Source organism: Quercus robur, chromosome 5 (genome assembly GCF_932294415.1).
Source record: "Quercus robur chromosome 5, dhQueRobu3.1, whole genome shotgun sequence".
NCBI lineage: Eukaryota > Viridiplantae > Streptophyta > Magnoliopsida > Fagales > Fagaceae > Quercus > Quercus robur.
This window is the reverse complement of record NC_065538.1, coordinates 49,640,711-49,712,799: the sequence shown is the minus strand read 5'-3', so window position 1 is coordinate 49,712,799 and position 72,089 is coordinate 49,640,711. Positions and strand designations below refer to the sequence as shown.

The 72,089-nt window shown below is 36.2% G+C and overlaps 3 protein-coding genes, 1 long non-coding RNA gene and 1 pseudogene across 4 annotated transcripts; 1 reads left to right on the top strand and 4 right to left on the bottom strand.

The window, feature by feature from the left end:
• Window positions 1–18,429: 18,429 nt before the first annotated feature.
• LOC126728310 (uncharacterized) lies at window positions 18,430–19,183 on the bottom strand. Its single transcript, XM_050434159.1, has 2 exons — window positions 19,096–19,183; window positions 18,430–18,842 (listed from the first exon to the last, which is right to left on the bottom strand). Exons 1-2 carry the CDS (start codon window positions 19,181–19,183, stop codon window positions 18,430–18,432), a joined length of 501 nt encoding a protein of 166 aa, XP_050290116.1.
• A 6,097-nt stretch (window positions 19,184–25,280) lies between these two features.
• LOC126726221 (uncharacterized) lies at window positions 25,281–56,178 on the bottom strand (annotated as a pseudogene).
• On the bottom strand, window positions 29,703–44,082 carry LOC126726222 (uncharacterized). Its single transcript, XR_007655750.1, has 6 exons — window positions 43,894–44,082; window positions 39,804–39,860; window positions 31,275–31,330; window positions 30,271–30,388; window positions 30,052–30,152; window positions 29,703–29,964 (listed from the first exon to the last, which is right to left on the bottom strand). It is a non-coding gene; the product is annotated as an uncharacterized LOC126726222 (long non-coding RNA).
• LOC126726220 (uncharacterized) lies at window positions 33,159–35,737 on the top strand. Its single transcript, XM_050431433.1, has 2 exons — window positions 33,159–34,860; window positions 34,948–35,737. The coding sequence occupies exons 1-2, from the start codon at window positions 33,254–33,256 to the stop codon at window positions 35,594–35,596; spliced, it is 2,256 nt and encodes a 751-aa protein (XP_050287390.1). The 5' UTR covers window positions 33,159–33,253; the 3' UTR covers window positions 35,597–35,737.
• Window positions 56,179–64,020: 7,842 nt separating the features above from the next.
• Window positions 64,021–67,351, bottom strand: LOC126726219 (calmodulin-binding receptor kinase CaMRLK). Its single transcript, XM_050431432.1, has 2 exons — window positions 65,891–67,351; window positions 64,021–65,047 (listed from the first exon to the last, which is right to left on the bottom strand). The coding sequence occupies exons 1-2, from the start codon at window positions 67,224–67,226 to the stop codon at window positions 64,383–64,385; spliced, it is 2,001 nt and encodes a 666-aa protein (XP_050287389.1). The 5' UTR covers window positions 67,227–67,351; the 3' UTR covers window positions 64,021–64,382.
• Window positions 67,352–72,089: the final 4,738 nt, after the last annotated feature.

Genomic DNA, 72,089 nt, shown 5'->3' with positions numbered 1-72,089 from the left:
CCTAAAACCTCCAATGTATTTAGATTAGAGATCATTGTAAGAAAATGCTCTCTCACTGAACTGCCTTCAACCATTTTGGTATTATAAATTTGCCTCATGGTTTCTTGCCTTGTAGAACGGCCTTGCTCACCAAACATCACCTTCAAACTTAATATAATGTCTGAAGCTAGTTCTACATCCTACATTTGATGCTGTAGAACATTTGAGATAGATACTAGGATGTAGCACTTGACCATCTCATTAGATTTTTGCCAACGATCATATCATTGTTTTTCCTCAGAAGGAGCATCTAATGAAGGAAAGCTAAGACATGGTTGAGTAAGCACATATTTGTGCTCTTCAGTTGTAAGAACAATGTCCAAATTTCCTTTCCAGTCAACATAGTTGGATCCAGTCAATTTGTGTTGATTAAGAATAGTAACAAGTGGGCTAAATGATGCCCTGATCAAATCTAAAAATAATAAACATGAATATAATAAGTAAACTGGACATTATCAATTTACCATATAAACATATAGCATGGAACCTTAATAAAACCATAATATAATATATTCAACGACAACCCAATCCCATATTTAATATCCCTCAGCATAGAGTGAATATAAAATACTATGATTGATTGAGAACTATTCTCATTATTACTACTATCATGATAACTCTTATCAAACACTAATAATATGCCGTTATACATTTGGCCTCTAAATAATAATAGTAAGAACTCAACATAGAGGATAGTATAATATTTAGTCTAGTGTATATCATTGTCTAGAATCATGTGTAGCCACATTTCATCCCCTTAACAGGCTTATTTTGTAGTACCATGATACAAAACACCCTCCGCATGGAATGCAAAGCTCAAAGCTAAGACAAGGTGTTTGATCAAACCACTATAAATTAAGAAATTCAATCCTGTAGTACCATGAAATAAATACTCTCCACATGGATTGCTAAGCTCGAAGCAGAGACAAAGTACATATTTCACACTACTATGAACCAACAATGGAGGCCGTGAACACAAATTGGAGGGGGGACATGTTTTCTTGACTTTGGTGGTGCAATGGTGCCTAAAAAGAAGTCCCATTTTTATTAAGTCCATGTCCCAATTAAAAGGTTCCTTTGGTTGTTAGGTGTCCTTAGAAAACCTTTAAGTCCATTTTAATGAAGGCCCAATTACAAAATCACTCCATTTCCTCTCATGGACTTTGCCTCTTGTTTCATTGGGCTTTGGCCCCTTTACAACAGTGCTCTCATCTTACTCTCATGGGCTTCATTAGAATGTACTTAGAGATTTTCAACTTTTTGTCTCAAATATGGGCTTACAATATATTCATCACCTTTGGGCTCATCTCTCTTCATTTCATTATAGTCATCTTTTTTTTTTTTTTTTTTTTTTTTTGAAGTAGCCTATCAGCTGGAATATATTGTAGCCTTCCTTTCAAGGTCATGAAGCTCTCATCATTTTGGGCCTAGGCATGCAACAAAGAGGCCCAAGATTAGGGCAGTTCATATTGACTTTGTAGGATTTGGATGCTAAGTCCATAGCATACTTGTTATCTTAGGCCCAAAGTCCTCTTTTTCAGAGGCCTTTTGGATTTGGGCTTACGATAGCAATTAGGCCATGGTCTTATGAACCTTTCAAGTTAAGACATTCCTTTAGATTTAGGGATAAGCCTCTTACATGTGAGAACTTCTTTTCTTTTATCCCATTTGTCTTAGGGTATGCCATAACTTTAAGGTCATCCTTCTAGTTTTACATCTTTTATTTGTCCTTTAGAATTAGGTGAGCACAAGACATGGTTGAATAGACAAAAGATATATAAAGGGTACCCTCTTTTGATAGGATATAGGATCTCTCTAAGTGTGGGTAGGCTCCCTAAGGCTAAAAGGATAGATAAGTAGGTCACTCACAACTAGGTGGGCCATGATTCCAACCGAGGGCCAAAGTGGACCATTGTGGATTGGTGGCAAACCATTAACGTACTCAAAGCACATCATAGGCGATGGCACACATTATGAGTTGGTGGAATGAACTTCGAAAGACTTGGGCCCATATGGAGCCTTCCATCTTCCCACTCATCACCAACCGAGGTAAAGGGACAAAAGGACCATGTGATGTGTGTGCAAAAAAATATTGAATAAGCCTTTATTAAGGTTAAGACATAGGACACATAGGAATCGAACTCACAATCCCCAATGGAGTCAAAACTGTGGACGCAAGTGGGGGTTGAAATGGAGTAGCCACCTAGTTATTACAATAGTCTACGAACCATATATATAGCGTCCTTTTGAGGAAGGACCTTTTGATCTTACTACCAAAGATATGGGTTCAGGGTTAAGGTATGGTCTTGGGAAGGTGTTAGGCACCCATAACTGCACAACCCTAAGATTGGCTTCCCATCATTGTGTCTTATGTCTTAACCCTATTAAAGGCACCCTTAATACTTGTATCTAACTCACACATACACTAACATACATATAGCAATCAACATGGCATCAAACTTCCCTAACCATACATCTATCTTGCTCATAAACAAAGCCTACCATACATCTAATCATGGCACAACATCTCATCATAGACCCCAGCATTCATCTATCATGGCATCTCCTAACATTCATCTAGCATACATCTCAACCAACCTAACATTCATCTAATCAAGGCATTAAAGCATATATGAATCATTAAAAGCATTGCATGCACACTTTCGAAATACTCAACCAAATAAGCATATTCATCTCTAACACCAAAACAAGATCGTATCACAAATGTATGAACATTTCCAATGCATGACTTACCATTTACTTACCTTGCAGCAACTTAGCACCTCTGGCATTAATGCATGAGCATGTGGATGAATGATCATGTCATCAAAACAATAAAAAACACCAAAAAAAAAAAACCCTAATTCTAACATGTGATAGTAGACAAGCAATTAAACATGTGAAACAGAGACGTCTAAAAGTAAAAAAACATGGAAAAGAAACTAAACAAAACAAACATGTGAAAGCAGAAAAAAAAAAAAATTAGGGTTTCTGGGTAGCAGCTTGCGCACGCAAGAACAAGCTTGTGTACGCATAATCAAGCCTGCATACATGGGCAAGATTATGCATATGCAGGTTTGTTGAGGTCTAAAAAGGGGTCATAGTGAAATAAGCCCAAAAAAGAAGAACAAGTCAAGCCCAAAAGGAAAAATTCAGGCTAAGCCCAAAGTAATAGATGCGGAAGACCCATGAGGGAATAAAAGAAAGGCCCAGAGGATCCTGAAGCCCAGAAAAGAAAGAAGCATCCAAAAAAAAAAAAAGGAGAGACCACGGCAAAGTATAAAGAAGCAAGGATCCTCAGGAACCATCAATAAGCACGGATCCCTTCAGGCACAAAGAAAAAGGAAGACTGGGACAGATCGATAGAAAGAAGACAGAAGAAGAAAACAAGAAATAAAAGCAAAAAACGCGAGTGACCTCTCATGGCACAGACAGAAAAGGCCTCGGGGAACCAGGACAGGGAAGAAGAATGATAACAAACGACTTTCAAAAATGGCAGAACAGGATTCCACCCAAATAGGAAAGAAAAGGGAAAAGAGGAAGACGCCAGAAATGGGGATGCCGAGAAGGGCATACCTCAGCACGTCCCGAAGAGGAAGGCCAACCAGAAGCTTTCAAAGGAATCAGAACCGAGGGAAGGAAAGAATGAGAGAAAACGGAAAAGGGACTTACCGAGACAATAGGGACAGGACATGCTCTGTTTGCAGAAGAACAAAACAGGGGAACCAAAGGTTCCCCGGGAAGCCCAGAAAACTCCATTATAAAAGGAGGGGATGGGTTGTGAAGAAGGCAGCGAGAAAAAAAAGAAAGAAACATAAGAAAGAAGAAATTCTCTAGGAAAAACTATCAGAAAAATCTGTGCAGAAAGAAAAATAGAAAGGGAAAAACAAATATTGCTTCCCGGTATCCTGTAAAGGCCACTATTGCACATACTCGGATTCAACGAGAATCAAACTTTGCAAGTTTTGAAGGCTGAAATAGCCATTCAAGACTGCAATTTTTGAGCTTGATTGGACCTTGTATCACGTCCTAGTGAGCTTTCTGTAATCAAACAGATGATGTATTAATGAAACACTGCTTCATAATTCCCAGGATCCCCACAGCACTATTTTTTTTTATCGTCTTGCTAATCCTGTTTCTTTCCTTCTGAACTTACATTGTTAATTTTTGGCACTCTTCGATATCCTTGTTTGTCATTTTTCTTTATATTGTCAGGAGTATTCTCTGCATTCACTTGATTCTTAAACAGCTCGTTAGCTGCAGTGAGTCAGGGCCCGGTCCACCAAATCCTTCCTTTTCATTCAGGCCCGGGATCCTTGGGCCTGAGTGTCACGAAAAAGACACTCTCACAAGGTTCTTGCTCAAAAACCCAAAAAACACCAAAAGCATGGCAGAACCTCAAAACGGGAATTCTAACAACCTAAAATGCATTTTAAACATACAAACATATAAACCTAAACTAGATATACATGTTAAAGCATATAAAAACAAGAAAACAAGACAAGAAGAAAGAATTAAAAGAAGAAAAGAAAAGGAAAAGAAAGGTTTAAAACTAATATCTCAAATAAAAGCACTTCAAGCTTGATTTTTGACTGTTCCCCTTAGTCAAATCTATTCACAATTCAATAAAAAAGTGATTAGTAAAGATTAAACTCAAAGATCAAGGCTAGAAAATGCCCTAATCAAAAGAAAATTGACTTTAGGGTGTTTTACAAAAAACTCCATTTTGATTCACTATTTCTGGTGAATCTTAGTGTTTTCCTGTGGGATTTCTGTGTATTTTGAAAATATACCATGTAAGGCTCTTTATAGTGTGAAAAAAGGGGTTTGGAATGATCCCCAAACAATGTGGGATTCGTTCCAAATCTCAACATAAATGCAAAAAACTTGCCTTGTTTAGGTTTTTGGAAATCGCTATGCATGCGCAGGATCAAGCCTGCATATGCATGCAGAAAGCTGTGTACGCAGGCTGATTCATGTGTACACATAGCGAGGGTTTCCTTTGGCCATATTTTTCAAATTTTGATTTATTTGCTCATTCAAAGTTATATTTTTCATTTTAACACTTCTCAAGACAAATTAACTTCTAATTGGGCCCTAAACCAACCTTAGGGTCTTATAATTCAACATCATTGGGGAACGGGGGCCCATGTCGTAAAGGGTACGAAATACGGTGTCTACAACAGCAGATGCAATAAAACCTCAAAACACAAAATCTAACATCCTAACATGTTTTTGAAACATACAACTACGTAAACCTAGACTATATAAACATATTAAAACGTAAAAGAACAAAAGAACAAAGCAAACAAAGAGATTAAAGAGCAAAAAATAAAAGAAAAGAAAAAAAAAAGTTTGAAACTAATACCTCAAAGAAAAGCTCATCAAGATTGATTTTTGATCGTTCCCCTCTGTCAAATCTATTCACCATCAACAAAAAGAGTGATTAGCAATATTAACTTGATAGGCCAAAAATGTATTAACCCTTTACGTAAATTAACCAATTAATTAGCCAAATGAATTAATTAAGTCAATTAACATGCAATAAGCGTAGTAGCACAAACAAATCACCAATTAAACTAAATGTAGCGGAAATTAAATTTGACAAGGGTGATTTGTTTACGAATGGGGAAAACCACTGAAGCAAAACCCCACCGGGTGAATTTAAGGTCACCACTCCCAAGAATCTACTATTATTAAAACAAGCAGTTACAAGTAAAGGAATCCCAGTACCTTATACCAACCTACAGTTGAACCCTTACCCTAATACACAATTGGACTTGTAATGTAGTGACAATCTCTCCTTTCAATGCACGGCTCCCAGTACGTAACTAACCAATGATGCACGAATCCAAGTACATAACTAACGCATTAACTTGAGAAAGATGATGGCTGCAAAGTTCTTCAATTCATCCACACGATGAAGATCAAGAAGCTCTTTGGTTACAAAACCCTTGGTGTACAAACACAGCAACTTCTTCAAGAGAAAGATGAACTAGGGCAAATTGTCTCCAGTCACAATTTGAGTGAATAATCACTTTGCATCAAGTTGCATCACATTAGACAGCCCTTAAAATAATCCTTATATATTTCTAGGGTTGTGAGAAAAGAAACCCTACACAAATAGCTTGGATATGTGTGAAAAACAGATCTAGAAATCTGAATTTCATAATCCTTGATAGATGCAGCTGTCGAGCTATCTGTCGAGCTTCAAATATTAAATCTCAATAGATGCAGTTGTCGAGATATTTGTCGAGCTTTAATGAACAGCACTTCTTCACTTGATTCTTGGACAGATTTGCATGGCTTCAATACTTGGACTTGAACTCTTGTTCCTTGAAGTATTAAACACATCCTATATCTATCCAATTCAAGTAAAGTGCATTTTGTCAAAAGATTAGCCAATTCTAAATGATATATGTTCATAACAAGTTCTACATATGTCCTAACAATCTCCCCCTTTGGCAATTCGTGACAAAACCACAGCAAAAAAATGAAATATGAGAGAAGTCATAAATCATTCAACTCATACTCACTTGTTGAATACAATAAAATCTAATCCTAACACAAACTCTTGAAAAACTTTGTAAGAAGAGAGTTCATGGCATGGAAGATTTTGACAACCTGTATTTCTGAAACACTTTAAACAAAACTCATCAAGGCCTCTTACTGTGAAACAGAAATATATGATTGCATACATAATAAGAAACATGTGTATAAAGAGAGAAAAGAAACAACGCATGGAGAGATAGGTGAAAATGATAACAACATCATCAAATATATATATATATATATATATATATATATCAAAGATAAGTAAAATGTTTGCTATCACTAAATGCTCACAAGACCAATGTGCAAGAGATAATGTATCTAAAAGAGAAAGAAAAGAAAAGATACATAAATCTTCACTACATCCCTCATATATAAACACTTTCCCTATCAAAAATGTCATATACTAACTCTCCCCCTAAGAACATGACTACTTTCATACCCAAAACTACTCCCCTATTTTGTCATGAGTGACAAAGGGTAACTCACTAAGAAGCAGTCATCTCCTCATCACTGGAAAAGCTAGCATCCTCATCCTTATCATCATCACCGGAGCCATCATCATCGACCTCGTCCTCTGAAGCCTGTGGAGGTGGAGAAGGAGATGGAGACGCGGTGAAGCCACCCACGCAAGCCTGTTGTCATGCAATACGACTAACACAGATGTTCATCTGATACAACTCAGTAGAGAGTGTATCAAGGCAAGCATCCATGCGCTTAAGCTGTGTCATGATGGCCTCTAGCGTCACACCACCCGTAGAAGAAGAATAAAGAGCGGAGGTGGATGAAGCGGAATAGGTTGAAGGAGTCGTCGTCTCGGTCCGAGGCCACTTCAATCGAAGCTAGGCCTCACTCCGTCGAACAAATGCCATGCTAATGGCACCCATAACGGTGAAATAAGCATACTCAGGATAAGGAACAGAGAAGTGGCGAATGATCCTCATGATAGCAGAAGGAAAGATAAGCTTATCATGGGTCGCCGTGTCTCAATAGACATCGATGAGAGAGAGAATGAAGTGAGAAGGGAAGTCTATGGTAAGATCCTCAAAGAGGGAAAGCAAAAGGCAAGCACGAGGCTCGATAATAGAATTATAGTGAGACAAGGGATGTAGAAAAAATGTAAACACCATATTCAGGAACCTCGGACCATTTACAAAGCCCGAGTATAAGGTGTTTTGACGGTTACCCCATAACGAAGGTGTCTCACAGAATAGAGACAAAAGCTCATCTTTGGACACAATCCTCAGACGTGGACATCCGGGGTAGTCAGGAAACTCCACCCTCGGAACGTGTAGTACCTCAAATATAAGATCTAGAGTAACTACTATACGAATACCTCGAACATGAGTGGTGAAATGAGGTATAGAATAATCAAATCCATGCATATTGGAGTAAAACTCCTGTATGATCACGAATGGACAACTTATGGGTATCCCACAAAGGGATTCCCAACCCCGCCTATGTATGACAATCAGAAGAGTAGTATTGGAAAAGTTTAATAGGATAACGTGGTGTTCCAAATGAATGCCACGTTTGGAGAAGTTCTCTGAAACTCCTAACGGGCTTTATCATCACAGAACCTAACAGAAAGAGGAGTAGGATCAAAAGATGCTGCCCCAGAACGAAGAGGATTTTTGGACGGAGTAGTTTTGTGCATGGGTTCCATGCACAGACTATCTGAGAGAGAGAGAGAGAGTGAGAGAGAGAGAGAGAAAAACAAAAAAGCACCAATCTATATATAGTACCAAAAGGAGGGAAATGAAAGGTATGTATGCATGAATAATGCATGATCATATGACGTGCAACAAAAATATCATCATGGGCTCAGTCCAATCCAAACCTACCAGCACACAAGATTCCAACAAAGAAACACACATCTAAATGCATGAAACATTGTTAAAAATGCAAATGAAATGCAATGCATGAGCATATAGCATCATTTAAGCAAAACCCAACCCAAAAATTTTACAAACAACCCATCAATTTTTAAAACCCAAAAACCTAGGTCTAAATGTATGAAATGCATGAAGAAAGATAGAAAACGAGATCATACCAGTGAAGAAAAGATCACTCTAGGCTGAAATCCAAGTGGGCTTGAGGTTTAGAGGAAAAAAAAGAGTGATTGGGAGAGAAAATGAAGGTTTTCTGTCGAGAGAGATCGAAGAAAATGAAGTCTAAAATCACGTTGGATCTATATATAGAAAACGCATCTCGATGGATCAAGGATCTGTCGAGAATCTGTCGAGAATCTGTCAAGCACTAATTCTCAATAAATAAATCTGTTGAGGTGCTATCGAGAATCTGTCGACAACAAAAGTACCTCGATGGATCGAATAGCTATCGAGAAGCTATCGAGCGGATTGAAACTTTCTCGATGGATCAAGAATCTATCGAGAAGCTATCAAGACAAATTCCAAAAAGCTTCGATGGATCGAAGATGCAATAAGATCTGTCGAAAAAAGAACTTCAAAGGTCTCGATGGATAGCTATCTGTCGAGAAGCTGTCGAGCTTGTTAAAAACAGTTTTTCAAAGAGAAGAAAAACACATATATGAATGCAATCAAACAAGCTACTCAACCAAAGATCCAACCAACATTTTAAGCTTTCAAAAACATCTCTCAACAAGAAAAATGCAAAGCATTTAAGATCCAAACACACACACACTAAACAAATCTAACCAATTTTATATTTCAAAAACAAGTTAAGACAGTTTAGTGAGCATACATAAACACATGTATTCCTTGTGACGGCCAAATCACATTGTACCTGCACATGTATCAAAGATAGCAAAGAATTTGCGTGTTGTGTGTGAAAACATCACAAGAGTGCATAAGTGTTTCATGTTATGATGATTTTAGATATGAGAAAATCAATGTAACTCACACACAATCATCACTGCTTGATGGGGACTATCACCTTTGAGGTACATCCTATAACTCTCACATCTCCTAGAAACATGCTTAAAACTATATTTAAAAGCATTTTGATTTCTTTTCTTTTGATTTTTCTTTGCATATTTTTTCTTTTGAGCATATCATGCATGGGCATCTAAGAGAGAGAGAAGCATACCCAATTATGTTAAGCTTAAACATTAATTTTGCTATGCCAAAGCATACAGATGTTATTCATAATTGGCAAACTTTAGTGGTGAGATGGTTATTTATGCCTTTCTCTTAGAATTTTTTAGTCCTTCCCGTCAAAAAGAGTGATATAAGTGTTAAGTATAAGAGATTACTTAATCTTACTCATCACAAACATGAGCCACAAAGCTCACTTACTTAGTTGTGCATTGAGATGCTCATCTAAGCTACAAAAGATACAAAATTTAGAAAACTTTTTTTCAATGGCCATCTAAGGTACACAAGTACCAATGTACACAAAACACACACTGTTTTTGTATTTTTCTGATTTTTCAATTTTTTTTTTTTTAATGAAAAGTGTTAGGACATATGTGATTAAATGTTAGGAACATATGTCAAGATTTTATGTAATTGGTAAATCCTTTGACAAAATGAACTTGTAATTGGATAGATCTAGGATGTGTTTAATACTTCAAGGAACGAGGTTTCAAGTTCAAGTGTTAAAGCCATGCAAGTCTGTCCAAGAAACAAGTGAAAAAGTGCTGGATTTTAAATCTCGACAGCTAGTATCTATCAAATTTTAAAATTCATTTCAGCTTGTGGCTCGACAACTAGCTCGATAGATGGTTATCTATCGAGGTTTATGAAAGTCAGTTTTTCAAAAGCTGATGTTCATCCAATCCGTGAGTATGTGTTTAGACTTTCTTTTCTCACAACCCTAAATATATATAAGGATTATTTTGAGGGCCATTAAAGGTTACACAAGTTGCACAAGTGTGAAGCAAAGTCTTGTTCATGCAAATTGTGACCGGAGACAGAATTTACCCTAGTTCATCTTTCCATTGAAGAAGCTACTGTGTTTGTACACCTTAGGGTTTTGTGACCAAGGAGCTTTGTGATCTTCATCATGTAATAAACTAAAGAACTTTGCAGCCAACATCTTTCTCAAGTTGGTGATCAAGTCACGTATTGGGATCCGCGCATCTATTGTTTAGTCACATACTAGGAGCCGTGCATTGAAAATGAGAGATTGCCACTATAGAACAAGTTATTGGGGTAAGGGTTTAATTGTAGATTGGTATAAGGTACTGGGATTCCTTTACTTGTAACTGTTTGTTTTGATAATAGTGGATTCTCGGGAGTGGTGACCTTAATATCACCCGATGGGGTTTTTACCGTGTAGGTTTTCCCCATTCATAAACAAATCACTGTGTCAATTTAATTTCCGCTACACTTACACTTTAGTTAATTGGTGATTTGTTTGTGCAACCACGCATTTTGCATGTTAATTTAATTAATTAATAAACTTGGCAAATTAATAAATTAATTCATCACAAGGGGTCAATATATTCTTGGCCTATCAAAAAGCGAAATAAAGCAAAATTGAAAAAAACCAAACAAATACATGTTAAATAAAGTATAGCATAAAAACAAGAAAGCAAAACAAACAAGTAATGTATAAACACACACACACACACACACAGTAACTAAATCACTTTGAGCCTTTTTCCTTCCACACCTTATAAGAACCTTTCCGTTTGGTGAACCCTTGATCCGATGGTGAGGGAGAAGAATTGAAACCATTCAAATTTAAAAGGAACATGAGGACCTTAAGATCTCCGAGAGGAGCAAAAGAGGATGGAAACTGATTTTGGTTTCCAGATGAGATCATATTGTTGCTTTGTTGAGTGGCTAACCACTTGTAGCAATTTGGTCAAGTATGTCTAGTAGATTCACAATGATGACAGAGATATTGCTTCTTTTGTTTAGACTTTTGGTTATTACCCTTCTTAGTCCTAGGGTTTTTAGTCTCTTTCTTATCAAGCTTAAGGGGTGCTCCTAAGATAGATTTACCCTTGTCTAGGTTCTCACTAGCTAAAATAGTTTTCACATCATTATTCTCAGATTCAACATTATTAGCAAATGAAACAAACACAGTAGTACTAGAAGAAGCAATGTTAGGAGAAGAGAAATCATACCCTAAACCAATTCGATCTGAAACAGATTTCTAAAAGCTAAGCATCTCATCAAGCTTTGCACTCGAATTCCTCTCCAACTGAGCTCTGACTTGAAACAGCTCTGCTTCAAGCTTCTTAGTCCTCTCAGCCAAGAAATTGTTCTCAAACAGCAGTACTCCAATCATCTTATTAGCTTCATCAAACTTTATGGATATTTCTTCTCGTTCAAGTTCCACATCACTGAGCTTCTAGGTGGCCAGCCTATACAATTTCTCATGCTTTTCAGAGACCATGTACAATTTTGCATAGGCTATATGGATGTCATCCTGTTTATCCATCTTCTTAAACTTAGACTCTACCAAGTTCTCTTCTTCATCCACCTCTTCAACAATCCTCTCAGTAGGATTCACAGTGGCAGTAAAGTCATTCAAGATTCCATCGTCATCATTATCTAAATCATCCTCAGGCTCGGTGTCACTTAAGGTAGCAGAAAGCATCTTGCTTTTCCCAATGGTCATGAGATAAGTTGGACATTCTTGTTTCATATGTCCAAAACCTTGATATCCGAAGCACTTTGGTCCAAAGGGAACAGTGTACTGACCGCCATCCCTGACATCCTTCTTCACTTTATCTTGACTCTTAAACTGTGAAGAATTGGATTACTTTCGATCCTTGTCAAATCCTTTCACATTGGCATTCTTCATGAACTTTTTGAATTGCGTAGTGATGTAGGATTTCATTTTGGAATCTTCATCATCCGAAGACTCATCGATGTCACTGCTTTTGGCCTTCAGTGCCTTGCTCTTGCTCTTGCTTGATTTCCCAATCCTAAACAAACCCAATTCATAGGTTTGCAAGTTGCCAACTAGCTCTGTCAAAGGAATTTCATCAATGTCCTTTGATTCCTTAATAGTAGTGATCTTGGCATGGAATCTCTCTAGAAGAAATCTGAGCACCTTTCTCACAATCTTGGGTTCGAGAATGGTTTCCCCAAGATTAAATGCAAAGTTCACTATGTCTTTGAGCTTGGCATAGAACTCATCAAATAACTCACCCTCCTCCATCTTAATTTCTTCAAGGCTTGTGGTAAGCCTTTGAAGTTTCAAATCCTTCATAGCCTTAGTCCCTTCATAGGTTATCTGAAGGATAGTCCATGCTTCCTTTGCAATTTCAGTAGAGGATATCTTTTTGAACTCCTCATTGGTGACCATACAGAATAAAGTATTCAATGCCCTGCTGTTGAAGTTTTCCACCTTGATCTTAGCATCATCCCAATCAACCGATGCTTCCTTTGGCTTGGTCCAGCCTATCTCCACAACTTGCCAAACTTTCTCATCTAAAGACTGCAAGAAAGCTTTCATGCATACTTTCCAGTATGCATAGTTAGTGCCATCAAATAAAGGAGGTATAATGAGAGACTGTTCTCTATCCATGACAAACAGGGGTCAATGGATCCCACAGCAAAGATTAACCCTAATCAAAGTGTGCCCACGCTGATACCACTTGTTAGTCCAAGAATGTATTGACCCCTTAGGTAAATTAACCAATTAAATAGCTAAGTCAATTAATTAAGTCAATTAACATGCAATAAGCGTGGTAGCACAAACAAATCACCAATTAAACTTAATGCAACAAAAATTAAATTTGACATGGGTGATTTGTTTATGAATGGGGAAAACCACCAAGGCAAAACCCTACCGGGTGAATTTAAAGTCACCACTCCTGAAAATCCACTATTTTCAAAACAAGCGGTTACAAGTAAAGGAATCCCAGTACCTTATACCAACCTACAGTTGAACCCTTACCCTAATACACAATTGGACTTGTAATATAGTGACAATCTCTCCTTTCAATGCCAGTACGTGATTAACACACCAACTTTAGAAAGATGTTGGCTACAAAGTTCCTTAGTTCATCCACATAATGAAGATCAAGAAGCTCCTTAGTTACAAAACCCTTAGTGTACAAACGCAGCAACTTCTTCAAGAAAAATATGAACTAGGGCAAATTTTCTCCAGTCACAATTTGACTGAATAATCACTTTGCATCAAGTTGCATCACATTAGATGGCCCTTAAAATAATCCTTATGTGTGTCTAAGGTTATGAGAAAAGAAACCCTACACAAATAGCTTGGATATGTGTGAAAAATAGATCTAGAAATCTGAATTTCGTAATCCTCGATAGATGCAACTATCGAGCTATCTGTCGAGTTTCAAATATTAAATCACGATAGATGCAATTGTCGAGATATCTATCGAGCTTTAATGAACAACACTTCTTGACTTGATTCTTGGACAAATTTGCATGACTTCAATACTTGGACTTGAACTCTTGTTCCCTGAAGTATTAAACACATCCTAGATCTACCCAATTACAAGTAAAGTGCGTTTTGTTAAAGGATTAGCCAATTTTAAATGACATATGTTCATAACAAGTTCTATATATGTCCTAACATAACTCGAAGATTAAGGCCAAAAAATGCCCTAATCAAAAGAAAATTGACTTGAGGATATTTTGTGGAAACTCCCTCTTTGATTCACTATTTCTAGTGAATCTTAGTGTTTTCCTGTGAGATTTCTATCTCCTCTTGAATATATACCGTGTAAGGCTACTTATAGTGTGAAAATATGGGTTTGGAATGACTTCCAGACGATGTGGGATTCATTCCAAACCTCAACATAGATGCAGAAAACTTTCCTTATTTAGGTTTTTGGAATTCACTATGAGTGTGCAAGATCGAGCCTGCGTACGCATGCAAAAAGCTACATGCACAGGCCAATTCTTGCATGTGCATAGCGAGGGTTTCCTTTAGCGTTATTTTTCCAAAAATAGATTTGTTTGTTCATTAAAAGTTATATTTTTCATTTTATCATTTCTTAATTCAATTTTACCTCTGATTGGGCCCTAAACCAACGTCGAGTCTCAGAATTTAGCATCATTGGGGAATGGAGGCCCAAGTTGTAAGAGGTACAAAATGCGGTATCTGCAATGACAAACCCTTTTATTGTGGCTGAGTCGCACTTTGCTGATGCCAAGTTTTACTTAGAAGATGATACTCTAGAAGAAGCACAAGCCATCGCATCACCATCTAGCAAGGAAGTAAAGCCCCACCCAAAACTTCAAGTATTGGCTTTCCAACTAAGGAGAAGAAAATCAAACAAACCAAGACTTCTATAAAGAAGACGAAGAAGAACCATGACTTCAAAGTACTAAGCTTTCTCCCGTGTTACACTATGTTCTAGTCACCAAAAGAAAAGAAGGCCAATCCCCCTTTTCAAGAGATGAAGAGTCAATATTGAAACATCTGCAAGGACTAACTCTTCTAGTTACTAAAATCACAAAACCAAGACCCTCAGTTCAACCGCTGAAAGGGTTCACAAGACCATCTCATTGACCAATTGTTGAGCATGGGACTTTGCCTACAAAGCATACCAAGAAAGGTTTTAACTCCAATGCATATAAACTCATGATTAAAGCTAGCTATAACTATAAAAAGTTGAATAGTTTAGGCAAGCTCATTCCTAAAGCCTTTAGAAAAGAAGATCATGGTTCAACCAAAACTCAAAAGATGTTGAAAGCCAAAGGTTATGGCTCTTAAGTTGCAAGTGGACACACTCCACCAAATCATGTCCATAGTCCTATCCAAAAAGCAAGTGTTTCAATAATCACTGTGAATGTTGAAGAAGAAGAAAATTACTCCAAGCTATTAAGGAAACCATCTATCTTTGATCGCATTGGTCAACCTACTTCTCAAATCTCAGTCTTTGATAGGTTGGGGACACATAAAAATAATGACTTTGTTGTTGACACTCGAGGTTCGGTTCTTACAAGACTCAATCATTCAACTGTTGGAAAAACATGGTTTGCATCGCATACAAAACACATGCAGCGGAAAATTAACGGATCTACTTCATTCTCAATTGATAACATGTACTATGTAAATTTCAAAATTTAAGAACAAGAAAGCGTACCTTGGTGCGGTTAAATTCAAAACCAAAGATTGGAAGTGCTTGGGAATATTTTTAATCTTCACTCCAATTCCACTTTTGCCAAAGAGGCGTGGTCTCTTAATCAGTTTACAAGTTTGTGTTCAAAGGAGAATAAGAGAGTGCCTTACACTTACATACACACCATTTCCATACATATGAAAATTCAGTATGTTTCTCTCCTTATATATAACTGATTATCTAATTGGACTAGCCTTTTGGGCCATTCCAATTGGGCTTTAGTATGTGGCTTGGAGTGGGACCAAAATGGACAAATAAGACACTAGTTCCAATGGGTTTTGGACTTTTCTATCAACTCTTGATAAATCCAAAATTATCATTAATTATATTTAATACCACTATATAAATATAATTGCACTCTAGGCCTTATTAATAAATTATATCCCAAGACTTTATTATACATTCAAATCCTTCATTAAAATATTCGTAGTAATACAAAGTCATTAATGTTGACTACCACTTTGAAGATTACTACATCTTAATCCTTGAGTACCCGGTTTAATCCTTTAAGTTATTCGTCATATATTTATGAAATCCAATTTCATAAATATATACTTTTGTAATTTCTTACTAAAGTAGTTCAGCCTAACATTCTGAGTAACCAAACCCATTAAACTTATCTCAAGGTAATATTTTATATCTTTGTTAAGAGATTATGAATTTCATCTTGAGAATATATATTACTGCAACATTAAATGTGACTACCCAACATACTGAGGTTTTGATCGTGATTTTAGATCTCACTCCTGATATATCAAAGCAACCTACACTTCATGATCAAGTTCATTATTCTCTCAGGATTAAGAGTTCATGTAAATAGAAGTCGTGAGATTTATTATTCATTTGACAGTCATTAGTAGAATAATAAATTTCACAGCGGTTTAGTTCAATATGTCTTAACACTTAAAACATATCAACATATCAACTAGAAGTCTCCACTTCCATGATCAAGACAAATCATCTTAGTTGATATGTTATAGTTTTTGCAGATGAAATGCCCAATTTCATCACCGACAACGAACTAAAATTCTGAGTTTAAAAAGAACTTGTGATTTATATCTTCTGTGACTAAATCACATACTATGCATCTCATGGACTATATGATAATGTCCAAATATTCATGTTACCATTATTTTAGATAATAATAAAATAACTTTATTAATCACAACATAATGCCATACATAGAATCATACAATAGGATTTAAAGGGCACATATCCTAACATCAACTCCTTCTCAAGTTGGCACTCGAGGTTCAATTCTCACAAGGCTCAATCATTCAACTCCTTCTCAATTTTCGAAGGATGTAAAGATAAGACAAAAGCAAAGCAAAATGTCAAATTTCCATTCCAGAGATCTTGACAACACACTCATTGTTGATCAAGATTCAAATAAGATACAAAGATCCATCTTGTCTCATATGAAACGCAAATCCATTTGGGAAGTAAATACTGGAGAAGCCCTAACTGCAAAAAGGTGTACAATGGTGATCACAAATCAAGAAGTCGAAGATGATGTTGTTACTTCAATGAATCATGTAACAATCGTTGAAGAAACAAAAGATGAGCCCCCTATTAAAGACAATGTTGAGCATGCTCTACCCGTATTTGAAGAAGGCATACAAGCTACAGTTGATGAATTGAAGGAAATCAACATTGACACAACTGAAGACGGTTTGAGTATTGGCCATACCAACGGCAAGTTCTTGAAGCATTACTATGCTTGAAGATTGAAGCACTCCTTGATAAGAGCCTATATTGCCTACCTCAACACTTAAAGTGTACATGATGTTTTCCCATTACTCTTGAAAGTGTTCACCAAAAAAAAAAAAAAAAAAACAACCATTGAACTATGTAATGACTTGATCCCTCTCAAAGGGGTACGTAGGCAGCTTGGCATTCTATGCTAAGTTTAGTCACATGTCCCAAAAAAAAAAGAATTTCATGAACCATGCTATGACTCGATCTCTTTCAAGTGGTGCATAGGTAATTTGGTATGTTACACTAAGTACAATCACAGTTTTGGGCGAATGTCTCTATGAGAAAGTCGCTACAAGAAGACAATGCTACTATAAGATATTGCTACCAAAAGGAATGCAAAGTCACCATGAAAGCAAACATCATTGTGAGAATGTCGCTTAGCATCTCTAAAATGTGCTTTCTCTCTCATCTTTAAAGTCTAAGTAGTTCTACCTTTCATGTTTAAAGTCTTGGTGGTACGTATCTCCTTGCATCTTCAAAGACTTGGTGGTATCTCCTTGCATTTTTGAAGTATGGATTGCATCGCTCCCTTCAAAGTCATGTCACCTTGCATTGTCAAAGTTGGCACTGCATCACCTCCCTTTTGAATTTCATTGCCTTCCTTGTAACTTGTGTTGCCTTACATCTCTAAATTCTGCATAGTGCCGCCTCTCATCTTTAAAGACTTGATGGTATCTCCTTACATCTTTAAAGACCTGATGGCATCTCCTTGTATCTCTAAAGTTTGGACTGAATTGCCTCTCTTCTGAGTTGAGTCACCTTAAATCCTCAAAATTTTGGGGTCATCTTTCTCGCATCTTTAAACTTTGAGGGGTGTCACCTCGCATCTCTAAAGTCTGGTACTCGTCAGTTTATATCTCTAAAAGTATCATAGTAAGAAGCAAACCTTTGAAAGGAAAAAATAGGGGAGAGTGTAAGTTAGATATTAAAGAAAGTAAAAAAAAAATGATATGTACCAAAAAAAAAATGGAATGAGAGAGGTGATGATTCATTTTCTTCAATCGATGCCAATGTTGCTTCATTGTAGCTTTAGATCATTGCATCAACAATTGCTCCATTGCAAAGATGCAAATGCACATCCTTGCATTGACAAACTCCACCTTCAAGATCGTCTTCATCTTCAAGGTCTTGTATAGATCATCTTCATCTTCATGGCAATCTTCATCTTCAAGGTTGTCTTCGTCTTCAAGATTATCTCCATCTTCATCTTCAAGGCAATCTTTGTCTTCAAGGTTGTCTTCATCTTCAAGGCAATCATCGTCTTCAAGATAGTCTTCGTCTTCTTCTTCAAGGTTGTCTTCGTCTTCAACATTATCTCCATCTTCAAGATCATCATCATCTTCAAGGCAATCTTTGTCTTCAAGGTTGTCTTCGTCTTCAAGGCAATCTTCATCTTCAAGGCAATCATCGTCTTCAAGATAGTCTTCGTCTTCAAGATTGTCTTCATCTTCAAGGTCTTACATTGACAATTTTCATCTTCAAGGCAATCTTCTTCTTCAAGGTCTTGTATAAATCATCTTCATCTTCAAGGCAGTCTTCATCTCCAAAATTGTCTTCATCTTCAAAATCATGCATGAAAAAATTTTATCTTCAAGGTCTTGTATTGACAATCTTCATCTTCAAGGCAATCTTCATCTTCAAGATCTTGCATGAGACAAATTTCATCTTCAACGTCTTTGTCTTCAAGGCCTTGCATAGACAATCTTCATCTTCAAGATTATTTCCATCTTCAAGATCTTGCATGAGACAAATTTCGTCTTCAACATCTTCATCTTCAAGGTCTTGCATAGACAATCTTCATCTTCAAGGCAGTCTCCATCTTCAAGATCTTGCATGGGACAAACTTCATCTTCAAGATCGTCTTCGCAATCATTGCATTGGTAGCCACTTGGCTTGAGGGAACAAAATAAACTCTTGCAAGTTCTTCGTAGTGCCAATAAGTCATCATATGGCCTATTCTATACGGAGGTGAAAAAAAAAAATTTCACAAGTAAGAAAGTTTTGTACAAGCATGTACCTCCAAAGGTTTGTGTGATTGGACTCTTGCAAAAGTTGACGCTAAATCCTTAAAGATGGATCAGCTACTGCATGCAAATAAAAATCATCAAAGAGTGAAGATTATATGAAGAAACTAGTGTACATTAAATTTGTTGAACTAATATCATACATTAGCTCATGTGTGATATTAGTTTAAAAAGGTCAATCAATATTCGTTTAGATCCGGTGAATTAAAATGATCAATGCAGGACCACTATGTTGTTCATTATGGGCCACATGCTTCCTTTGAATCAAAAGAAAATTTTGGTTCATCAATATCGAGGCTTCTTTTAAGTTTTAAGAGTCATTCCAACCAGTCAAAATATATATATATGGTGCAACCAAGCCTGAAGAACCTGACACTATGGAACAAGTCCAGGCATGCTAAAGCAGTAAGCACTTAGCTGAAGGGTGTGGCTTGTGTCCAATTGAAGTTTCCACTGGACACGTTGGATTGTGGACACGTGTCCACTCTTAGACACAAGCCTTCCCTTAGTTAAAATAGTCTAGAACTACAATTTATTCTCTTTTTAAATGATCAAGAATACTCTCTTGGCCTTAAGCAAGAAAAGCTGGTCTGATGCTTAAATTAGTTAATCTCTTTTGGGGTAAATCACTAATGTGTATTGTAGCTTTATTTTTGTGTGTTCACTTACTTGCTCTTTATGGCTTTATATAACCATCCCATGAGTTACTTTAAAGTTTGTTGATCTCCCCTAGGCGTTGTGTCTGAGCTGAGTGATTAATGGTAGTTGAGCGGCTCATTAAGCTCTTTGTAACAGTCATTAGGCAGCTCATGAAGGTACCAGTTAATGGCTTTGTAACGATTGGTGTTATAAAATTTACACCTAGCATTTTGAGGGCAAAAGTTGCTAAATAGCATTTTTTTAGAAAAATATTAGATAAATAGCATGCATCTGAAAGTATTTAGCAAGTTGGACTATTTTTGGAACTCGAGTTTGTGAAACTCGAGTTCCAACCCAAAATCGAGTTTCCCAAACTCGATTTACTCTTGGATTATTCTGACATGGATTAAAAAATAATAATAAATAAATAAAGAAGGTACTCGAGTTTATCTGATATTTTTTTTCCCTGCTTGGAACTCGAGCTTGTTATAATTGAGTTCCTTGCAAGTAAATTTTTTTTTAAAATGGAACTAGAGGTTACTACACTCAAGTTCCGTGTGGTTTTTTTTTATTATTATTATAAATCCACATCATATGAATCCAAGCATAAATCGAGTTTGGGAAACTCGATTTTGGGTTGGAACTCAAGTTTCAAAAATAGTCCAACTTACTAAATTGTTTCATCCACATACTATTTTACTAATATTTTTCTAAAAATATGTTGTTCTGCAAATTTTGCCCATTTTGAGACATGACTACTTTCCACACTCAAAATTGTAGACATGTCCAAGTCTCGAGGGGGCATTTGTAGGAGGCAAAAATTTGTCAAGCCAATTACAATATACCATGTCAAAATTCAAAGACATATTCCAAATTAATATGTCATTAAATTAATTAAATCAAATGATGACATGTGTCATCCAAATTGACATCACATTGGCATTTTAAGATTTACCGCGTGTCATTTGGCCCCCAAGACAAAAATAAATTAATTTCCTATTCAAAATTAATCGATAATTATCTTTATTAAAATAAAAAAAATAAAATAGAGCTAATTATTTATCTTTGTTGATTATTATCTTTAATCTTTATCAAAATAGATAAATAGAAATAATTATCTCTAAGCAAAATTTAGACCAATCAAAGTCTACTACATATCTTTAAGCATATCAATTCAAAGTGGAATTTATCCTCTGAAACCACTATAAATAGAGGACATTATTGGTAAAACACATGTTTGTATCGCATACAAACATACGCAGCGGAAAATTAATAGATCTACTTCATTTACAATTGATAACATGTACCATGTAAATTTCAGAATTTAAGAATAAGAGAGCGTACCTTGATGTGGTGAAATTCAAAACCAAATATTAGAAGTACTTAGGAATACTTTTAATCTTCACTCCAATTTCACTTATGCCCAAAAAATGTGGTCTCTTAATCAATTTATACATTCAACCCCTTCATTAAAATATTCATAGTAATACAAAGTCATAAATGTTGACTGCCACTTTGAAAATTACTACATCTTAATCCTTGAATAACTGGTTTAATCCTTTAAATTATTCATCATATATTTATGAAATCCAATTTCATAAATATATACTTTAGTAACTCCTTACTAAAGTGGTTATACCTAACACTCTAAATAACCAAACCCATTAAAATTATCTCAAGGGAATATTTTATATCTCCATTAAAAGATTATGAATTACATCTTGAGAATATACATTCCTTCAACACTAAATGTAGCTGCCCAACATACTGAGGTTATGATCGTAACTTTAGATCTCGCTCTTGATATATCAAAGTAACCTACATTTCATGATTAGGTTCATTATTCTCTCAGGATTGAGAGTTCATGTAAATAGAAATCGTGAGATTTATTATTCATTTAACAGTCGTTAGTAGAATAATAAATCTCACAGCGATCCAGTTCAATATGTTTTAACACTTAAAACATATCAACTAGAAGTCCCCACTTCCATGATCAAGACAAATCATCTTAATTGATATGTTATAGTCTTTGCAAATGAAATGCCCAATTTCATCACTGACTACAAATTAAAATTTTGAGTTTACAAAGAACTTATGATTTATATCTTCTGTGACTAAATCACATAAATCACATACTATGCATCTCATGAACTATATGATAATGTCTAAATATTCATGTTACCATTATTTTAGATAATAATAAATATCTTTATTAATCACAACATAATGTCATACATAGCATCATACAATAGAATTTAAAGGGCACATATCATAACAAACATCCCCTCTCATTTTGAACACCAAGTTTTCAAGAAACCAAAGCTCTGAAGAAATTCTGTCTCTAAAGCACCAAAGAATTTCAACCTAAACTCCAAGAATCTTCGAAGAACTTGAAAAACATTCAAAGGACTTGAAGAACATTCAAAAGACTTGAAGAACAACAAATCTTTAACAAGCTCAAAGTTAGAGATTTGTTGTGAAGACCATTTGATCCATCTTCCAACCAAAATCAAGAGGATTTATTGTTCAAGTCAAGTTCAAAGAAGATAGAATCAGAGGAATATTCTTTTGTAAAAGAATTAAAACAAAGATTGTACTCACTACTTGATTTAATACAAAAAATATGTTTGTGACACCTTTTACAATTTGTTTAATTTTCAAACTTTGATAAATTTTGTATTTGCGGACACCTTCATTTTTATTTTAATAATTTGGTGAAAAAAGAGATTAAATAGGCACAAACAAAATCAAAGTTTGTCCTCAACTGGGGAAAAAAAGTTAAGGGAGTCTATTTGTTACAATACCAAAGTTTAAATACCAAATTAGCTAAAATAAAAATACAAGTGTAAGAACATTTTTACTCTTAAAAACTTAATTGTAAAGATAGTTAAAAACTGCTTCTTCTCTTTTTTGCATTTATCACCTAGTTGGTTGCCTTTCTGTTTGGCGTTAGAATTTAATAGTTTATTATTTAATATAAAATCTTTTTTTTATAATAATTTGATAGTTAGGAGTTGGGGGATTTGAACCTAACGTATTCATTGAAAACATTAAAAAAATGCCATTAAGCTATAAGACTTTTAGCATAAACCTTGTAATAATGCAGCACAAATTTGTCTTAGAACACCAAGGTTTCTCAAAAATGGAAAACTTAGGTGGTGTTTGGTTTGTGTTTTCAAACAACAATTTTCAGTTTTTAAACAGCATTATACATATTTTCACACTTTTTCACCCACACATATTTCTACAAATATTTTCAAACAACAATTTTCAGTTTTTAAACACATATACCAAACGATCCCTTATTAATTGTGGTCAAGCTAAAAGCGATCTGATTGCAAAACCCTAACTACTCAAGAAGTTAAAAAATGAGGTACTTTTTCGATTTGAACCCATGAAACAGCGTTCCAACTCCAAGCATATCACTTTGATGGGCCAGTAGTAATCATGAAACAAACACCGAATATCACTTCTGATAGGCCGAAGCAAAGAATGAGCAAGAGACAAAGGATGATTTTGTCTAGTGGCTTGAATATCGAAAAAAGACTGCTCATGAATATGATTGTAGGATGGCATCCAAGAATGATACTGTAATTGAGACAAGGTGGGGTTATTGCCTCATTTTAAAACACTTCGCAAAGAGATTTCTTTTGACTGGGATTTTAAACGCGCATCTACAGGAGTAATTTTGTCTAGGGAAAAAAAATATGACAACGCAAATTCACCACTCTGTTCTCTCTCTGTATATACTTTTTTCTTTTTTTTTAATCATACTGCAATAGTAGGTTACATTATAGGAACAGCTCCATTCTTAAACCATTCTCCTTGGATTTTTTTTTTTTTTCAAAATAACATTAATTTGCAAACAATTTTGTTAGTTAGCATCATTTCCAAACTATTTAGGAAACTAACATCTCAAGTATATGAAACTCGAGTTTACTATAGCAAATTGAGTATCACAGACTCGATTTTAATGAAAATTCACGTGGAAATTGAGTCTGTGAGACTCGAGTTCCACAAGAAAACCCAGAAATCAAACTTAAAACACACAAACGTACGAAGACAAACCACGAAACCCACAAAGACAAAAAAAAAAAAAAACTGAGAAAGATCAAACAGAAGCCCAAAACACGAAGACAAAAAACAGAGAAAGATCAAACCCATAAACCCATGAAGAAAAAAACAAAGAGATCAAACCAAAGAGATCTTTCTAACGAAACGCATACCATGAAGACAAACAACAAACTAGAGAGATCAAAACCAAGTGGCGGCGACAGCAATTGAAATCAAGCTCTCGAAGTCTATGGGTGGGTTTTTTCATTCTTCTTGTTGATTTTCTCTCTGGGTCTTGATCTATCACTCTGGGTCTTGCTATGTTAAGGCTTCCCATGCTATGTTAAGTTTTGATTTCTGGGTTTTGTGGAACTCGAGTCCGTAAGACTCGATTTCCACTTAAATTTTAATATAAATCAAGTCTGTGATACTCGAGCTGCTACAATAAAATTGACTCTTACATACTCGAGATGTTAGTTTCCTAAATAGCTTGGAAATAATGCTAACTAACAAAATTGTTTGAAAATTGGTGTTATTTTGAATAAAATCCCCATTCTCCTTTTATGGGTTGTTAAAACCTTTCTCGAAAGATAGCATTCAACTGAAAGGCATATTATCTTAAAGGATGATATTTTGGTTACCGATCATTCTTCATTAGCATGTGCATTTTTTTTAATTTTTTGGCATTTTTTGCTTTGAGGACCAGGGTCAAGTGTCATAAAGCGAGTGATCTCGAACCCCATAAACACCAACTATAACAAATTCGGTAAAAGCTGTGTGTAGCTACTTAAATTGGCTTCAAAAGCAGCAGCGCTGAAAATGGCTAAAAACTTCCAGTGGCTATAGAAGTAGTACCATCTTGTCCCAAAAAGCATGACCATTTTAAAATTAAGGGGTTCCCCTTCCCCCCTCTCTAAGCTGAGCCGCGACAAAGGATGCATGGGGAAGGAAACAAAAGCAAAACAATTAACATATCAGAATAAACGCTGCTACTTCACTGAAGAAAAATTATTCATTGCAGAAATGTTAAGAAAAGAAATGATTTACAAGCCTGCAATAATGATCAAAGTTGTATCAAACTTTTTTCAAAGTGTTAAGATGTTAAACCAAGTCAACTCAACTTTCCTTGAGCTTCTCCCCCAATAGGGCTATCACATTCTTCAGACGGATCTTCCCAACTTTTCACAATTTCATTCACTTTTCCCTTTACAAATATAATCTAAAGTAAAGGGAAAGGGGCTTGCTGGTTTTTCAAAAGATAAAATGGTTCCTAGGGTCATGTTACAAGCTGAAAGGCACTAATGAGATAATCTATTTTCATTTTTTTGCCATATACAAGATGTATGATTTAAATTTGAAAAATAAAATAAAAAAATACAAGCCCTTACCATTGCCTTAAATGAGAGCAAAGAGAATTCATTTATCCACCTCAAAATGTTGTATGATAATTCATTTGTGAGTAGTACACTGAATGGTTCAAGATCTTCTATCTACCTTCCTCTCACTGGATCTTTTTTCTTCTGCTTCTCGCTGTCTTTGCTGCCTGCAACATAATCAACAATGGATCGTTTAGTGAAATTCTCTGACTAAACACTCTTTATTACATTATCTAATCAGAAGTGCCAACAGGACCAAAGAATATAGGCAGTTCACCATCAAATCAAGCTCAAGTGAGAACAAAATTATTATCAGTTATCCCCCAAGAAAACAATTCATATCTACCCATCAAAAGCAACAAAACAAAATCAAACCACTTATTATCATATAACAATACTACCTTACTATTAAAAAAGCTGACCATCATTTGTAGAGAAGTCATGTCTGTCTCAATACTGAACACAGTAGTAGATCAAAGTTGCAACTTGCAAGCTTCACAACCTACCATTTAACTCAAATAATTGTGCACTAGCATTTACAAAAAATATAAATGATAAATTTATATTGCACATAGGCCAAAACGATCTATCATACGCAAACCTACCAAACCCAACTACGGGGCCCTCAGTCCACAAATAATTGGTAGATTGTGGCACTTGAGAACCCTGACAAATCTTTACACACGACCGATCCAGTTTTTAAGCACAAACTACCCCTTTAAGGCTTTAACCAATAAATTAGACTTACAAGCCATTGCTGCAAAAATGTATGGTCAAATGTATGAATTATGGAGTGTAATATATTATCCAAACTCAAGTATGTAACCCCAAGTGTCCTCAGATGAGTAAATTACAGTGCAATTAAGAAACCTAATACACCAATCACATTTAGGCTCCATTTATTTCAATGGAAAATGTTCTGTTGAAAAACATTTTTAAGCTAAAAACATTTTCGGGGAAAATTGCTTGTTTTCTGGTATTTTGTTGTGAAAATTAAATTCTCAAGAAAACATTTTCAAGCTTTTGGCTTGTACAAAAGTCACAAATTTTCCTATATTTTTATATAGATTAAAAAAAAAAAAAAACCCTTTAATTCACCACTTTCAAATATTAATACAAAACAACTAAATTCAAATAAGTACAATCATAATAAAAATATTAAAAATGCTGAACAAATTAACAAAAATTATCAACTAAACTTACTTTTCTTATGATTTTTTGAAAGAATTGTTCTTTTTTTTTTTTAGTTCCTCTCTATTTTTCTTTATAGAAACAGTCCAATGAATAGTGAGACTAACATGTTCTTCCCTTTGATTTTTGAATTTGATTGCAATTGTCAATTTTTCAGATATGTACTAATATATTTTTATTGTTTATGTGTCTTAGAGCATCTTCATCAGCTCATGTAAACTCTTCTAAAATAGAAAAAAGTGCAAGTTTTACACATTTTGAGCGAAAAATCACCCACATCAGTGGGTGTAAAGATGTGTAAAATTGTGTATATATTATTTTATTAATTTCCGTTCGCACCAATTTTTCTCTCTCTTCTCTGTGCACAACAACCTCAGCTCCTCATCTTCTTTTCCTCAGATGCACACAAATACATCCACACAAATAAATCAACACAGAAACACACCCACACACAAACAAACCCACACAGACAAACCAACAGAGAGATATGGGTTGCCAGTGAAGAAAGGATATGGGTCACCGGAGCTTGGTTCGTGGATCGGCCAGTGAAGAAAGGATATGGGTCGTGGAGCTTGGTTCGTGGATCGGCCGGTGAAGAAAGGATCTGGGTCGCCAAAGCTTGGTTCGTGGATCAACCGATGAAGAAAGGATCTGGGTCGCCGAGCTTGGTTCGTGGATCGGCCGGTGAAGAAAGGATCTGCGTCGCCGGAGCTTGGTTCGTGGATCGGCCGATGAAGAAAGGATCTGGATCAGCCGATGAAAAAAGGACCCGGTGAAGAAGTGATCTAGGTTGGTAGTTTTAAGAAAGAAAGGATCTGGGTGGCCGGTGAAAAAAGGACCCGGTGAAGAAGTGATCTAGGTTGGTAGTTTTTAGAAAGAAAGGATCTGGGTGGCCGGTGAAGAAAGGATCTAGGTCGTCGGAGCTTGGTTCGTGGATCGGCCGGTGAAGAAAGAATCTGGATTGGCCAATGAAGAAAGGACCCGGTGAAGAAGTGAACTGGGTTGGTCGTTTTTGGGAAAGAATGAGAGAGAGAGAGAGAGAGACAGACAGACAGAGAGGTGTTCAGTTTAGGAAAAATGAGTAAAGAAAGAGAGTGAGAGCGCGCGTATAGAGGTAGGGCAGTTGAGAGAAATAATAAAAAAATGGAGAAAGATGAATATTTTATTAAAATATCTTGTAAAATAGAAGAACTGATGTGGGTGTTTTATATAAGTGATAGTGTAAAATAAAAAAAGTAGGTTTTTTCGTGTAAAATAGACAGAAAATTTAAAAGAACTGATGTGGATGCTCTTATTGTGGTAAAAGTTGAATACTTTAACGTGGTTTCTAAACTTGGGCTTCTTCCTTTAGAGGTTGAAGATTCTTCCATATTTTTCTTTTGTTTTTGGTTATTGGTTCTGGATTTGCATTACTTTGTTATTATTATTATTATTATTATTATTATTATTTTCATATTGATGCGTAGAATTGGATCATGGGTGAATTATAAATTGATCATGAATTCACAAATTGATGGGGTTAGATGTAGATTATTGGATGCATTGGATTTTTATGTTCCTATTTGTGTTATGAGTTTGATACATGTATGTTCATTGCTTTGATTGACTCAAAAAATATTGTTTAGTTTATATCATCAATGGCCCTTTTAATTAATAGGTTTTGGTCCGTTTTGGATCATGCTGAATTGTTTGGTGTCCTTTCTTCAAAATTCAGACCTTTACATAATACTTATTGAGACAAAAGATCAACTACTGGGTACTACCATGTTACAAATATGAAAACATATTAGAATAGATAACTCTCTTCTAACATGTTCAAATAATGCAATGAAATGAAACTTAAATTTATATTGCTAAAATAACTCTGGGCATTAGGATTTTTTCTATCTGTGTTTCAAGATAATTATTTTAATATAAGATATAGGGTATTTCTAAATTTAAGCTAAGCATATGGGTAGGGTATCTAACTAAGGGGAAACTATTATATTAATCTTTGGAATAATTTAGTAGGAACATTTATATAAGGCTTGGTAGTCATAATAGAATAAAAGTTGAAGCCGAGTTTCATTTCTCATCATTTAACTAGAAGAAAACATATTTTTAAATATTTCTTCACATATAAGTGATGGTATCTTAATTTCTTTTTATTATATTTTTGTTTATAGTTTGTGAAAGATCTAATGTTATAGGATTTGAAATAATATTTTAAATTATCATAAATAATATGCAATATAAACAAAATTTATAAAATTATTCTTTTTAAAATATTATTTTCAATAGTTTTCCCGTACATTACACGGGTTAGCGACTAGTATAATATATAGTTAAATCAAATCTCATACCCACAAGCTTGTTCACAAACACTTTATTATGTTTGAGCTTGACTTGTTTAATACTCGAGCCTAAACTTAGACTTGAGTTTGACTCATTTACTAAATAAATGAACACAAACAAGCATTTTCCAAGGTCAAGCTTGAGCGGTTTAATAACTTGGTTCATTTACTGCACTAATTTTGATGGGGTTTTTTATGATCAACATTAACTGATTTTGGTTTGAAAGTTTTTCAACCATCCCAAACACCTGAAAATAAGGAATGCATTTTCCAAAAAATGTTTTATGCCAAAACAAATGGGGCCTTCATTGGTAAGTTACACACATCTTATGGGTAAACCTCACCCTTCACCTAGCACTTGCAAGGGGACGAGATGCCAATTGAGCTAGAGCTCATTGGCAGTTTTCATAATCTTCTAACAACTTACAAGGTTTTTTTTTTTTTTTTTTAATTAGTACAAATTGCAAGGCAACCCTTGAAAACAATAGACATCAGAGAATTCTTTAATAATCATTAGGGGAAACTTAATCACCAATTGCTTTAACATATAAAAAAAGTTACCGAAAAAGAGTGCAAGGAAGGGATGGTCAATAGAAAAAAATTGTATAAGTGATGAAAGAGTAGAATTAGAAAATGGAAACTATATTATAAGTGAAGTAGAAGAGCCATCACATCACGTGTGCTGCTTCAATAACACACAAGTTAGAATCATCATGCATAAATACTGGGAGAAAGAGTTTATCATTAATATATTGTTTTTTTAATAAGATTTTATTAAATATTGCAAAAAATATTGTACAGGATGATTATGAGGCATCCTGTGTTAAGGACACTTTCGCAAAAGCCATGTATCCTGCAACAGCATTAGCAGACAAGAGTGCTGCATGAGCCCCAACTACAGAAATAGAATCTTGCCCCCCGCAGGGCAAAGGATTCCTTCGATCCCCATCCACCTGAAAGAAAAACAAATTAATAATAAAATATGTTGAGTTTATTGATATGATAGAGAAATTGCAAACACCACATGCATTTATGAGTACCTTATCCCACTTAGATTTCTTGTTCTGTCTACCGTCCCTAGTAGTGGTATCAGCTGCAGGTGGCACAGGTAGCAGACCAGTGGCAGCTGCAGATGAAACACCTGCAAAATGACTCAATATAAGAACACACCAGTACCCACATGAAAATGGGGTGAAAAAAGGGAGTATTTTCTGAAAGCCAACTTATCCCACTGAATTAACAATGACATCATTTTGGACCTATAGGTATGATAACTTTTTGGTGCAGACACAACTGTTACAGGTTGTGTTCCTCCAGAAACAAAATCAACCTTTGGATTCTTCTTCTTTTCTAGTTCCTCGCGTCTCATATCAGCTTCTGCTTTATAGAACATACCAGAAAATAAGTGGCAAGAAATTATGTTGAAGAAATCTATGATTGCAGTAATAGGTAGACATTATCACGAAGTTTAAAAGACAAACAACCAGCAAACAAAGAAACTAATGCAATAGGAAGATGCATAATTCACAAATAAGCATGGCAAACAATAAAAGACAACCTTAACCACAACCCCCACCCCCCCCCCCCCCCCCCCCCCAAACCCCCAACACACCCACCCAAAAAAATAAAGGACCTCAATCTTGCAGATCTTCAACTTGGCAAGCCAAGAATAATGAAATTTTACTGTCAATTATAAAAAGAAATATAACTAAGATATTCCAGGCTGCCAAGAAAATGCACTCTTCACATTTCTACATATCAACCACAGTATGGAATAAAAAAATCAACAACTTTTTTTTTATATAAGTAAAAATTCAATAACTCTTGCATCGCACAACCCTAATGCTAGAAAGAAAAAAGTTAAGTTGTTAACTTTCATGATTGTTAAAAGGACACCCCTCCCCCCTCCCCCCCCCCCCCCCCCCCCCCACCCCCCGGCCAAAAAAAAGGGGGTTTTGGATTGTGCATCTACTATTCATACTAGCAACAAACCTACACAGCCCACAACTACTTTAAAATTAACTCTCCACTATACCAAACACATCCTATAATGCTGTATTCCCCATGGCTAAAAATAACATTCTAGGTAATTAGACATGAGGTCCAAAATTAATACTATAAAGCAAGTACAGTCTGTACAGAAACACAAATAGATACACATATGCACACATAAGAATAAACAAATAAACTACTCAAACAAGACCAAGACCTACACAACACACGCATGCAGACAAAGAGATCTGCAAAGGAACTGTTTACTGACCTATTTCAAAATAGCAGTCGCTTTTGTCATATCCATGAGGGTCAAATACATCTTTACTAAAACAAGACAGATGCAGGACAATTAATAGAAAGAATAAATGAACAAGAAAAGTAAAGGATAAACCTAAGAATCAGCACTTAGGTCGCTTGGAATCAGCACCAAGCTAAACCCTTAGGAATCAGCACCTTAGGCGCTAGGAGTCAGCACCTAACAACTGGAAAAATATCTAATCTCAATTTTCATTAATCACGTCTATTCCAAAATACAAATAAATGAGTCTCTTATATAGAGCTAGAGATAAAGATAACAACATACCAAAACTAATCCTAACCGAACTCAAATACTAGTACTTATCTAATCTCAAAAATAAACAAAGGAATCCTAAACAAATCCCACTACATAAGAAATCCAATCTAATTAGGTGTGCTGTCCTCATCAACATTCCCGGGGTGGGGAAGACTCGACCCCGTCGGGTATAACTCTAGTACTCTAACAAATTCGGATCAAGATGCTGCAATTCCTCTCTTGTGATCCAAGTGTAATCTGATATTGGTTGTCCCTTCCAGCGAAATGGGAAGCACTGACTTTCTCCATCCCTAGTAGAAATAACCTGCTCATCCAAAACAGCATCAATAGTTTCTTTACATGCTGGCAAAATGGTTGTTGGTGCTGGATGAATCATAGGGATTTGAACAAAATCATGGGGTTGGTAAGAAACTGCTGGACCTTCATAAATAGCCAAATTCTCATTATTAAAGATGGAGTCAGTTTTGTAATCGGTTTGAAAATCAACAAGACATGCATTTGGTCCAACAAGTTTCAACATTTTGAGTGATTTAGTACTACAAGCTTGCAATTGCTTACTTGGAACCATGACATAATCTCCTACTTGAAATTTCATGTACTCTAAATTAGCATGGATTTTATAGGGATCGCCATTTGCTGGAAATTGTTTACTTACCTCATGATGCTAATATGTTCCTATCTGGGATGCACGGACGCGGCGCCCAGGGTCGCGCACCCGCGTCCGACGCGGCGGGACGCGGCGACGCGGGAGGGACGCCGCAGACCGCGCGTCCGTCCCGCGTCGTGCCGCGTCCCGCCACGTGGCAGTGCCCGAATCGGGCCGACGCGGGCCGACGCGGCTCAGATCGGCGCCGATACGGCCGAAATCGGCGCCGACGCGGCCGAAATCGGGCCGACTCGGCCTGTATCGGCCGTATCGGCCTGTATCGGCCGAAACGGCCGAAACGGCCGAGTCAGGCCGAAATTAAAAAAAAAAAAAAAAAAAAAAAGGTGCAAAACGCACCGTATTACTAAACCTAAGACTCCTAACTACCCAGACCCCCTCAAACCCTCACATTTCGTCCAAACTCTCAAAGTTCATCTCTCTCACTCCGCCCCTCATCTCCCTTCTCTGTGTGTGTCACTGTGCTCTCTCTATTCTCTGCGTTTTGGGCGTTCTGTGAGTGCTGTGTGCACACTGCCCTGCTTCAGCCTTCAGGTGTGCTCTCTCTTTACTCTTTTCTTGAATTTTTATTGTTTGTTCTTTACAATTTCTCTCTGAATCTGAAAATTTATATCCTTGACTGCTTGCTGTGTTTTTTTACTTGTTTTTTCAATTATTTCTTGTGGGAGTTGAAGGGTTTTGTTAACATGTGATTTGTGGTTTGTGGGAGTTAAAGCCTTGAAGGGTTCTGTCATCTGTGTTTGTTTGCTGTGAACGTGGTTGCTGTGTTCTGGTTGCTGTGTTTTTTTTACTGAACTTGGTTTAATTGATCATTAATTTATTGTGTTAATAGTTATTATTTGTAGGTTATTTGTGAGAGTTAAATGGTTTTTTTGGTTATGTGGTTTTGCATTTTTTTGCTGTGAACCTGGCTGCTGTGTTTTGTTGCTGTGAATTGGTTTGATTTATCATTAATTTATTTAGTTAATAGTTATTATTTGTAGGTTAAATTGAATCTATTGAATTTACAATGGACGAAGTTAATAGCACAGAAAGTTCACAAGAAGTGTCAAATGCTGAATCTCCTCTTTGGCAGTATGTGACTAAAGTAGAAAAACCGGCTGGTGCATCTGTTAAATCTGGTGGAAACACATATTTTAAGTGCAACTATTGTGATATAGTTTTTATGGGATCCTATTCTAGGGTTAAGGCTCATTTATTACAAATTTCCGGCAAAGGTATTAGAGCATGCCGTAATGTGTCAAAGAGCCATAGGTTGGAAATGCAGCGAATGCATGATCAAGTTGAGGCTAATAAGTTAGAGCAAGAACAGAGAAGTCAAATTCCCTTACCCCCACCTCCACCTCCCCCAGGCCGTGGGATACCTATTTCCCCATTTCGGAGACAAGAAGGGAGTGATAGTAGTCATAGTACAAATCCGGTTGATGCTAAGAGGAGGAAGGTGACTATGAATACTACTTTGGAGAAAGCATTTCAGAATAATGCTAGACATGATTTAGATAGTAGAATTGCTAGGATGTTTTACACCGGTGGGCTTCCGTTTAACTTTGCAAGGAACCCACATTATCGTAGTTCCTATGCATTTGCTGCTACTCATAGCATTCCGGGTTATCTTCCTCCTGGATATAATGCTTTGAGAACAACACTTTTGCAAAAGGAAAGAGCCCATGTTGAAAGACTCTTGAAACCAATTAAGGACTCTTGGCTTGAAAATGGTGTAAGTATAGTTTCTGATGGATGGTCAGATCCACAAAGGAGGCCTCTTATTAATGTTATGGCTGTATCAGATGGGGGTCCAGTATTTATAAAGGCAATTGATGGGTCAGGTGAGTTCAAAGATAAGCATTACATTGCTGGGGTGTTGAAGGATGCTATAAAAGAGATTGGGCATGAAAAAGTTGTCCAAGTCATCACTGATAATGCAAATGTGATGAAGGCTGCTGGAGCTCTTATTGAGGGTGAGTATCCTAAAATATTTTGGACACCTTGTGTTGTCCACACTCTCAATCTAGCTTTGAAGAATATTTGTGCAGCAAAAAATACTGAAAAGAATGAAGTTACATATGAGGAATGTAGTTGGATTACACGTGTTGCTGATGATGCATCCTTCATACGTGTTTTTATCATGAATCATTCTATGAGGTTGGCAATGTTTAATGAATTTTGTCCATTAAAATTGCTCCAAGTTGCTGATACTAGGTTTGCTTCGGTGGTTGTAACATTGAAAAGGTTGAAGTTGATAAAAAGATGCCTTCAAGCCATGGCTATTAGTGACCAATGGGCTTCTTATAGGGAGGATGACGTTGGAAAAGCTCAAAAGGTGAAAGATATGATTCTAAGTGATCTTTGGTGGGATAATATTGATTATATCCTTGAATTCACGGCACCCATTTATGATATGCTACGAATAGCCGACACAGATAAGCCTTGTCTTCATCTTGTGTATGAGATGTGGGATTCCATGATAGAGAAGGTGAAAGCAGTGATATATCGACATGAAGGCTTGGAAGATGATCAATATAGCTCATTTTGGGTTGTGGTGTATGATATACTCATTGATCGGTGGACTAAAAATTCTACACCACTACATTGCTTGGCTCATTCCTTAAATCCTAAGTAAGTATATTCATTATCTATTTTCCTTAGTTCACCCTTTAGTAAAACACACATTTGATCTATATTTGTTTTTTAATCTTTAACTAGGTATTATTCCATTGAATGGATTTCGGAGAATCCAAAACGCATCCCTCCACATCGGGATCATGAAATTTCTATGGAAAGAAGCAAGTGTTTGGAGCGATACTTTGAAGATGAGAATGACTTAACGGTGGTGAAGTATGAGTTTGCTAAATTTTCAGGAGGGAGGTTTCCTTCACCAAGTGCCTTGACGGATAGGTGGACCTTACTACCGTTGGTTTGGTGGCAATACCATGGCTCCGCATTTCCAACTCTTCAAACCCTTGCCCTTAAACTTCTTGGACAACCTTGCTCATCCTCATGTGCTGAGAGAAATTGGAGCACGTACAAATTCATTCATTCCTTAAAAAGAAACAAAATGGCTCCTGCACGCGCTGAGGATTTGGTATATGTGCATTCTAATCTTCGACTCTTGTCAAGGCGCAATGAAGAGTACATACATACCGCAACAAAGATGTGGGATATTGCGGGAGACTCTTGGAATGAGAGCGACATGCATGGAGGAGCTGGAATTCTTGAGAATGCAGCTCTTACACTTGATGAGCCAGAGTTGGAGGCTATAGTTATTGGGAATGTTAACACTAGTGCTACTACTAGTGAAAGTGAAGTTCGAAGTGAAGCTATTGATCTTGAGGATGATGATATTTGTGTTTGATTGTTTTGTTGATTATCTTTTATTTTGTTTTAGTTTCAAACTTATGAGTTGTATTCTAATTTCCAAACATCATGGAATGTTTTAGTTTCAATCTTGTGGATTATATTTAATTTATGAACATCATGTTTTAGTTGTTATCTACTATTGCTCTTAAATTTGGTATTTGTTTATATAATGTGAAAAAGTAAAAGTATGCTTAGCAATATATTAAACATATATTATAAAAATATTTTTAATAATTTTTTAATCGCCGAGTCCTGCCGCACCCGCACCCACCTTTTTCAAAAATTGCCGAGTCCCGCACCCGCACCCGCACCCGCACCCGAGTCTCGAAACGCACCCGTGCTTCATAGGTTCCTATTGACTCAAGTGTTCTATCATGGGGTGAAAATGGGAGAGTACCTAAAGGCTTCCTAGGCTAGACTTCAAGTGGACTCATGCTTTCAGTGATAGGACTCTCACATGCAAGTTGGGTGACATAGGAAATGGAATTAGGGATGGCAATTTTTACCCGATCCGCGGGTACCCGGTCCGGTCCGACCCTAATGGGTCGGATTTTACCCGGTCCGATTAAGAATAGGGTCGGGTATGGGTTTTTAAAAAAAAAAACCGAAGCGGGTCCGGGTCGGGTCCGGGTTTTATTAAAAAAATCCGAAACCCGACCCGGATAAAAACCCGGTACTGTATATTACAAAAATACCCCTCCTATATATATAACCCTTATAATCTAACCCTAAATCTATCTCTCATTTCTTCTGTTCTTCAGCACCAACTCAAAGTCAGAAGACTCAGAACCCACGCCTCCCTCCCTCCCTCAATCCTCACCCTCACTCCGACAGTGCGAGATCAGCCAACTCTCTCACCGCCTGTCCAACTCTAGCCGCCGTCCCAAGCCTTCGTCGCCGTTCCAAGCTCTCTGTCAGTGTCACCGGTCCCAATCTCTCTACTCTCTCAACTCCGTTTCATCCTCGCCGTCACCGATCTCACACTGTCGCACAGTCCTCTGCCCCTCTCATCTCATCTTCCTCGTCCATGGCCACAAGCGTGACACGGCCTCTTGTTCTCCATTTTTTTTTTTTTTCTGGGTTCAGTTTGCCTCAACCGTGTGAGTTTGTGTTTGTTTTTGTGTTTGTGTTTGTGTTTGAGTTTATGATTTTTGAAAGGGAAAAATGAAAATCATAGATCTGAAAGTTGTGTTTGGTTTGTAATTTTGAAAGTGAAAATCATAGATCTGATTAGGCCAAAGAGGATTCCTTTAAAAATGAGTTTAAAACTATATTCTATAAATTTTATTATTTACTCATCTCCATAATTTATATTTTGTGTACTAAAAGGAAAAAAAATGCGCAGAGAAATTGGCAATGGCCATTCAAAAAATTTTTTTTTTTTTTTGGTTGGGCTGTGGATTGGGCCCAAATCTAGCAGGGCTTAACGGGGCCCACGGGGCCCGCGGGGCCCGGCGGAGGCGGGTCCGGGCCCCGGGAAAAAAACCCGGTTAGTAAACGGGCCGGGTTCGGGCTTCGGGCTAAGACCTGCGGGTCGGGTCCGGGTATGAAAAAACCCGGCCCGAACCCGACCCGTTGCCATTCCTAAATGGAATCCTCACGCTTTGTCTTTTCTGGACCACTCTCATGGGGTTTGTTGTGAGGTGGTATTATTTGAATGCAATTAAGTTTAAGATTTTCCTCACATTCATCATCTATGAGATCAAGTTCATCCATGTTGGGTTCATACACTACCTCTTCTATATCATCCTCTTTATTCTCTTCAAGAATGATAAGGGCATCAGTGGAGCATTTGCCATTTAGCAGCAATATGACCAAAGCCTTGACATTTAAAGCATTTTAGGCGGGAACCTAGCTTTGATGACTCACCAACTACTCCTTTTCCTTTATCATCCCTAGCTAATGGTGCATTAATTATGTTGGGCTTGGAAAGGGGTAAGGTGAGTTGAGGCTTGCTACTTGAAGGTAGAGAACTGGTGGTGATACTATGGATTTCAGGATACCTCACAAATAGGGATCTAGAAGCTAACTCACAGTTTCTAGGAAATTCATAGGCATGATCTAAGGAAGTGACTCCTCGGATGGTCAATTCACTCATAATGCTAGGATTTAACCCATCCCTAAACCTACATAATTTTGCAATCTCACCCTCGACAATTTGACATCTCATTTTATACTCTTTGAACATCTCAATATACTCTATCACAGAACTAGTACCTTGCCTTAGGCGTTTCCATTCATCTAAGAGGGAACTCTTATAAGTTAGGGGAAGATAACTCCTTGAGAGTGAATCTTTCATTCATGCCAATTAGTGATGAGAGGTTGATGTTGTTGCCTAAAGGTATCCTTAAGGTCCTCCCAGAAAAGGTTGGCTCTACCTATTAGTTTCATTTTTCCATACCTAACCTTCTTATCTTCAGCCCAATTATACCAATCAAAAAACTGCTCCATCTGGCGCAACGAATCAGTGAAAGCCCATGGATTAGGACTACCATCAAAGGTGGGTGCTTATATTTTCACTTTTGACATCTCATCTTCAATTTCCCTAACATCCCTATGGTCATTATGATTACGATAACCTCGCCTACGGGGTGGTGTACCCTCATGGTCATTTTCATTCTCATTCCTTTGGATGGAAGCTTCTACCGATTCTACTCTAGTGGATAGGTCTAGGAGAACTTTCGTTAAATCCCCTAAGGTTGGTTCTGTTGGCTCCATGATGGGTTTGGACTCGAAACTAGACTCAAAACTAAATTGGGATTTGGAAGTAGACTGTGATGTGAAATTTGACACTATGCAACCACTACATAAATACATGCAAAGGGTATTATTCTACATGTGAATGCAAGTGAGGCCAGTAAACAAATCCCTAGCAACTTGATGTCCAATATAAAACAAAAGCTAACCAAATAGTGTAGGAAAATTAGTCATTGGCTAAATTGCAATCAAGTAGTACTTATGCTCAAAGTATTGACAGAACCTAACACTGAACAAGACCAACTCCACAACTAATGATAAGGTTTAGCTACTTTGAAGGATTTAAAACACTTTTTTTTTTTTTTTTGGTTGAACGTGTAAGAAGAAATTTATGGCAACAAACAATAACTTATCAAAGCCAGGAGTTTAGAATGTCAAACAAAAAGGTCAGGTTCAAGTATTGTTTGTGAAGGGCATGTTAACCAAGCACATAGAGAATATATTGACAAAATTTTGAACCAGCAAATTAAATCTAAAGAGAGAGAAAATTCAAACTTGTGTGGGTCCGCTGAGCAGGTCGGCTACCAAGTATGAATTAATGGCAGGAAAATCCTTTTCTTTTCTATCTGTGTACTCCCAAATAGAAACTTCAAAGCACCAAAAGGAGTGGTGTGGAGCAGTAGGATCTGCGGCGAATCTTGGTCTGGTGGTGGCGCACGAGGTGACGGCTTCTGGTGGTGCAACAATGACAAGGATCAGGCTCGCAGGTCAACAGATATGGTCCAGCAGTAAGCAGATGGTGGTCTGAAGGCTGGATCGTTGTCATCGTGGCGCAAGACAGCAAAACTGGCAATCGCCAGTGTGATGGAGAATGCTGCTGGTGATGGAGGCTGACGACGGCATTGATTTCTTGTGGATCTGATCTGCCTGTGTGGATTGTGGTTGGCTATTGTGTTGGTACTGTGGTTCGATGGGATGAGAAACACGGAAGGAAGTTTTTTGTTTTTTATTTTTTATTTTTTTGGGAATGAATCAATTTAGCTCTGACACAATTAATGCAAGACAATTAATAGAAAAGATAAAAGAACAAAAAAAGTAAGGGATAAACCTAAGAATCAGCAGTTAGGTCGCTTGGAATTAGCGCCAAGCTAAACCCTTAGGAATCAACACCTAAGGTGTTAGGAATCGACACCTAACAACTGGAAAAATATCCAATCTCAATTTTCACTAGTCACGTCTATTCCAAAATACAAATAAATGAGTCTCTTATATAGAGCTAGAGAAAAAGATAACAACATACCAAAACTAATCCTAACCGAACCCAAATACTAGTTCTTATCTAATCTCAAAAATATACGAAGGAATGCTAAACAAATCCAACTACATAAGAAATCCAATCTAATTAGGGGTGTTGTCCCCATCAAAGACCCTATTTGATCAATATCTTGATACTTTACTACATGCACCAGGAAGTCAAGGTTCTTGTAATCCTTTCTATGGCATACCTCTGCATTGAAGCTTTTTCCACCTTTCTTGTAATCAAGAAACTTATTTATTTTCCTCTGCAATTACATGAGAGAAAAGAAAAGGATAATAAGAGTAAATAAAATGCCCTATATCTGAAAGCAATAGCATACTTGTAATTTTAGTACTTTATTAATCCAAAATTAGCATAAAACAGAATTGTTTATGAAGTATAAAGCACAAATCAATTACTTAGATTCTCTCAGTAAGAAGGGAAGCTCACTTACGAAAGATGTGAATCTGTCCTTTTCTAAAGAATACAATTACATAGACAAAAAAATCAATAAAATCAACAAACGGCATGAAAGGGATGCTATCATGCTACCCAAGGCAGTCATCCAATCATACAAGGAAACTCTTTGATATAAAATTTTTCTCGACACCATAAAAAAACAATCCTTCTTCGTTTAGATCAGAAAAAAATTTCAATAAAATAAATAAATAATAAAACTAAAACCTACCCAACTACACAGGTTGTATACAAAAAGGAAGCACAAAAACAGATTAAAAAAATCTCCCCATTTTATTAAATGGATTTTATTGCTATTCATATTTCTTTTCATAATGATGTAATCTCATTATGAGTTTATTTTCTTTCCATGTTTGATATAATTTGCGAGATCTATTTAATGGGCCCAAGTTCATTATTGTAAATAGATGATCATGGATTAATGAAATTTGGGTTGGAAGCTTTCATCCAAAGCTTGGTATATTCCAAGCAAGTTTGGGACCTTTAGGCTTTGTTTGGTTAGGGGGGTGGAAAAGTAGGGGGATAGAAAATGGTGGGGCAATGGAAAAGGAGGAGATAGAATAGGTTTAGTATTCCCTCATGTGTGTTTGGGAGGATGTAAAAGTGGAGAGATGAAAAACTCTTTTTGTTTGGTTGAGAAGAAAAATGAGATGATAAAAAATGTAATCTGTATAAATTTACACTGATGCCCCTATTACAAAAATAAATAATTGTTTGTAAGCAAATAAAAATGAACGTTACTTTGAAAAGACAAAAAAGGAACCAACAACCTATAGGGGAGGAGAGGGGCATATGGGTAAATTCCCATCTAAGCCCCTCTCCCTCCCCATTTTGTCCCCAATTCAGGGAGACTCCAAAATCACCCCAAATGGTGGGCCCAAGGAGAAAACACCCAGATCCCACCAAAAGTCTCACACACAAATCACCTCTATTTTCTCCTCTCATTTTCAATTGATAAGCCTTCGTACAATGAATTAAAAGGTGATCCACCCCCTCCCCACTACACCGACACATACAAAACCAATCCACTATCGTATGTCCTCCCCTCCTAAGATTATCACAAGTATTAGTCTTACCCCATGCCGCTGTCCAAACAAAAAAACACTCTCCGAGGGGCCTTCACACCCTAAATACCCTTCCAAGAGTAGGAATGGCAATAAAAGCCTGACTTGAGCCAACCCTAATGGGTCGGGTTTGGGTTTTAAAAATAAAACCCAAAACAGGTTCAAGTCGGGTGCAGATTTTAGTGATACCCGCCCGAACCCGACCCGTATATATTAAAATTACCAAAATACCCTATGTATGTATATATATATATATATATCACTAACTAAACCCTAATCTCACATTCTTTTTCTCACTTCTCAATCTCCCTCAGCCACCCCCTCCCCTCATGCTCTCTCTCTCTCACCAAGACACCCTCACGGCCTCACTCTCACTCTCACTCTCTTAGCCCGCCACCGGTTGCACCCCACAAGCCCTCCCTCCTCCCTGTGTCAATGCCATCTACCCCTCTATCTCACAGGTTCTCCACCTTTTTTTATTTTTTGGTTTCATTTCCATATCTAATGATGAACAAAAATAACTAGCTTCGATAAAAGTCCTGAGCATATATTCACATGGATTGTGTTAAATTTCTTGTGTTTAGTGTTTTGGTGCTTTACGTTTTTTTATTTATTATTTCATCTTGAAAAAGATTTAGGATTTTTGTGTTTGTGTGAAATTATTTGGTGTTTTATAATTTTTTTATTATTTCATCCTGAAAAAAAAATTTAGGATTTGTGTGATATTATTTGGTGTTTTATAATTTTTTTATTATTTCATCCTTAAAAAAAAAAAAAAATTAGGATTTTTGTGTTTGCGTTTGTGATTTTGAAAGGGAAAATGATAAATCTGAAATTATTGTATATTTTTGTGATATTATTTGGTGTTTTACAGTCTTTTTATTATTTAATCTTAAAAAATATTAGGATTTCTGTGTATTATTTCATCTTGAAAAATTGTATTTTTATATTTGCTGGTTATAATTTGATGAAGTTTATTCCATTTTTTAATTCATTTTTTTGTAGGTTCTTCAACTATGCCAGGTTCTGTTGAGGAAGTCTCCAAGCAATTTCCAAGTCAATTGCAGGCAATTGGAGGGAGCATGGGAGGCTAAAAGTGTCTAGTGTAACAGATAGTTAAGAGTCAAATTAGTTAGAATTGTAACAAAGCACTAGGAGCAAATTCTTGATGATGTGGATCCTAATGAAGAGGATGAAAGATTAGTTTGAAGTTTTAGCTTTTGTTTCTTGATGTTGGTTTTTTAGGATGTTAGTTTTATGATGTTGTAGCTTTTTGAACTTGTTGTAAATTATAATAGTCCTTGATTTATTTTGTAGCTTTTTTTTTTAAATTCATTTTTTATTTTTATGTTTATCATGTGATTGATTGAAAAACAAAGAATTTCGAATTGTGCCAATTAGAACAAGAATCCAAATTTTTTGTTTTATTTTTTGCTTCTTTATGTTTGATTTGAGTTTGTTTCATTTGGGCTGGGCTTAAAGATTCATGCAAAACATATATTATTTCTAACTGGGTGTCACGGATTGGGCCTTAAAGTGGCATGGCTGGGCGAGGCCCATGGAGCCCGACGGGGCAGGTTTGGGGGTTTAAAAAACCTATTTATTAAAAAACAGGGCAGGTTCGGGTTTCGGGGGCAGGCCCGCAGGTCGGGTTCGGGCATTAAGAAACCAGCCCCAAACCCGACCCGTTGCCATTCCTATCCAAGAGAAAGTGACAAGAGAGCACCCCCTCAAAGCAACATAAAAAGAACAAATAACAAACTTCCCATTTTTACTCAACATCCAACACACTCGATCTCCACCGTTAGACCAAGGAAAATGAGAATCCAAAAGATGAAGAAAAGCAGCCACCAAATCAACTTAGTACTGTAACTCCAAGCAAACCCTAAAAGCAAACCCTGAGTCCTAACTTCCAGATCCTACCCCTTCTTGTTATCTTTTTATATCCCAAAACACAAGTTCCCCCTTAGACATCATTGTCCTGCATAACCCATGCTTTTTTTTTTCAATATAAAAATCAGCCCACAGCATATTCCTACAATCTATCACCTAGATTTGCATACACAATTCAATTGGATATGTAAGGAGTTCAGGTTATATTAAGTGATACTGGCACAAACTGGCCCTAAATTTTATCAAGGCTACACAAGTGTTGTAATCAACTAAAGTTGGTTTAACCACACAATCATATGTTGCATTTATCTGATCCTTGTGATACCCTCAAAAACCTATATCTCATTCAACCAATATTATCCTCGAATGTTGCCATTCCATTAGAAAAGGCAAATTTGTCTTAAAATACAACATGGGTAATAGGTTACCATGAGCCACTCGTGATAGCTTTCCATTCATATCCATAACATTGATTTCAAAAGTGAAGTTTAGGTAATAAAGGTTTTGTCAAGAGCCTTGTAGCTCAAATGGTGGGCACCTCTTGGTATGTCCATGACATCCAGTGTTCAAATCCCCCCTCTCCCATTGTAACTATTGAATTATCAAAACACACACACACACATATATATATATATATATTTGATAAGTAAGGAATGTTTTATTGCAAATAGTGTGCTCTACACTGTATGTTTAAAAAGTGAACACTGTTGAGAGTGATTATTCAAGGGGCAGCCATCCCTTTCCCCTACCCAAAGAAAAACATATATTAAACGGCACACTGGTAGAAAGACGGAAGAAACAAAACTTGTCTTTATAAACTCATAGATTACCAAATGCATATAATGGCCAATGCCTCGAACTTACCATTTTAGAGAGAAATTGCATTACTTCAAACGAATTCAAAGAAGATATTAAACGAAACAGTTCGGGATTGATAGTCCTGTACTTTTCAAAACTGTACCTGTGAGCTTGTCTTAGTAAGATGCGTGTGTGTGTTTCTTCACATTCAAACATTATTGATCTTTTCACCCTAAAAAAAAACGCGTTTAAAAGGACCTTACTTGCAGCTCTTCCGAGAACTTTGCCTTTGGTGGTGGTGGGAGAAATTTATCCAACGGATCAACTTCTTTTCCCTCTTCCATAACAGTTTCCTCAACCTGTGCACCCTCCGATTCACGCACAATATAATTCATTGCATCAGATTGTGATTGATCAAATGATGGAGAAGTTACTTGATGGCTAGGTGCCTGAACGGTACCCGGAGGTGTATTATCTTGGAAATGACCTATATCAAGCAATTTTTAGATAATTAAAGATAGAAAAGAAGGGACATAGGGCATACAAAGTACTAAAGAACAAAAACATATGATTCCATATCATTTTAATTTCATTGTTTTTTCCCTTCTCTTCTTTTTCAGTAAGATGTAAACATGACCTCTCCACCCTACCCCACTACCACTTCACAACCTGAACCAAGGCCCAAGATCTCAAATATACTTCTTGTTTTATTTTTTTTTTCAAATAAGGATCTAAATTAGAACATCTGTTGTGATATTTTTTTATCAGCACTTTGCATTTTATACTTTCATTTTTTTATTTATATATTTTTTTATAAGTAGCGAAAATTTTATTAAAACCAAAACAAAGCCAAGTACACTGGGGGTGTACAATGGGATCAGTACAATCAAACTCTCAAGTTACAATCCTCAAACATATCAAAAAGAGTAAAACAGGATAAGGATTGTAAAGCTATAATCCAATCAACTAGGACATTGACTGGGTGATGACAAAACTCATACAGAATGTTCATTTTCACTCCAATAAAATTTTACAGTTCTGCATTTCCAACAATTTAACTTTGGCAATCAAAGAAAAACTGGCAGAGGATTTAGCTGAACAGGTAACTTAGGCACATATTTGGCAATTCCAAGTGTGACCATTTCAATAAATGAATAAAACTCATTATTTTTGAACACTTACGCAAAAGCCATGTATCCTGCACCAGCATTAGCAGACAAGAGTGCTGCATGAGCCCCAACTGCAGAAATAGAATCCTGTCCCCCAGAGGGCAAAGGATTTCTTCGATCCCCATCAACCTGAAATGAAAACAAATTAATAATAAAATATGGCAAGTTTATTGATATGATAGAGAAATTGCAAACACCACATGCATATATGAGTACCTTATCCCACTTAGATTTCTTGTTCTGTCTACCGTCCCTAGTATTGGTATCAGTTGCAGGTGGCACAGGTAGTAGACCAGTGGCAGCTGCAGATGAAACACCTGCAAAATGACTCGATATTAGAACACACCAGTACCCACATGAAATTGGGGTAAAAAAAGGGAATATTTCCTGAAAGCCAACTCATCCCACTGAATTAACAATAAGATCGTTTCTGGACCTGGAATAGGTATGATAACTTTTGGTGCAGACACAACTGTTACAGGTTGTGTTCCTCCAGATACAAAATCAACCTTTGGATTCTTCTTCTTTTCTAGTTCCTCACGTCTCATATCAGCTTCTGCTTTATAGAACATACCAGAAAATAAGTCGCAAGAAATTATGCTGAAGAAATCTATGATTGCAGTAATATGTACACATTATCACATAATTTAAAAGACAAACAACCAGCAAACAAAGAAACTAATGCAATAGGAAGATGCATAATGCACAAATAAGCATGGAACACAATAAAAGACCAACCTTAACTACTTTAAAATTAACTCTCCACCACACCAAACACATCCTATAATGGTATATTCCCCCATGACTAAAAATAACATTCTGGGTAATTAGACATGAGGTCCAAAATTAATACTAAAAAGCAAGTACAGAAACACACAAATAGAAACACCTATGCACACATAAGAATAAAAAAATAAACTACTCAAACAGACCTACACAACACACGCACACAGACATGCAGACAAAGAGCTGCAAAGGAACTGTTTACTGACCTATTTCAAAATAGTAGTCGCTTTTGTCATATCCATGAGGGTCAAATACATCTTTTTTTTTTTTGATAAGTAATAAGAGAATATTATTGATATATAAAAAACAAGAGAAACACAAAGAGTTCACGGTAGTGAACAAAGGAAAAAGAAACAACAAGACAAAAACAGCCCCTAATCTATTCTAATAGAAGAAATAAAATCCGTAAGGGTAGAACAATCCGAGAAACCCCAACAACGAGACCAATCAAAGAGGGTCCTCTGGCAAGACTCTAATAACTAAACCACAGTTTTCCCCTCATCCTCAAAAGCCCGTCGATTCCGCTCAGACCAAATAGTCCACATTAAACAGCCTGGGACCAAATCTGAAATATCAGAACTATGCTTCCCAAGCCAATGAAACCAACAGAATAATAAGTCCTCAACTGATCTTGGCATGACCCAATCGATCCCAAATAACCGAAGCATATACATCCACAAAGAATGAGCTATCGGACATAAAAATAACAGGTGATCCACAAATTCCGCATTACAACAACACAAATAACAATGATTCGCCAAAGGGCGACCACGAAGCATAAGATTATCCAAAGTTAGAATCTGACCATGAGCTGCTATCCGCATAAAAAAAGCCACCCTTTTAGGAACCTTAACTTTCCAAATACCCTTCCAAGGGAAGGTGGAGGGAGCTACATTTCGAATCTTATGATAGAAGAACGAGTATCAAACTTCCCACTACCATTAAGATCCTACCTAAGCCTGTCACACCCTCCACCCCTAGGGATTCGGGTTTGGATGAAATGAAGAAAGGAGTAGGAAGCCGCCAACTCCCAATCATTGAATTCCCTCTGAAATCTTAAACTCCACACTTTGTCATTATCACCCACTGAAGGGCTTAGCACATCAGAAATACTAGCCTCCTTATTAGCTGAACACAAAAATAACTGAGAATAAAGATTTTTAAGAGGAACATCCCCAGTCCACTTATCATGCCAAAAAAGAGTGTGAGATCCATCCCCCACCATAACAGAGAAATGCTTAGCAAAAGTTTCCCACCCTTCACTAATACTCCGCCATAACCCACAACCATGGGCCCTACTACAAGCTCTAGTGCACCATCCCCCTTTTCCCTCCCCATATTTCATGGCTATGACCCTTCACCACAGATGAGAGGTTTCATGGCCATACCTCCAAAGCCATTTCCCTAAAAGGGCCTGATTAAAAGGCGCCAACTTCCGGATTCCTAAACCACCCAACTCACAAGGTAAGCAAACCTTTTTCCAAGCCACCAAAGGATATTTGAAACACTCAACTGATGAACCCCACAAGAAGTTTCCTATAAATAAAGATTTTATGTTATATACTATTCACTTTTCCCGGTGATGGACATACGTTCTTTACTAAAGCAAGACCCTATTTGATCAATATCTTGATACGTCACTGCATGCACCAGGAAGTCAGGGTTCCTGTAATCCTTCCTATGGCGTACCTCTGCATTGAAGATTTTTCCACCTTTCTTTTAATCAAGAAACTTATTTATTTTCCTCAGCAATTACATGAGAGAAAAGAAAACGCTAATAAGAGTAAATAAAATGTCCTATATCTGAAAGCAATAGCAGCATACTTGTAATTTTAGTACTTTACTAATCCAAAATTAGCATAGAACAGAATTTTTTATGAAGTATTAAGCACAAATCAATAACTTAGATTCTCTCAGTAAGAAGGGAAGCTCACTTACGAAAGATGTGAATCTATCCTTTTCTAAAGAATATAATTACACAGACAAAAAATTGATAAAATCAACAAATGGCATCAAGGGGATGCTATCATGCTACCCAAGGCAGTCATCCAATCATACAAGGAAACTCTTTGATATAAATTTCGCTTGACACCATAAAAAAACAATCCTTCTTCATTTAGATAAGAATATAATTTCAATAAAAAAAATAAAAATAAAACCTACCCAACTACACAGGTTGTATACAAAAAGGAAGCACAAAAACAGAAAAAAATCTCCCAGTTTATATTAAAGGGATTTTATTGCTATTCATATTTTTTTTCATAATAATGATGTAATCTCATTATGAGTTTATTTTCCTTCCATGTTTGATATAATTTATGTAATCTATTTAATGGGCCCAAGTTCACGATTGTAAATAGTTGATCATGGATTAATGAAAATTGTGTTGGAAGATTTCATCCAATGCTCGGTAGATTCCAAGCAAGTTTAGGACCTTTAGGCTTTGTTTGGCTGGGGGGATGGAAAGTTAGGGGGATAGAAAATGGTGAGGCAATGGAAAAAGAGGAGATAGAAAAGGTTTAGTTTTCCCTCGTGTGTTTGGGAGGATGTAAAAGTGGAGAGATGAAAAACTCTTTTTGTTTGGTTGAAAAGAAAAATGAGAGGATAGAAAATGTAGGTTGTATAAATTTACTCTCATCCCCCTATTACATAAATAAATAATTGTTTGTAAGCAAATAAAAATGAACGTCACTTTGAAAAAGAAAACAGGACCAACACCTACTAGGGGAGGATAGGGGCAGATGGGTAAATTCCCATCTAAGCCCCTCTCCCTCCCCATTTTCTCCCCAATTCATGGAGACTCCAAAATCACCCCAAATGGTGGGCCCAGGGAGAAAACACCCAAGTCCCACCAAAAGTCCCACCCCCCTTCCCAACCAAACACAAAAATCACCTCTATTTTCTCCTCTCATTTTCCATCACCCCAACCAAACACACACTTAGGTATAGATTCCTCCGTTCCTATCATTGTTCCTATCATTATCACATGCTTGGTACTAATTCCAAGCAACTAAAGGTGCTAACTCCTAAGTTTTTTTTTTTTTTTCTCTAATGAGTAGGAAAATTTGATTGAAAAGAGACCACTTCACACAAAACGGCATAAAGTAGCCTAATGAATTACAAATAAATACAAAAGATTGTATACAATGAGATAGAGACTCAATAAACATTGGAACAGAATCTCTATTTGTGGGTCTCCAAACTCGAGACCAATCAAACAAGGTTCCAAAAAAGTGAATTAGAAGCCGGTCCCTTGTACTCTCCATATCCTCAAACATTCTCATGTTCCGCTCTTGCCAAAGAATCCACATCAAACAAAGTGGAACCAAATTCCAAACATCCACCAAATGTTTTCCCAACCAAACAAAGGATCTTTCACACTCCCTAGCAAGGCCCAAGAGATACCAAAAGATCTAAATACAAAACACCTCAATTAATAAGCCTCTGTACAATGAATCAAAAGGTGATCCACCCCCTCACCACTACTCTAACACATACAAAACCAATCCACTATAGTATGTCCTCTCCTCCTAAGATTGTCACAAATACTCATCTTCCCCTATGCCACTGTCCAAACAAAAAAAACACTCTCTGAGGGGCCTTCACACCCTAAATACCCTTCCAAGGGAAAGTGACAAGAGAGTACCCCCTCAAAGCAACATTTTTTTTTTTTGATAAGTAACTTAAAAGTATATTGAAAGAACACAACCCCATACAATGATCAAGCAACCCAGAAAGGGAAATACAAGAAAAAGAAGGTAAAACCAAACACCATTCGAGAAGAGTAGAAAAGAAAAAAGACTTAAACTCAAGAATGGACCATTCACGATCCTCAAAACTTCTCGAATTCTGTTCCCGCCAAATACACCACATCAAACAATGCGGCACAATCCTCCAAACAACTATATTACGATGTCGCCTAAAATTGCAAGACCAGCAATCCAACAAATCCACTACCCTTTGCGGCATCACCCAACAAATACCAAACAAGCAGAAGATCATACTCCATATCTCAAATGCAATAGGACAGTGAAGGAGGAGATGATCTACAGATTCTCCACACCCTTTGCAAATAAAAAGAACGAATATCAAACTTCCCATTTTACTCAACCTCCAACGCACCCAATCTCCACCCCTAGACCAAGGAAAATGAGAATCCAAAAGATGAAGAAAAGCAGCCACCAAATCATCTTAGTACTGTGATTCCAAGCAAACCCTAAGTCCTAACTCCTAGATCCTACCCCTTCTTGTTATCTTTTTATATCCCGAAACACAAGTTCCCCCTTAGACTTCATTGTCCTGCATAACCCATTCTTTTTTTCCATACAAAAATCAGCCCACAGCATATCCCTACAATCTATCACCTAGATTTGCATACACAATTCAATTGGATATGTATGGAGCTCAGGTTATATTAAGTGATACTGGCACAAACTGGCCCTAAATTTCAGCAAGGTTACACCAATGTTGTAATCAACTAAAGTTGGTTTAACCACACATTCATATGTTGCTTTTACCTGATCCTTGTGATACCCTCAAAAACCTATATCTCAGTCAACCAATATCATCCTTGAATGTTACAATTCCATTTGAAAGGAAAATTTGTCTTAAAATACAACATAGGTAATAGGTTACCATGAGCCACTCATGTGATAGCTTTCCATTCATGTTCACAGCATTGATTTCAAAAGTGAAATTTAGGGGCTACTTGTGCTCTACATTATATATATATATATATGGATAGGTAATAACGGTTTTGTCAAGAGCCTTGTTGCTCAAATGGTGGGCACCTCTTGGTATGTCCATGACATCCAGGGTTCAAGCCCCACCTCTCCCATTGTAACTATTGAATTATCAAAAAACATATATATATATATATATATATATATTTGATAAGTAAGGTATGTTTTATTGCAAATATTGTGCTCTACACTATATGTTTTAAAAGTGAACACTGTTCAGAGTGATTATTCAAGGGGCAGCCATAGCCCTCTCCCCTACCCAAAGAAGAACATATATGAAAAAGCACGCTGGTAGAAAGAGGGAAGAAACAAAACTCATAGATTACCAGATGCATATAATGGCCAATGCCTCGAACTTATCATTTTAGAGAGAAATTGCATTACTTCAAACTAATTCAAAGAAGATATTAAAGGGAACAATTCGGGATTGATAGTCCTGTACTTTTCAAAACTGTACCTGTAAGCTTGGCTTAGTCAGACGTGCGTGTGTGTGTGTTTTCACATTCAAACATTATTGATCTTTTCACCCCAAAAAAAAAAAAAAAAAAAAAAAAAAAAATGAAAAAACGCGTTTAAAAGAACCTTACCTGCAGCTCTTCTGAGCACTTTGCCTTGGGTGGTGGTGGGAGAAACTTATCCAACGGATCAACTTCTTTACCCTCTTCCATAACAGCTTCCTCAACCTGTGCACCCTCCGATTCACGCACAACATAATTCATTGCATCAGATTGTGATTGATCAAATGATGGAGAAGTTACTTGATGGCTAGGTGCCTGAACAGTACCCGGAGGAGTATTATCTTGGAAATGACCTATAGCAAGCAATTTTTAGATAATTAAAGATAGAAAAGAAGGGATAAAGGACATACAATTATACAAAGTACTAAAGAACAAAAACATCTGATTCATATCATTTTAATTTCATTGTTTTTTCCATTCTCTTCTTTTTCAGTAAGATGTATACCTGACCTCTCCACCCTACCCCACTACCACTTCACAACCTGAACCAAGGCCCTAGATCTCAAATATACTTCTTCTTTTTTCTTTTTTCATTTACGTGAGCCTTGAACCCATGACCTCACCCTCGAACCCATTGTTTTTTTTTTTTTGATAGCTAATAACAAATTTATTGATAATAGAAGTACAATGGATTTACGATAGTAAACTCACTGCACTGAAAAAAATACAAACCAATCAAAAAGAAAGACTAACAGAATTAAGAAAATCAAACAAAGAACGACAATGCGTAAACCCCCAAATACGGGACCGCTCAAACAAAGTCCTAAGCAACAAAGACTTCACACAATCTACAAGTCTCTCAGTTTCCTCAAAAGTTCGGGCATTGTGCTCCTTCCAAATTAACCACATAAGACACGCTGGAACCATATTCCACACATATGAAGTGTGACTCCCCAACCAATTCCACCATGCAAAGAGAAGAGAAACAACGTTCTTCGGCATCACCCACTAAACCCCAAACAAACGAAGGACTTCACTCCACAAGGTATGAGCATACTTACAATGGATCAATAAGTGATCCACAGTTTCCTCTTCACATCGACAAAGGCAGCACCAATTAACAAGAGGTAAATTCTTCTTAACAAGGTTATCTATAATAAGAATCCCACCCCTAGCAGCTGTCCATAAAAAGAAAGCCACCCTTTTAGGGACCTTAACACACCAAATGCTCTTCCAAGGAAAAGACACCAACGGGGCTGCTAGCAATGAGAAATAGAAAGAGCGCACATCAAAAACACCACTATGATTCAATTGCCATATCATGGTATCATCACCCCCTCTAGGTAGCTTGGATGAGATATGCGCAAAAAAAAAAAATCATAAAAGATCCCTGTTTCCCAATCCTGAGAAGCACGACGGAAACGTAAGTTCCAGCTTCTACCACCCCCATCTGGTGCATAGTCAACCATATCAAAAATCATAGCTGACTTATCCATAGCAATAGCAAACATAGCCAGATATAAATCCTCCAAGGCAGTAGGGCTACTCCAAGGGTCATACCAAAATCTTATACGAAAACCCTCACCCGCTGCATACAACACATGACCAAAAAAGCTCTCAACCCCTTTCCTAATGTTCTTCCACATACAACATCCATGCGTCCCTCTAACAACTCTAGTACACCATCCCCCACTGGCCTCCCCATATTTGGAAGCTATAACTTGCCTCCATAAATGTGTGACCTCATTCCCAAATCGCCATAGCCACTTCCCAAGCAAAGCTTGGTTAAACAACCCAATCTTCCGGATCCCCAAGCCACCTACCTCCACTGGCCACACAACTTTCTCCCAAGCAACAAGTGAGAATTTAAAAACATCATTAGATCTCCCCCAAAGAAAATTCCTCTGAATCCTCTCTAATCTGTCCGCCACATGTTGTGGAATAGTGAACAAAGATAAATAATATGTAGGAAGACTTGATAGGGTACTCTTCAATAAAGTAAGTCTATCTCCTTTTGACAAATATAACTATTTCCAACCTGCAAGCCTTTTTTCCATCCGTTCAATGATAGGGTTCCATATTGAGAAATCCTTATAATGTGCCACCAAAGGCATACCCAAATAAGACATGGGTAAACAGCCTATCTTACAACATAAAATATGACCTAAGGCATCCAAATTCCCAACCTCACCAACCGGCACAATCTCACTCTTACCAACATTTACTTTCAATCCTGTGATAGCTTCAAAGAAAATTAGAACCATACAAATATGTAATAATTGTTCCTCGGATGCATCACAAAAGAGAATAGTATCATCAGCAAACAAAAGGTGAGAGATTTGCAAACCACCACTTGCATTGGGACTTGCTTGGAATCCACTGAGAAAGCCTCCATCTTCTGTCCTTTTCAACAATCTACTCAACACCTCCATTACCAATAAGAATAGGAGTGGAGATAAAGGATCCCCTTGGCGAAGACCATGAGAACTGCCAAAGAAACCAGCTGAAGAACCATTAACAAGCACTGAAAAACGGGCAATAGAAATACACATCTTCATCCATCTCCCCCACTTCTCCCCAAAACCCATCCTCTCCATAAGGTAAAATAAGGCACTTCAACTCACATGATCATAAGCCTTCTCAATATCCAATTTAATAATCACACCCGGAACACCACTCTTTAATCTACTATCCAAGCATTCATTTGCGATTAGAACAAAGTCAAGAATCTCTCTTCCCCCAACAAAAGAATTCTGGGAATTAGAAATAAGTTTATCCAAAACACAACGAAGTCTATGTGCCAAGACCTTAGAAAGTAGCTTGTACAAACTACCCACAAGGCTGATGGGGCGAAAATCTCTAATATTGACTGCACTAAGCTTCTTGGGTATCAAACACAAAAATGTGGCATTGAGAGATTTTTCAAAGATACATTTCTTCATGGAAGTCTACAAAAAAAGCCAAGATCTCCTTCTCAAGAATAGACCAGCATTTTTGGAAGAAAGCCATAGTAAAGCCATCTGGACCAAGAGCCTTATCACCCTTAGCCTCCCGTAGGGCTACAATGATCTCCTTCTCAAACTCCATTTTTATGAGAGAGGGGTAATGTGTGCATAAATAATGTTCAAATAAGGATCTAAATTAGAACAACTATTATGATATTTTTTTATCAGCACTTTGCGTTTTATACTTTCATTTTTTAATCCATATATTTTTTTTATAAGTAGCGAAAATTTTATTAAAACCAAAACAAAGCCAAGTACACCAAGGGTGTACAATGAGATCAGAACAATCAAACTCTAAAATTACAATGCTCAAACATTTCAAAAAGAGCAAAAGAGGATAAGGATTGTAAAGCTATACTCCAATCAACTACAACATTAACTGGGTGATGACAAAACTCATACAGAATGCTCATTTTCACTCCAATAAAATTCTATAGTTCTGCATTTCCAACAATTTAACTTTGGCAATCAAAGGAAAACTAGCAGAGGATTTAGCCGAACAGGTGACTTAGGCACATATTTGGCAATTCCAAGCATGCCCATTTCAATAAATGAATAAAAATCCTTGTTTTAAAGATAATTTCCAACATATAACGTTTGGTCCCTTCAAAAATAAAAAATATAACAAGCTTATTTTGATGATATAAACTCAGAGGGAAAATTTGACAAGCAAGAGTTCATAACCCATTCACCACTCTACTTGTAAGGATGAGGGCATCATGAATATATAGAATTTCAAATGAAAAGGTGAATGTCACATTAAAAGAGTGATAAAGATGAGCCGAAACTGACAAAAGGAAATAATATAAAGCTCATAAGCACATCATACATACCATTAGCAGTTTGAAGCTCTTCTCCAAACATGACCCGACCACTTCCATATATTTCTCCCTCCTGCCATAAAACACACAAAAGCAAAATATAACGTAAGGCCACGCAGTTTATAGTAGGTTCACCATTCACCCTACCATTCCCCACCTCCACCCTAAGGCACACACCCCACGGTGATCGACTCAGACCTATCCTCTCAAATCATTATCAACTCATCTTCACAAGTGATTCAAGTAATTTCCACGAACTTTATAAAAAAACTATACTCTCAATAACTAAATGCAAAATACACACTTTTTGATAGCTCGCTAGTTGGGAGATGGGGATTTGGACATTGGACATCTCCATTGGAAACACCAGCAAGTGCCAATCAAGTCACAAGGCTATTGGCAATGCAAAATTCAACTATACATAAAGACACCAATTACAATCCCTCTTTACTAATGCGAAATATTGAAATTTTCATTCTTTGGAGTTAATCATACACACAGACACACACACACACAAAACTTAGCCTAAAACAACATGGAACAAAAAAAATGCAAGAATTCAACTCTCTTCATTACTTCAACTTTCTCAGCAACCAAACAAAGTTAATAAAATTAAAACTCAAAAAGGAAAAAGGAAAAAAGAATACCTCAGGCTCAGGAGACATAGCAACTTCATCGTGACCATAGTCCACAATTGTGAGCGTCCCTCTCCTACTCCTCCTCGAACTATCCGGCGCCACCGGCTCTCGTTGCGGCGAAACTTGAGGCTGTTGCGGCGTTGAGTTCCCAAACCTCCCCTTATCCGGCACCGCATCGTCGTTAACAATCGGCGGCGTTCCATCGTTAGCAGATTCATCACCGCCAAACACTCTCTCTCCAATGTCCATCGAATCGTCTCCGTCCGCCATTCTCGAATCTCTGTAATCGTCGTATTGCTCTTCCCCCTCTGCCTCTCTCCGCTCCGCTTTTTCATTTTCCTTTTCTTCTTCTTCTTCTTCTTCTTGTTGTTGTTCTTCTTCTTCGTCGAGGTCTTCCATGTCCTCGTCTTCTTCGTCGTTGTACATTGACAACAGAGCAATGCCTTCGGGTTGTTTCTTCTTCGACGCCATGGGAGCTAGGGTTTTTGAATAAAGTCGAATTTGAGAATTGATGAATTAGGGTTTAGAAAGTGAAATTTGAATGAATATATATTACTGGTTTTGATTAAGAGGAAGCTTAGAATTGAAGGTTTGGAAATTGAAGCAAAGGTTTTAAGTAGGAATTGGAGTGTGAGAATTTGAGGGTTTTTAGAAGAAGAAGAAGAAGCAAGGGAACTCGATGGGAATGGAAAGCAAGAAATTCAAGTGAATGGTGGGCGGGTCGAGCTTTCGGTTTACCGTGTGGGAGTGTGGGTTTCGGTTTTGGACTTTGCTTTTGGATCAAGTTCAATTTGGGCTTGCCTTTAATATGATGGGCTAAAAGCCTAAAAAACCTCCAACTAGTGATCTAAGTTCACACATGCATGGACCCATTTATGACCTCTTTCTCATAATAGGTCAATTACGAAAAAAAAAATATCACATAAATTTCGGGTCAAAATCATTTTATGAAGTTAAAATTTCATTTAAAGATTTTTTTTTCTTATGTTTTTTTGAAGGAGGGAAATGGAAATTTAGACAAAATGTCAAAATGATTAATCTAGGAGTTTCTTAAATTTTAGGGGGCTTCAAATTTTCAATTAAAAACATAATTATGTGATTCATTTTATTTGAACCAAAGTTTAGGGGTGTTTTTGCATTTTAAGCTAAATTTATTGATTGGGTTACCTAGTATCCAAATCGGATTAGGATCATGCGTATTGCACCCAATGTAATTACTCCCTCTCCACTCATAAAAACTTTTTTAACACTTTCACTTTTTCTCACATTTTGCAATTGGCCTACGGTTTTGAGAAGAATTTGAATTTGGGGAGAGGCACACACGCGAGATAGAGAAATATGGAAAAAAAAAAAAGATTTTGTTTTAATTGATTTTGAAGAAGGGTGTTTAGTTTTTTAAGTTTGTTTTATCTAAGCAAGAAGCATATGCTTGTCATATAGAGTAAAATTCAATCAAACATAACAGCAAAAGTATCACCTGAGTGCAAAGTGTGCATTTGGATAGTTTATGGTGCAAAGTGTAATCTAGTGCATACTTTAAGGTGATAAAGTATAATTTCTCCAAAATATAATTTGAAATTGTTTTTGTAGAGAGAAAGAATAACGGATTTCCCTTCTTTCTCATTAAGGGTTTATTGGAGTTCATAGTTTGAAATTCTGAAAAAACTGGTTGATATGTATGGTTTTGTTTCTATTCTTGTTTTGAAAAAGCTAGTTGATAGTTGAAGGGCAAATGTAAAAAACAGAAATTCAATAAAATATAACATAAACCCAAAATATTCTTCACACAAATTGAATTAAAAGTTTTTCTTTAAGAATTGTCAAGTTTGAGCCTAAAATTTTTTAAAGGAACCCCATTTTGTGACACTACTTGATTTTCCTCTAAATTCACACAAAAACTATATCCAACCCTCACAATACCAACCAAATTATAACACTTTTCAAAACAAACCAAATTTATATTATAAAAAAAATTAAAAAAAAAAACACCACCAAAAATTAAAAGCATGTGCGAAATATCCAAACATAAAAAACTCACATCCAAACACATTTCTTTGACTTGGAATCAACAAACATAAAGTACAATCCATAGCCAAAAATCCCAGAAGACTCTAGAAACACCTCTTATACAAATTAATATTAGTGGAAACGACAACCAATTTCAAAATTTGCACATGGAGATGTAATTTCAAGAATCAAACAAGAATAGCTTTGAAAAATATCGATTAAAAGAAAATGTCAGACAAAGTGAACCACCTGATCATCTATTCTTTTCAACAAGCACAATAATTTGTTGAACCCATTCATTGCATCCAGAGAACATAAATTTTCTACCCTAAGTATTTGTCAAACCAATTCAGAATAAGTAGCATGAAATGCTTTGTTACGTAACTAATACATTTTTTTAAATTGAGGATTTTATTTTCCTTATAGTTCATGCAATTTTATCAATATGACTTCACAGTTTAAAATACTCACACTTGTTACAAATTATACAAAAAACACAAATCAGTTACTATTTACTACACAACACATAGATGTTGGGGATTTCACCAAATCAAGGAGTAATAATGAAAGAATAAAATGCACACATTAAGTAAATAGAAATTGATGATTGACTTGGAGGCACAATTGAATGTTATCTTTAGACAATATTTGTCTCCATGCGCAAGTTGTTAAAAGGGTTTCTACAAACTTGTCCCTAGGATATAACCAAGTTTATTGGGTTCTACAAATAACAATTTTGGAAAATACCCATAGGATTTCTTGTGTTTCTTTAAACTTACTATTTTGGAGAGATAAACCTCTATTTATACCCATTGAGTTATAACCCTTCAAAAGGTATGTATGGAGAGTTAAGATATTTCATAAAACCGTTCACAAGGCTTGAAACCTTTATAAACGTTCAGAACAGTTATCAGAAAATTCTGCAGAAATTCAGTTTTCACGAGTCTCGATTGATTGAGAGGAATCGAGCATCGATCGAAAGCTCTTTTATCGAATAGGAATCGAGTACCAATCAAAATAGGCATAGACTCCAAGATAATTTCCCTCACCACTTTGATCAATCGAACAAAAGTTTCAACCAATCGAACATACTGAATTTCAAATTTCACTTAGAAAATTCCAAAACGTAAATTTTTACTTTATTCATTTTACAAATGATTACTCTCCAACCTTATATCATTATTACAACCCATCCTTGTATATACCTATATATACAACAATAGATCCACATGAGTAAAAAACCTACCCTAACAAGATCAATCAAAAATCAATATCCAATTCCAAACTAACAAAACCACACTTTAAACTTCAAATGCCTTAATTTATCAAGATCAATCAATAATGAAGAATGCATTGAAGCAGAGCAACCAAGAAAATGAGAATACAAGGAAAATAAAATCACACCTAATATTTGTAGGTAATATATCTGCTACTTTCAACCATAAACCCTATATTTTATCATTGCAGCTTTGAATTAAAAATCTGGAAAACTTATTCTAAACTATCAAATGAAACAAAAACAAAAAAGATTGAGAACTAGAGCTCAAAGAACAAAATCGAAAAGCAAATCCACAAAAAATTAACAAATTAACACGAATTCCAGATCTCTCTCTCTCTCTCTCTCTCTCTCTCTCTCTCTCTCTCTCTCTCTCTCTCTCTCTCTCTCTCTCTCTCTCTCTCTCTCTCTCTCTCTCTCTCTCCACATAAACATCCAAATGAATTCGAATCAAAAGCCAAAGGAGTTGCTGGTAAATCAAAAAAAAAAAAAAAAATCTCACCTATAATTTGATTGAAAGAGAAGCTTTGAATCTATAAACGCTTACGATCTTAGAATCAAAGACTAAAAATTAGGGTTTTTTATTCTTGTATGGGCAAGAATACCATTCAATAAAATTATTGTTAAGATATTTAGTGTTTGTTGAAAGAAAAAGGAGAGAGAGGGGAGAAGACATGAATGTTAAAAATTAAAAAAAATATATATATATTTATTGTATTGGGCTTGATCCTTCTTCCCAAAAAAGAAAACATTATTAACAAGAAAATAAGGTTATTACATGCAGAATTAAAAAAAAAATTACTTTCTTACATGATAGAATTCTAAGAGGGAAACATAAAAAACAACACTTAAATACTGTATCTAAGTCTTACCCTATTGCTTTTCATCCTGTCATGCAAAAGAAAATTTGCAGTTTTTTTTTAAAAGAAGAAAATTTGCAATTAGAAGAGGTAAACCATATCGTACAACTTATTAATAAGAATATTTTAATTTTTAATAATTGGTACTCAACATTTTATCATTTGAAGTGTTTGGAAACAAAGGGAAATATATGGTTCTTTTTTCTTTTATTTTTTTTTAAGAAGAGTAAACCATATGATTCTAATTTTGTATGTTATCACCACAAATCATAAAAGGCTAGATCTAGAAATTACCATTCTTCATAAATTAATAATTCCTCTTTGCAAAGTCTAAACACGAAGATTGATGTTTAGACTAAATCTTAGTGTCCAATTATAATTGTTTTAGTTTTGTGATTTGACTTCATTCTTCAAAGCTTATATATGTGCATTTTGCCTCAAGGGAGATGGCATTTCTTTTATCAAGGGTGATTCTTTTGTATCAAAAGTAATTACGATAATTACACTACATCAATATAGAAATAAGCACCAAGTAACAGCTAAATTGATGGAGATAATTATTAGTAATACTAAATGCATAACATGTTTCACAACAATTAAGTTGGTAAGTTTTTATTAATTCTTATATGGGCCAATCATTGACACCGCCTTTTATTTTATCTACCAATAACAATTTGCCACCCTAGTAGTTGAGAAATCTTTTGTGCCTCTAGAATTAGTGGATGATTATTTAATTAATTCATGATGTAAGAGAACATAACTACATATTCTACAAGACAATTGTGGGGGATAAGCCAAGGCCCATTCTCGAGCGGACCCATTCCATGGGCCAATCCAAAAAAACTCAATTAAAACAATCGAGGAAGTATCTACCAAGGACCTAGTCCAAGAGCTCTCTTTAATTGAGGATCAATGTCTCGTGGAGCTTTACCTAAAGGAATTCCTCAGCTTAACCCTCAAATAGACATGAGAGGAAGGGATCAAAGATCGCACGAATAAAAAAGCTTGGTCGTGCAAAAAGAGGGTAACACGTGTGAAGGGGATAACTATCACCTCCGCATTAATTATCCCCACCTACAAACACCCGCTCAATATTCAATGTTGAGTGACCCGTCTAAACATTAGTGCAACTTATGTAATTCTATTCCCTTCCCTTAAAAGCTAGTGAAGGGACATGTGATGGACTCAAGCCCACTACCACATCTCCCATTTTTAGAGAGATGGACTCGAATGAGTATAAATACCCATTACATGGCCACAAGAAAGGGATGGTAACAATAGAGAGAGAAGAAAGATAGGAAGAAGAAAAGAAAATCAAATACAAGGGAAACAAAGGAAAAGGGGGATAAGAGTGAATTAGGAATACACTGAGGGACAGGTGATTCATTGTTGTAATCTTTAGGTTGATCTTTTGAATTTTTCATTATGGATCTTCTAATATATATTAAATAAATTGTACCTTTGAGTTCTCTCAATTTTGTCCACTACAACAACCTATCAATGCCACCCTTCAAGCACATAATAAAGATTACAACAACATGATAATTAAAAATGCAATTAAGAAACTACAAAGTTATTGCTTGAATTAATTAATGCCTTAACAAAGACTCCAAAAACCCTAAATTAGTCAATTACAAGTGGGAAAAAAAAAAAAAAAAAGGAGAAATTAGTCTAAATATGTGTCTTTACTTAGGATGTCAACCTCTATACATGGTTGAGATCACATCTTAACATTTATTGACGATTTTTTTGAGAGAGTTTCAACCTATGACGTTTACTCTTGATAATAACTCTTTATCATCAGATCAAGACACTAATAAGTTTATGATGTAGGAGGAGATTGAACTCCAGATCTCTTATTTAGGGTCCGTTTGGATACAACTTATTTTGCTGAAAACTGAAAACACTGTAGTAAAATAATTTTTAAATTGGTAAAAAATTATTGTTCACTTTTTTATGAACAGTGCACCAGGCGCTGGTCTTTAAAGAAAAAAAAAAAAAAAAAAAAAAAAAAAGCTGAAAACGCGCAAACACGCAAAACGTGAAACGTAAACGTGGATCCAAACCGGCACTTAACCATCAGAAAAGTTGAGCTACCTAGAACTCACTTATTGACGATTATTACTTGTAACACATTGAGCTATATCCTTAATAACCTTCTGGGATACTTGTCCACATAGTTATCATAAGACGCTCAACTTCTCTTTCCGAATTCTAAAAACTGCACTTTCAACATCCTGTATTTAAATTAGGCGATGTCTCCTCCTTATCATGTTTTAAATATCTCGCGTACGTAGTTGTCATTACGATTTCGTAATGTCAACAACTTGACCATGATAATATTGATGAAAAAAGGTTCGCGTAATTAAGTGATTATGTTATTTGTTGGATGCAATTTTCATGAAGTCTTTGTCCGATATTAACTAGATTGCAAAACCAATTTCTTTCGCAGGAAAGTTAAAAAACAATTTTAATGTACTAGATGAATCCATGTACACGTAGCTAAAAGTATGACCTCTAATTAAATTCCAAGAGAGAGTCCCAAATCTCTGGTCCAAAAAAGATTCGTAAAGCAGAAAGTCCTAACTAACATAGACTAGAAGCTATGCATTTAGTTTAACATACACCCACCTTTCCTTTTCTTTTTCTTTTTCTTTTTTTTTTTTTTGTTTTTTGTTTTTTTTTTTTCTAATTATTAATGTTTAGAAAGAAGTATACAAAAGCATTAGATGATTTTGATACGTCAAAGATGGTTAAAATTCAATTCAATAGCTAAAGATTTTGTCTTCTTTTCCTTGTTACTTATATAAGATGCGAATGAAATACCAATCTTAGATACAGTGATCAGAATACAGCCACGTCGAGAATTCTATCACTAGTTCTATATTATGTGAGTTCTATTCTAAGAGCTTGAGTCTCCACAATACATGTCACGGCATTTTTTTCTATTATTCTCTTGACTCTTCCATGATTCCATCGAAAGCTGTCTTCTTTACAATACATTCATTCAACATTCCTTTGTTTTTTTTCTCCATGTTGCATGTCCAACTGAGACTTGAAATGTCAGCTTCAAAGGATGATGAGGGACTTAATAATTTAAACGTTGAGTGAAACTTAGCCTTCGAGACCGCCTACTTGGAAATTATAAGAATGCTCCAAAGAAAGTGACAATTAATTGACGAGTAACAGTACATGAGAATTTCTCATTCCTCACACGACTTTTACTTTATACCATATAGTCTACGAAAAAAAATAATACAATAAGTTGATAAATACATAGATTGCATTTAGTAGCTCAATCGGAAAATACTTGGCTTCGACCTTTGTGTTCACTTAACCAATAATAATATCTTAGAAATGCAAATAAAGTAATCCTCTTTTCAAACCCAAGCTAATAAGAGTCAGTTTAGATATTATAATATACTTATTGCTCATTTACACTTCAAAATTAATTTTGTCCAAAGACAACCCAATAAAAATAAATTTAGTATAAACTTATAGACATAACAAAATTTCATAATAATTTTGTTTTGAGTTTTGATAGACTAACACCGCAAATTATTATGAAAATATTGTGAGGATTTTTTTGTGGTTTAGACAAATTCATAAGTTTATATCCAACCACGCTTTAGATAGCATTTTTTTTTTTTCCCTTTTCCTCTTAAACCTTCTTCCACAAGAAAGCAACCTTATCATTTATCTAGGTATCAGCTTGCATATATTATGATTATTAGACTCTACTTCTTGACTTAGAGAAAGACTTATCTTTAAGCTGAGAAAGACTTATCCTGAGTCTCCTCCTCACACCTCTTGACTGCGATTTCAAGAAAAGAAAAATGCCTTCTTGGCTGCAATTTGAGGCATCTCAACAGTGCACAAAACACTCTAAACACTAAATTCTATCATCATTTGCCGATTCAAACAATTTGAAGTGTATCCTTCAATAATAGTTGTAAAGTGGGAAAAACATCCCCACTAGATGAAAGTAGACTTTAGTATAACATGGACAAATTAGCATACAAAATAGACGGCTAGACCAATAAAACGTGTCAAATTTTTTTTGGAAGATCACCATGCACTATACCACAATTATATGACTTTGATTAAATCAACAAAAAAGCTATTCCACAAAGTTAACATCATCTCCCCTAAGGGGTCCCCTAATGAAAAATACCCTCACTATGCAGAATCTAATTACGAAACTGTGAAAAAATAGATATGCATGGGTGATGATGGGTATCAAATTATCAATCTCTTTTTCTTTATAGACCATAAAAAAACAAAACAAACAAAAACAGAATAAAGCACAAAAAGAAAAAAAGAAAAAGATTAAAAAATAAAAGAACACAAAAGGCAAAAGAAAGAAAAAGAAAAGAATAGCTATGAATCTGAAAAGAAAAAATAGTAGCAGTAGTATAGAAAAAGAAAAGATAAAGGAAAAATGATAACAACTCTCATATAAGAGACAAGCAATAAGTGGGATTCTCTGCCTTCTCTGCTCAAACAAATCAAACAAACCCATGAGGCCATGACTAGTTCAACATCCTCTACCCCACACTTTTGTGGTGTCCAACCTTTTCTTTTTCTCTCTCTCTTTTTCAATTTTTATCTATACACAAACATATCAAAAATCAAAAAAATTAAAGTAAAAAACATACACATGTCGGTCCAATAATTTAAAAAAAAAAACCCCAATTGCCAAGGTCGATTCTGGTCTTTACCAAAAGCACCATGATTTACATTTGCACGCAATTCTAAAATATCGGACCCGATACGAGACAAAACGAGTTAACTCAGCTCAGCACCGAAACAGTGTGTGTGGGATGTATATCTTTGAGCAGACCCAGTACTTGTTGCATGGTGGGCCTTTTCCCGGGTGACTCGTTCGTACAAAGATACCCGACTCGGAGAGTCTCCACCATTTCGGACACCGATTCCGATTCCGAGTCGTCATCTCCGATTCTCAATCTCGGGTCCAACGAGTTCACACCCAACCCTTCTCTCACCAACCTCCTCACCCAAACCACTGTCTCCGCAGTCCCCACTCTCCCAGTCAGCAACTCCATCAACAACACGCCGAAACAGTACACGTCCGTTTCGGTGCTGCTACTTTCTCCGATATCTCGGTCGCCGATATTTCGGAACCCGAAATCCGCGATACGCGGCTCGAAATCCTCGGACAACAGGACATTCGAAGCTACGAGGTGGCCGTGGGCCACGGGCTTGGACCCAGCGTGGTGGAGATAAGCTAGACCACGCGCTATTCCCACGGCGATACGGTGGCGCGTGAGCCATACCAATTTTTCCGGTGAGGATATGTGGGACCCAGTGGCGTTTTGGACCTCCCACGTGTCACCGCTCCAGTCTTCCACGTTGGGCTCCCCCGTTGGAAGCTCGTGTAGCCATTGGTGCAAGTCACCGTTTGCCATGAACTCGTACAACACCAGCTTCTCTTTCCCTGTAACCCACCAAAAACCAAAAAAAAAAACAATTAATTAGTTTGTTTTAAGGAATATGTTAAGAGTAAGTCCAAAAAAACACACACAACATACCCACCTAATCCAAAACGTGTTATGTTGTTAACAATGTTGTGGTTGGTTTATTTATTTTATTCATTTTTTTTTAACAATGTTGTGGTTGGTTTATTTCTCTTGTGAAATTGGGCGTGTGGATAAGCAGACTAAAAAGTTTACAGTTGCTTAATTAAATTACAAAGTTGATATTCAGTCGTATTGTGAAATTCAGTGGATAGGTAAGTAGACTGAAAAGTTAGCGATTGCTTAATCAAATTCGTTAAGAAAAAATGAGCTGAGTTTCAGTGCATGAAAAAGGTACCCTTTAAATTGTGCGACTCTCTAAAAACAATTATCGTGCAAGTAAAAAACTTAACCTTAATTCATGTCATTAGTTAACTCAACCATAATCAATGTAATTTTTTGCCAAGAGTTTTTGTAAATTATTTAAAAAAAAAAAATTTAATGCAAGTTTTTTTTTTTTTTTTTTGAGAATTTAATGCAAGTTGACACTGAATATGACAAATCTGCACCCAAAAAACAAATGTGATCATAACCTGGCTGTGTGTGCTAGATTTACGTGACAAACTTGTCATACATTAACACAACAGTCTACGAAGTACGACACTGAAAACTGAAAAGCAACGAAACCCCGTGAAGCTGATTAATACACGGTAGGTAAAGACTATAGACTAAAATAAAGACTCTGAACAGTGAACACTGAACATAAATTTTATTTTTTTTTTAAATTGATAATGAAAAAATTAAAAATTTGAAATAGTATCTACCTGCAATGCAAAAACCGGAGAGAGGCAAGAGATTTGGGTGTTTGAGGCGGGAAAGTTGGTCGAACAACGAAACGGCGTCGTGGTGGTGAACGTCTCTGGCGTTTTCGAGGACTTTGATTGCCACGTGGATGTCACCGGGGAGTATGGCTCTGTAAACAGGGCCACACCTACCTTCAGCTAGCTCTGAGTCTTTGCCGAAGTGTGACGTGGCAGCTATCAGGTCCTTGAAGGTTAGGTTCATCAATGGCTTCTCGAACATGACCACCGGTGCCGAGGTTGGTTCTTTAATATCTGCTACCCATGATGTCCCAGACTCAGTCTCGAATGAGAACGGCCCTGATTTCTCGAACCTGAAGGGTATTTGGATCGGTTTCGAGATTGCCCATTTGTTCTTTTGCCTCTGTCTTTTCCTTTTGCAGAAGAGAACTATGCAAATAGACACAGAAACAAAGACCAAAAAGGCAGAGGCACATGATAGGATGAGAACCAAAGGTTTGGGTTTGTGTTTGTGTTTGTTTATGGGATGTGGTAGAATACGGATGTTTGGTTTTGGGGTTTTGTTTGAATGGTTGAAAGCGGAAGTCCCAGAATGGAAGAACGCGGTTTTACCAAATTTCTTGTACTTTTCTTGGGGGACTTTTCCGGTGAAGTGGTTGAAAGAAATGTTGAGAAATTTGAGGTTATCGAGTGGAGGGAAATCAGAAGGGAAACTACCATTCATGGAGTTGTTTGACACGTCTAAATGGTTCAATGAGTGAAGAAAAGAAAGGGGTTTCACATTCCCGGAAATTTTGTTTCTTGAAATGTCGAGGTAGTTTAGTTTTGTGAGGTTGGTGAAGCCAGAGGGCAAAGTTGGGAGGTTGTTATGTGATAGGTCAAGAATTTTGAGGTTTGGAAAATTAGAGAGCTGAACAACATTGGTGAACCTGTTGGAAGAAAGATTGAGCACCTGAATCGATGAAAACAAGCCATTTCCCAAGGCATCAATGCTACCTCCAAACTGGTTTTTCGACAAATTGACTCGCACTAAGCTTGGACTAGACCACAACGAACCTTGCACATGCCCTTTTAGCGAGTTCCCAGAGAGATCAAGAGTATGCAACTGCGACATGTTCCTGAAATATTTCCATGAGATGGATCCGCTTAGATTTCTAGAAGAAAGGCTTATGTCTGTAATAGAATGATTTGAGCACTTCCCATCTGCAAACCAAGAGGGATTGAATCCAGAGACTGATTTGAAAGCCTTTAACACCAGCTCTCGGTCTGGGCTATTGCATGAAGATTCCACCAGTGCAATCAGTGAAAAAGCAATCAAGAATCTACAAAAGAGCTTCATTTTCTTTGCTTCACAGTTTTTCCAATTCTCTCACTTATGACTGCTTGGTTCCCATAGCACGAAAGAAAGAAAGAAAGAAAGTGTGAAATGACAAGAGAAGAGGAAGGTGCTTATTTTGGTTTTATGGGACAGGTTGCTATTATAGTTGTACTGTACTGAGTCCTATAGTGTAGTGGGGGCCGGGGGGGCTTTACGGTGTTAATTTTAACAGAAAAAGTTTCACAAGGTAGTGTTGACTGGTGCACGTCAACAGTGATGACCGACTCCAAACTTTCTTAAATATCAGCGGTTAGTGATGCGGTGATTGCGAATGTTTCTTGATTTCTTTCCCTATTTATTACCCAATTCTCGACCCAGTAACATTGTTTAGTGTTGAGCAAATATAAATATGTATGGTATGGTTTATACAGTGAAAACTATTGTTTAACAACCAAACAGTCCCTTACATTTTTCTTTTCTTGAAGCCCAAACATTTACAATTTGGTTCTTTTTTACATATGAGTCATGAAGCCCAAAGTAGAAATGAGGGAACATAAAAAAAAAAAGTAGAAATGAGGGTGGGTTCATGCCTTCATATTCATTGTACTTAAATCATGGTCCCACTCCCACATTTTCAGACATTAAAGATTTGTGTCTGGGAAAATAGTATGTCTGCTATATGTCAAAGCTTCAACCATTGTGTTTAAGATGGTGGTTATTTATGGCAGAGAAAAATAGATTCTTCTAGACTGGCTCAGCTGTAGTTTATTTTTTCAGGGATCATGTCTGATTTTCCCCCAAATGAATTCCAAAGAATTTGTGTCAAGATTTAGTAGTTGGCACAAAAGGCTTGCACTTGTTCTGCATAATTTGAAGTCTTCAACTAAAGTTTAAAAAATTAAGCAACTTTTTTTGTCAGAAAAACACTGGGATTTACTTAGCTGGAGGTGTAATTTAAGCATTTTTCTCTGTATTTATGTTCTTTGTTTGCATTCTCCCATGTAGTAGATTCCCTTTTCATATGTACCAGCACAAAAATCCTAAAGTTCGTGCGTCTTTTATTATTAATTATATTTTTGAAAGGGTGGTGTTGGCAACAGATGAAGAATACATAACAATCTTAAACTGAAGAACTTCACTTCTAATCATTATCTGTTGCTGCCAGGTAATAAAAGTTTATTTTTTGTCCCTTTTCTTTCTTTTTGCTAAAATAGTTCCATTGCACGAGAAAAAAATTAAAAAAAAAATCTGGCCTGTTTGGTAGCTCAACTCTAACATATATTTTCACATTTTAAATAACATTACACATATTTTCACACATATTTTCACCCACATGTATATTAAAAATACCCAAACGATATTATTTAAACTCCTCAACTAAACGGGTCAGTTTCTTGAGCGCAAGAATTCATTATGAGAGATAAAGAAATGTCATTTCCAATTGTTAGTAAAAAAAATAAACGAAGAGGCGTGCAGAAACTAAAAGTTCCACTTCTAATAATAAGAGCATTTGCATTACGCCATTACCTCATGCAAATCTTTTAATCTCTTTTAACATATAATCATATTTTTTTCTATTTTACATAAACACTTTTAAAAAATAACCACGTCAAATTATCTATTTTCCACTACATTTCATTAAAATATTATTTATATATCAATTTTTTTATTACTTTCTCAAATTTTATCTCTTTATATGAAAAATAGATTTGCATGTGAAGAGTAACAGTGTATACTTACACAGTTATTATAACAACAATTTAAATTTACACAAATTTACATAGTGTGAGTAATTTTTAGAGTTGAATATGTAAAAGTTACTCTTTATGTTATTATTCATTGACTAATATAAGTGCTCTAAGTTTATGCTCATTTTCCCTAGTAACAAATATAAATTAGAGATACTGGCACAAAGTTGAAGAAATCAATGGAATTAAATGATGAAGAACTGATTGGTGGGACACTAGGAATAAGGAAAAAGAAAAGAAAGAACATGACAAGTGTTAAGTATCACTATCTAAAATCTATCTGGAATCTTAAGCTTCATTGATTAAGGGAATTTAGAATCATCACCAACTATTGAGTATTCTTGGCCAATATGAGGCTGCATTGGGACAAGCAATCAATCCCCAAAAAACCTCCTTGTTTTTTTAGCAAGAACACAAACCCTGAAATATGGAGATTGATCCAACAACAATTGGGGGCTAGAGTAATGACCAACAGTGACAAATACCTTGGTCTACCAATGACTTGTGGTAAATCAAGGATAAACACCTTCAAATAATTAGAAGAAAAAATTCTCAAGCGTGTGTTAGGGTGGAAGGAGAAGTTTATATCAAAGGCAGGTCGGAAGGTCCTTATAAAAACAGTGGCACAAGCAATTCCCACATATGCCATGAGCCTTTTCAAGCTTCCCAAATCCATGTGTGACTCCATCAATTCCTTGCTAGCAAAATATTGGTGGGGACAAAACAAAGAAGAAAGAAAGATCCATTAGGTTAATTGGAAAATACTATGCACAAGCAAGAAGGAAGGGGGGATGGGATTTAGAGATTTGCACGCATTCAACTTGGCTATGCTCTCAAAGCAAGTGTGGAGACTAACCCAAGACACAAATTCCCTGTTTTACAAGGTGTATAGGGCACGGTACTTCCCTAATTGTTCATTCATGATAGCTCAATTGGGGAGTAACCCGTCCTTTGTTTGGAGAAGCCTACTTCAATGGACCAAAGTGGCGGGTGCGAAATGGCAAAATAGTGGGGGTCTACTTTCACAAATGGTTGTCTCACCCTCCAATTCCTCTGAATGAACATGCCCAAGACATGAAGGTCTGTGAGCTCTTGGTTGTTGAGTCTCGGCAGTGGGACAGAGGAAAAATAGAGACTTTGTTTGCACCAAGGACAAGGCAGGAAATTCTGGCAGTACCGTTGGACAGCCTCAAGTCTTCGGACTTGCTGATTTGGACAGAAAATGTAGATGTGAAATTCACTGTCAAAACAACTTATTGGCTTACACTCTGCCTGAATAAGCAACCATGGGCAGAACACTCTTTAAGCCGTGCCTATAAGCCTGTTTGGAGCGGAATCTGGGCACTCAATGTACCACCCAAAGTCCGAACATTTTTATGGAGAGCTTGCTTGAATTGTCTTCCAACCAGGGAAAATCTCCATAGACATTGAGTTCGAGTGGATACCAGATGTGATATTTGTCATCACCGATCCGAGAATACAAGCCACATCTTATGGGAATGCCCATTTGCACAAAATGTGTGGCCATTGATGAGTAGCCAAATCCAGAAATGCAGAAACATGGCCGACGACTTTTTCCAATTATTCAGACAGTTGCGTGACAGACTTACCAAACGAGAACTTGAGTAGTGAGCAACTACAGCGTGGTCGATTTGAATGCAAGAAACAGGTTTTACTTTAAGCATGTCCAACTCCAACCAAAAGCAATTGTTGATGTTGCTTGCGGACTGCTGGAGGAGTACCAACGCCTCATGGCTCTGCAGTAAAAAGCCAACGTTGTTTTTTTTTTTTTTTTTGTGTTTTTGCTGCATATTTTGTATCGGGCTCTGTTGCTATAATGCTATATCTGTTTTATTTTTAAACCCCAACATTGTTCACTAGGGGTCATTGTGCATTTGTACTGAATTTTCCACATTAAGGGCACATTTGGTAGACTGTAATGATTATTACATGAGAATAAAAATAAGTATTATAAGGAATACATTAAGTTGGAATGTAATAAGTATTACTATTCATTAGTTTTGTGACTATTTAGGAATAGAATCCTGAATATGCATCCACAATTTAGTAGAGTATAAAAAGAATGTGTAATTAAATCATTTTTAATTCAAATTTCCTAAAATACACTTATTTTAGAGTGTTCAAAATAGAGCTAATAATTAACAAGAAGAAAAATTTACTTTCTTTCCTTTTGAAGATGTGGTAACTAATGGCTTTTTAGGAAATTTTTAAAAAAAGTTATTATATAAGGTGAAGGAATAGATATTCAGTACTTTTGATAAGGAATAGTTATTCTTTGTTTTGAAGAATAACTATTCATAAGAAAAAACTATTCATTGTAATAAAAACATAATCAAACAACTGAATAGTTATGCCATAGGAATATCTATTACATTACAGTGTCTATTACAGTCTACCAAACGTGCCCTAATGAAATTTCTATTGTATTGGATGTCAAAAAAAAAAAAAAAAGAATCATCACCAAGCTTGAAGAGACATTCTCCAATTAGAAAATTCTTAATCAAACTCCATTACTTCAAAATTTTTATTAGAGCCTCCTTTTAATTGGCTGCAGGTAGTATATTAAGGCCCAATTACACTTATAAAATCCTTAACAACATTAATTTTAAATTCGAAATTCAAAAATGAATTCTAGAAAAATCTGAATCTCAAAATTCAAAAATGACATCTAAGGTTTCAACTAAGAAAAAAAACTGAAATAATCCTAATTGTGCTCCTTGCATCAAGTACTTTCAAAATAAAATTTGTTTTCATCAAAGCAATTTCAAGCATGTGTAGGGATGGAGTCAAAACTTTGAGTTAGGTGGGGTGGTTTTACTGTTGGCTGAGTGCGGCATTTTCAACCTCTGATTCTGCTATTTAGGTGCTGAGGGTTTTTTTTTTTTTTTTTTTTTTTTTTGTGGGTAAGAACAAAATTATTTTTGTTAAGAATTTTTTAAAGGGCAGGGTAATTTATTTAGGATAAAATTAGTTAATTGAGCTTAAATTTATTTTTAGTTTTACTGGTAATTTTTGTTGTAGAGTTTTTTTTTTTTTTTTTTTTTTTTTTTTTTGGGCTTGTATATTTTGTTTTAGATTTTAGATCTATAAATTTTTTTATGGTCACTAAAATGAA

Coding starts and splice junctions, on each gene's coding strand:
- LOC126728310 (XM_050434159.1), bottom strand. CDS start 19,183: ATGCAAGACCTTGAAGATGAAGATGTTGAAGACGAAATTTGTCTCATG. Junction 18,843..19,095: donor TAATCTTGAAGATGAAGATT/GTCTATGCAAGG, acceptor AAGACCTTGAAG/ATGAAGACAATCTTGAAGAC.
- LOC126726220 (XM_050431433.1), top strand. CDS start 33,254: ATGGACGAAGTTAATAGCACAGAAAGTTCACAAGAAGTGTCAAATGCT. Junction 34,861..34,947: donor GCTCATTCCTTAAATCCTAA/GTAAGTATATTC, acceptor ATCTTTAACTAG/GTATTATTCCATTGAATGGA.
- LOC126726219 (XM_050431432.1), bottom strand. CDS start 67,226: ATGAAGCTCTTTTGTAGATTCTTGATTGCTTTTTCACTGATTGCACTG. Junction 65,048..65,890: donor CTCCGGTTTTTGCATTGCAG/GTAGATACTATT, acceptor GGTGGGTTACAG/GGAAAGAGAAGCTGGTGTTG.